General features: G+C 37.6%; 2 protein-coding genes across 2 annotated transcripts; both read right to left on the reverse strand.

Moving 5' to 3' along the window:
* Nucleotides 1–5,418: 5,418 nt before the first annotated feature.
* Nucleotides 5,419–32,024, reverse strand: LOC111800093 (uncharacterized). Its single transcript, XM_087126343.1, has 5 exons — nt 31,773–32,024; nt 30,571–31,638; nt 29,677–30,110; nt 28,983–29,454; nt 5,419–5,529 (listed from the first exon to the last, which is right to left on the reverse strand). The coding sequence occupies exons 1-5, from the start codon at nt 32,022–32,024 to the stop codon at nt 5,419–5,421; spliced, it is 2,337 nt and encodes a 778-aa protein (XP_086982469.1).
* Nucleotides 32,025–63,161: 31,137 nt separating this feature from the next.
* Nucleotides 63,162–64,014, reverse strand: LOC111809614 (zinc finger protein GIS3-like). Its single transcript, XM_023695963.2, has one exon. It carries the CDS (start codon nt 63,938–63,940, stop codon nt 63,272–63,274), a length of 669 nt encoding a protein of 222 aa, XP_023551731.2. The 5' UTR covers nt 63,941–64,014; the 3' UTR covers nt 63,162–63,271.
* Between the last annotated feature and the right edge of the window lie 8,075 nt (nt 64,015–72,089).

A 72,089-nucleotide genomic window follows, 5' to 3' on the forward strand; every position in this document is an offset into this window, starting at 1 on the left:
CATATCCGAATGAGGTCGATCACGAGGATAAGATAACTAAAAATGTCACGACCCGAATTTCGAAGCTTCAAAACCCAAATTGAAACTAAAAGGACAAAAATGAAAATAGTTAAAAATAAAAGTAAAATAAGAAAATTCGGTAAAATTCAAATCCATAAAAAGGACAACCCACAAAATTTAAATACAAAATAAAATTCAATTTCACAAGTTATTACAAAAGGGGAAAAGGGTTTGAGATACAATTACAAATCGAAATAAAAAGAATTCAAATAAAAAAATAAAATGACACTTTGAAACGACCCCTTTTGTGACCGCGCAGCTTTCAAACATTCATTCACCTCGATCGACAGCCTGCGAACACCTGGAAAAAGAAAAGAGATAGAGGTGAGTATATAAATATATACATAGTAACCAACCTACTTGTAGGCTCTTATCGCATTTTTGACCTAATAGGAGACCAAAAACTTTCTTTAGAATTTAGGTATATCATTCTTGCTCTGCACAAACTTTGGGCGATAATCTGGTGTCTGGTGTTGAGGCGTTACCTTAAGAACACTCTCTAACAGGTGTGGACAGTATGATGAGTGCTAGCATGCTCTTCATACATGGGAAGTAGCTGACGAAATCCTCCCATAAACCATGGAATCGTCTAGGGTCGAGGGTGCTACCTGTCATGGTCATGCTCGTCCAAGGCATGTTACCCATGGCCGCGTGCCCATGACAAGCCCAACCCTTTATGTCTTTTCATATTCTAGTGTTTTACTTTTGTATTTCTAGGAAGTATGACGTTTCAGAAATATCATGTCTAGGCCTGTCAGACATGAAATGCCTCAGAATGTACTATAGGGGGATACGACTAGTTGTCAACTTCTCCCTACCCAAGGTTATATACTGTGAGTCGTTGTTATTTCTCTCTTGCTTGCTTATATAACGTCTCTTTCAAAAATCTCTCTTTTCCCTCGTTTTCTAAAACCTTCTCTTAAAACCGAGGCTAGAGGCTCGAGCATACGTCGCTTGGCCGTAGGCGACGCAAGAACGAATTGGCTTAGCTCACTTGTCGTTGGAAAGTGAGTGCCGAACAATCGCAAGTCCGCTGCTATCAAAAGTGCGATTGTGACAAGTGGTATCAGAGCTTTGTTAGCTCTGTGAAATAGCAAAGACCAAAACATGTCGACGACAAAGTCGACACCCAAATCACAAGCCGACCAACTTACTTTAATAGAGGAGGAAATACAATGATTGACCATGAAAGCCGTGACGAGCACTGAGTGGTGTACCGCACAGAATCATGCCGTTGGAGTCTTGTACAATCGGTATTTAGCGTGTGGCGTATCCTCTTTTTGGAGAACGACGACAGTCATTGTCTCCCTGATCACTTGCTCAACGCAACGACACCTCGACGCGCGTCATCACGGCGTCGACCTCTCCGTGGTGGTGGTGGTGATGGAGATGCTGGCACTTGGCAGCGACGTGTAGGAGTGAGCGAGCCTGCTCAGGATGGACCCCACGTTGTGATTATTTTTGCACTTTGCATTTTCTTCTACTCGAACCTGAGACCTATGTGTTGTTAGGTCGACACTCTAATCACTTGAGCTATTCAACTTGATTGTTGATAGGTTGGCTCCTCCGCAATGATATACACCGATGGCTTCAACTTGGCTCTAATACCACTTGTTGGATTTCGATAATCAGCCAGGGAAATTCCTTCTTCTCGGTGAGAGGAAATCTTCGACAAGAGGTTGTTGGAAGAAAAATAAAATGTGTAAAAATAACAAAGAGAGAGAAATGCTGAAATTTTGATTGTGCTTAAAATCAGGTTGTTTGATATTCTGAACAGATTCCTATTTAAATATAAATTATCCTAAAAAAGGCTGGAGAGTGGCCAACTAAATCTGTGCCACTCCCTACAAAATTGTCGTCTAAAACTTTGGTGATCCATTCGACGTGTTTGTCAAATGGTCAAATGATCCATTCGACGTGTTTGTCAAATGGTCAAACGGAGGTATTCTGAAATCGTGTGAATCTAAATAAGCGGAGGTATTCTGAAATCGTGTGAATCTAAATAAGGAAAAATGAAAAACTTAGGTTTTATCTAACACTCAGAACAACCAAGCAGAGACATCTTGAGGACCTTACCCTCAAAGGAACCACCCGACAACACCTTTACAATGCATGCCTATTGTGTAAAGGCCCCCACAAACTGTCGTACTATCCTCATCGGGCCTCTCTCAGTGCACTCCAAGTGTCCATTCAAGAGAGCAACGACACAGGAGTCGAGACTATGCTAGACAAGAAGGAAGATTAAGACAACCCTCGAATGGGCGCGCTCAAATTCTTGTGAGCCCTCCAACAGAAGGTCGACCCGAAGGAGATAATAGAGAAAGGGCTCATGTTCATGGATGCTACAATAAAATCTCGACCAAGCAAGAGCACCTTGATAGACTCAAGAGCGACCCACAACTTCATCGCTGATCAAGAAGCACGAAGATTGAGACTCACCATAGAAAAGAACCCTGAAAAAATGAAAGCTGTCAACTCCGAGGCCTTTTCTATTGTGGGAGTTTCTAAAAGAGTCTCCTTCAAATTAGGGGCTTGGATAGGAGAGTTGGATCTTGTCATGGTTTGCATGGACGACTTTGACGTGGTACTTGAGATGAAGTTCCTCCTAGAGCACAAGTTATCCTAATGCCACTAGCGAAATGCTTGGTGATCACCGACCGCAACCCCACAGTAATACCTGAGAGCATCAAGCAACCAGGTAATCTTAGAATGATCTCGGCCATACAATTGAAAAGAGGACTCGCACGAGAGGAACCTACATTTATGGCTATACCATTGATGGAAGAAGTGACCACTGAGGAAACTATCTAAGCGAAATCAAGGAGGTACTAGAAAGTTATGCTGACATAATGCCAGAGAGCTTACCACAAACATTACCACCCCGTCGAGGCATTGATCGCGAAATTGAACTCCTTCTCGGGGTTAAACCCCCAGCGAAGAACGCATACCGAATGGCTCCCCCTGAGTTAGCTGAATTGAGGAAACAACTAGATGAGTTGTTGATGGCAGGATTCATCCGCCCAGCAAAGGCACCTTACGGAGCCCCCGTACTATTTCAGAAAAAGAAAGATGGGACGTTGCGTCTGTGCATAGATTATAGAGCCTTAAACAAGGTGACGGTACGCAACAAATACCCACTGCCGATAATATCCGACTTATTCGACCAACTTCACGGGGCCAAATACTTCACGAAGTTGGACTTACGTCCAGGGTACTACCAAGTACGTATCACCAAAGGGGACGAGTCCAAGACGACGTGCGTAATAAGATATGGTGCCTTTGAGTTCCTGGTAATGCCCTTTGGCTTGACAAATGCCCTAGCTACGTTTTGCACGTTAATGAACCAGGTTTTCCACGAATACTTGGATCAATTCGTCGTAGTATACCTCGACAACATAGTTGTATACAGCACAACCCTAGAGGAACACAAGGTGCACTTGAAGCAGGTGTTTGACAAGCTGCTGCAGAATCAGTTGTATGTCAAGAAAGAAAAATGTGCCTTCGCACAAACATGTATCAACTTCCTTGGACATGTCATCAGTTGTGAACAAATCGGTATGGATAGTGATAAGATAAAAGCTATCCAAGAGTGGAAAATCCCTACCTCCGTATCCGATGTGTGATCCTTCCTAGGACTGGTAAACTACTATAGGCGGTTCGTCGAAGGGTTTTCACGACGAGCCGCCCCATTAACAGAGCTCCTAAAGAAGGACCACCCTTGGTCGTGGTCAAATAAATTTCAAATGGCCTTTGAAGATCTGAAGGCAACCATGACGAGGGCTCCTGTCCTCGGGCTAGTAGATGTTACAAAGCATTTGAAATAGAGACAGATGCTTCCGACTTTGCCCTAGGCGGTGTCCTTATTCAAGAAGGCCACCCCGTCGCTTATGAAAGTCGAAAGCTCAATGATGCTGAACGGAGAGACATTGTCTCCAAAAAAGAAATGCTGGCTGTGGTCCATTTCCTACGAGTCTGGAGACAGTATCTCTTGGGATCACAGTTCATAGTGAAGACAGATAACAACGCCATTTGCCACTTCTTCGATCAACCAAAATTGACGACAAAACACCCGGTGGTAGGAGTCATTGGCTGAATTCGACTTCAAATTTGAACACAAGGCAGGAAAGAGTAATCAAGCAGCCAATGCACTGAATCGGAAGGGCGAACATGCGGCCCTGTGCATGTTGGCCCATATTCATTCAAGTAAGATCGATGGATCGATGTGCGACATCATCAAAAAACATTTACACAAAGACCCATCGGCCAAAGTCGTTGTCAAACTAGCTAAAGCTAAGAAGATACGACAGTTTCGGGTCGAGGGAGACCTTCTAATGACTAAAGGAAACAGATTATACGTCCCAAGAATGGGAGAACTAAGGAAAAAGCTCATTCAGGAATGTCATGATACCTTATAGGCCGGACACCTTGGGTGGCAAAGAACATATGCCCTAATAAAAAAGGGGAACTTCTGGCCGAATATGCGGGACGATATCATGTAGTACACCAAGGCTTGCCTCATCTACCAACAGGACAGAGTCGAGAAAGCCAAAGTCTCGGGACTCTCGAAACCTCTACCTGTGGCAACAAGGCCTTGGGATAGTGTGTCTCTGGACTTCATAACACACCTCCCAAAAGTCGGGGAATATGACGCCATCTTGGTTATCGTAGACCCGTTCTCAAAATATGCGACGTTCGTCCCCACTCCCAAATTATACTCCGCTGAACTAACAACTCAACTATTTTTCAAAGACGTTGTAAAGTTATGGGGTATTCCGTTGAGCATCATCAGTGGTAGGGATGGTAGATTCATTGGCACATTCTGGACCAAATTATTCGCCTTCTTTGAAACGACTTTAAACATCTCCTCGAGCTATCATCCTCAAACCGATGGATAGACGGAACGGTTCAACTGCTTGCTCGAAGAATACTTACGTCACTTCGTCGACTTTCGCCAGAAGAACTGGAAACAACTGCTAGATGTCGCCCAATTCTATTTCAATTGTCAAACGAGCTCGTCTACGGGGAAGATCCCCTTCGAAATTATAAGTGGACGACAACCGGCCTTGCCCCATATTATTGATCATTCATATGCAGGAAAAAACCCTCAAGCTCAAAACTTCACAAGAGAATGGAAGCAGACAACAGATATAGCCCGAGAATATTTAGAGAAAGCTTCCAAGCATATGAAGAAGTGGGTGGACAAGAAGCGTCGTCCCCTCCAATTCCGGGCAGGAGATCAAGTCCTCATCCAGATGAGACCAAAATAGATCAGATTTCGCAGCCGAAAGGACCAGAGACTAATTCGAAAATATGAAGGCCTGATTGAAGTCCTTTAAAAGATTGTCCTACAGAGTTGTGCTACCCACATGGATGAAAATCCACCCAGTAATTCCTGTGAGCAACTTGAAGCCATATCACCTTGACCCAGACGACGACCAGCCAAATGTAATCACGAGACCGAGCATCGATCTGAAACAAAGAGACAGCAAAGAAATAGAGGAGATCCTAGCCGACAGGGTTAGGAAGATAGGAAGACCCGTACGGACGATTCGTGAATTCCTTGTCAAATGGAAGAATCTCCCTATGGAGGAAACCAGCTGGGAACGCGCCGAAGATCTGGACTCCGCCGCCACCCACATCGCCAGGTTTGAAAGTAGTCAGTTGGCAGGGACGTCAACCAATTAAGTGGGGGAGGATGTCACGGTCATGCTTGTTCAAGGCGTGTTGCCCCATGGCCGTGTGCCCATGACATGCCCAACCCTTTATGTCTTTTCATATTTTAGTGTTTTACTTTTGTATTTCTAGGAAGTATGACGTTTCAGAAATATCATGTCTAGGCCTGTCAGACATGAAATGCCTCAGAATGTACTATAGGAGGATACGACTAGTTGTCAACTTCTCCTTACCCAAGGTTATATACTGTGAGTCGTTGTTATTTTTCTCTTGCAATCATCATGCAATCATCATACTCACCATAACTCTCTCTTCACATATACTAAATTCATTTCAAGTTTAGTTACTCACCGGATTCTATAATCCCGTTCTAAGGTCGGTGAATAGTAGGGAAGACACTAGTGGTGGTGCGAAACCGGTTCGTGAGGAAAAATGAATTTGAACTTCAAAAGGTTAATATTCAAACTTCTTGTGTTTTAATGCTTTTGAACATGCTAGCTAATTTACTATAATTGATGTACTTAGAGTGCCTGAGATCCAAATTGCTCCTACATGTGTTATATTAACACCTTTAATCCTATAGTAAGACCACTTACACCTTAGCCAAAGTACTCCCTAATTAGTTAAACATAAGCTCTCGTTCCTCGGGAGATGATCTGAACATTGTCGAAGTTCATTTCCTATCACACTGTTTGTCACTTTTTGTTAGTATTTCACAATTAAATTAGAAATCTAAGTAATAATATGAAATACAACTTTAAAACAGTCTCAATTACCTTAACCGGGGCCGAAAACAGGTCCGAGAAGGTTGAAATGGTGGAAACTAGGCCAAAATGGGAAAAGCTTAGTCGAGTAGTCATTAGAAGTCGCTGGGAAGCCGTAGGAAAACCGCGAGGCATCTAAGCCGAGCTGAGCCGAGGGAAAAACTGCGCCGCAGGGTGCCACGTGGCAGCAGTAGAGCGTAGCACATCGTGCAGATGGTGTCGGATTGAGGCACGGGTTGTAGATCGGGTCTGTCTGTAGGAGTGGGCTACGGTTTGCAGGATGGGCCATAGGTACTTTGGGATGCAGGCCGATTCGATTGGACCGTGGGCTACTAAGCCAAAAGGGTTTTGAGCTGAAAAAGAACTAGGGCTGCTGCAGGTGGGCAAGACCAACGTGGTTTGGGTTGCGGGTTATGGATCGGGTTCGACTTGGATCTAATGGAGTCGTCTCCTTCACCCGATTTGGCTACGATTTATTAACGCCAATGTCTCTCTCCTCTACTTAGTGGTTTGCGACGTCATTTTCCATTCTTTTTCTTTCGCTTTCTCTCTTTTTTTTTTCTCCTCTTCTCTCCCACAAAATTTTTTGGTTGGTGGACGTCGAGGGAGGTAGATCTCGTTTCCTTCAAAATTTGACTTTCGCGTTCTTCCTCTGATCATGACGACGGCGACAACCACGATGTAGATCTGCTCTGGGTAGATGTATCAAGGCCAGTGAGGATTTTCCTAGTTGGTTTACTCGGTATAGTGGTCGAGGGAGGCATTTTCGAGTTTATATTTTCACTTGCTGGAAAAGCTTCGGTTTCCTTCCTCTCTCTCGTTTATTTTCTTTCTTTACTTCTTCTATGTAGGAGCTTTGAGGTCGAAGCAGAAGACTGAAGGAGGGAAGAGGCGTTTGGGCGTTCCGCGGGGTTGTGGTTTTGTGAGATATAAAAATTCGGAGATTGCCGAAATTTTTTCGACCTGGCCGATGACCTCGCGTTTTTCTTTGTGTTAAATTGCTGATTCGTTACATTATATACCCCTAAAAAGAAATTTTGTCCTCAAAAGTCTAAACTATTGTACTAATTTGGGGTATTTTTATCTAATTTCATCCTCACGCTTCCACGTGGTCTCCTCGGTGTGGTGGTTTTGCTACAATACTTTAACGAACGTAATGTCCCTGTTGCGTAACGCTTTTACTTCTCGAGGTATGATTCTTACGAGTTTTTCCTTGTAACTCATATCTTTGTTGAGTTGGAGGAGTTTGTAGTCTATAACATGGATAGAGTCCGTCATGTATTTCCTCAGCATCGACACGTGAAATATATCGTGTACTCCTAAGGGAGATAGGGCTAACTTACATGCTACTAGACCAATTCGCTCGAGAATTTCGAAACGTCCAATAAATCTAGGACTTAACTTGCCCTTACGTTCGAACCTCAAGACACCTTTCATGGGTGCCACCTTTAGGAACACTAGGTCCCCTATCTCAAACTCTAAGTTTCTACGCCTTACATTGGCGTAGCTTTTCTGTCTACTTTGAGCGGTACGCATCCTCGCTCGAATTTTCTAGACAGTCTCATTGGTGACTCGAACCAACACGGGTCCTACTAGCTCTCTCTCACCTACTTTGTCCTAACATAGCGGGGACCTGCATCGTTTTCCATACAGGGTATCGAACGGTGTCATTCCAATAGTGGCTTGGAAGCTATTTTTGTACGAGAATTCCATCAAGTGGAGCTTGAATCCCAACTTCGCTTAAAGTGTAATATGAAAGCACGTAACATGTCCGCTAGGATTTGGTTTAGGCGCTTCGTCGGTCCATATCTTTGGGGTGAAAAGTGGAAATAAAGTCGTGGCGAGTACCTAGCGCCAAAATACTGATGTAAAGTGTGGGTCTCGGTCCAACACTATCGACACTTGAACTCCATCTTACTATCTCTTTCACATACAGTTGAGTCTAGTTGTCAACTGTATATGTGGCTTTCCCAGATAGGAAGCGAGCCGACTTGGTCAACCTGTCGACAATTACCCAGATTAGTGTATAGCATTTCAGTGTTCTGGATAGTTCTACTATGAAGTCCATTGCTATGTTTTGTCACTTCTAATCTGGTATACTAAGGGGCTGTAACATCCCCATTGTCATTTGTTTAGGAGCTTTCACTTGTTAACAAACTAAGCACTTGCTCACAAACTCAGCCACGTCTCTCTTCATGCTCCTCCACCAGAAATGTTGTTTTAAATATTGGTACATCTTAGTACCTCCTTGGTTCATGACAAATGGCGAGTTGTGAGATTCTGTCATTATCTCTTTCTTTAGCTCCTCTATTGTCAGGGCACACAAGCGTCCCTGATACAATAGTCCTTCATCTGAGGACTTCGAGAATCCATCTACTGGACTCTCGGCTAGTTGGCCTAGGACTTTTTGTAGGTTGGGGTCCTCTTGTTGGGAGGTAATAATTTTTTGTCTAAGCGTAGGTTGTACTGTGAGTGGAGCCAGCTGTGCTATGACTCCCTTGGTCGCTACAATTATGTTAACTTTTTCAAAATCTTTTTGTACCCTTACTTCCCTCGTAATGAGGGCCGATGAGTGGGCCATCTAAACTCAGGGCATCTGCGACCATATTTACTTTTCCAGGGTGGTACTAGATATCTACATCATAGTCCTTTACCAATTCTAACCACCTTCTTTGTCTCATGTTTAACTCTTTTTGGGTGAAGAAATATTTTAAACTCTTGTAGTCGGTAAAAATTTGAGTTTTCTCTCCATATAGATAGTGTCGCCAAATTTTCAGTGCGAACACTACAGCAACCAGCTCTAAGTCGTGGATAGGATAGTTCTTTTTGTATTCGTTTAGTTGACGGGACACATATGCAACGACCTTGCCGTGTTGCATTAACACACATCACGTACCCTTTTGAACTCTCGGGCACTATGAGTACCGAGGCAATTACCAATCTCTCTTTTAGGTTGTTGAAGCTTGCTTCACAAGCATCATTATATGGAAATGGTACCCCTTTTCTCGTTAACTGTGTTAAAGGTGAGGCTATCCTAGCAAAGTCCTGCACGTACCTTCGATAGTATCTCGTAAATCCTAGGAAACTCAGTACTTCTGTTACCTTGGTGGGATCTATGGATATTCGGTCCTTTGACACCACGTGTCCTAGGAAAGAGACTTGTTGTAACCAAAATTCGCACTTGGAGAACTTGGCGTATAACTTGTTCTCTCTTCGGGTGGATAGGACTTTTCGGAGGTGTTCTTGGTGTTTTAAGTCTATTCTCGAGTACACTAGGATGTTGTCAATGAACACAATTGCAAACGTGTCTAGACAATCCTTGAATACTCGGTTCACTAGTTCCATAAACACAGTAGGGGCATTAGTGAGGCCAAAAGGCATCACTACGAACTCGTGTGACCTTACCTTGTCCTAAACGCTGTCTTTGGTACGTCTTTTTCATTATCTTAATTTGGTGGTAACCAGACAAAAGTTCTATCTTTGAAAATATCGTTGTCTCTCTGAGTTGATCGAATAGGTCTTATATTCTATGCAGAGGGTATTTTTTTCTTTATGGTTTTCTTATTTAGCTCTTTGTAATCGATGCACAGACGCATCGATATGCTTTCTGTTAGGATCGTACAACAACGCACACGCTCGATCTAGAAGAACACAAAGAATAGGATAGAGAAGAGTGCAAGGAGAACTCTGGCTAAACGGATTTTTCTATCGATGACTTCACGTATGTACAGTAAGAGAGAATTACAGAGAATAGGAAGTACATGTTCAAAGCTCTACCGGACGGGATATATATATAATTCAGTTTACTATATATAGCTTTACCAGATTTAACCATCTATTATATATAACTATTTACTATATATAGCTTTACCCGATTTAACCATCTACTATATATAGCTATTTACCATATATAGCTTTACCGGATATAACCATTGACCAAGCTATAAATAAGCAGTAGGCTCCATAACCTAACAATTCTCCCACTTGGAGACTGATCTAGTCAACCAAGAATTTCATTCTCAAACGACCATGAGCATCTTCATGGTCTTTATGACACCATATCAATTGAGGCTTTGCACAACCTCAATATTCCAACATCAACACATTTTGTCAACATGTTTGCTGGATTCTTTGCACCCTCTATCTTCTCCAAACACATCACCATCTTTCACTAACCTGCAAGTGAAATGGTATCGTCTTCTGTGTTTTCTCTTGAAATCATAGACCGGGTTTCTTCGCCAACTGTATGACACTCTGACTATCTCTGTAAAGAATATCTTCGTGCTACTTATTGCACAATCTTCCAGATAGTCAGTCATCCATATTGTCTTCTTTCCAGCTTCAACTATTGCCACGTACTCAATCTCAGTACAACGCATTTTCCATGGCTTGCTCCTACTTGGTTGTATCCTCCAACTGTAGGGCCTCATCAAAGGGTTGTGGTTCCCTTTCATCAGCAACAAATAGTGTAATGAAGGTACATACATATCTGGTACTCTGATAGTACAGGATGATCTTCTCAACACCAGTTCAGGTGTCACTTGCTCCACTTCTGATTCCTCCGCAACAACCTCAAGAGTTTGTTGAGTATCTGCTGCAAGATCACTTGGTGATTTTCTCCGCAACTCAACCTCAACTCCCACTTGCTTTGTTGTCTTGGAACCTTGCTCCACATCTGGTTCCTCAGTAGTAGTTCAGGAGTTTCTTGAGTATCTGCTACAACATCATTAGGTGAGTTTCCCTGCAACTCAAGCTCAACTCCCACTTGCTCCACATCCGGTTCCATTTCCAACCGCACTTTCTTCAATTCTCTGGCGGTCCTTGTGAAGCTAACTCGTTTCTGCTTGCTCATAACGTAGTTTTCACAACGACCCACATCAACAAATTTCAGACCTTCTAAAACTCCTTTCGCAGCCAGCCTCTTCATTCCTTTCGCGCTCATATGTTCAAGTCTATTGTGCCGTAGACTTGAATTTGTAGCACTCTCAGCAACAGCAGCTATGTTCATACACCCTGCAGTGGTGTATAAGGTTCCAGATTTTGAGGCACATGCTACCACCGTAGCACCCTTCATAATCTTCCACGAACTCTTCCCTAACTTTGTTGCATAACCTATGTTGTCCAACTGACCAATAGAGATTAGGTTCCTTTTGAGACGAGGAATATATCTGACATCCTTTAATGTCCACTGATTTCCTGCCGGAGTTTTTATGCAGACATCTTTTTTTCCTTTGATCTCCAAAATCTTTGTTGTCGGCAAGATACACCTTCTCGAAATTTCCAGACTTGAAATTCTGGAACAATTCTTTATTTGGAGATGAATGAAAAGATGCACCTGAATCCAAAATCCAGGATTCAATCGAACTGTCCACGCTGAGGATTAGAGCATCCCCAATGTCTTCTGCTGAATTTATAGAATCATCATCATCTCTAGATTTGTGATTCTGCTTCCTCTTTGGTCTTGTACAACCTGTCCGAAAGTGACCTTTTTCTCCACAATTCCAACACGTTACGTTTGGTCTATTTGGAGATTTTTCTTGGTTGTTCGATTTTGATCGCCCTTTGTTGGGGCCCTTCGGTTTACTTCTTCCCCTTCGACCAACACTGAGAGCATTGCCTGATAAATCTCCAGTTTTCCGTTTGCGAATACTTTCACTGATAACTACATCTCGAATTTCACCAAACTTCAGTTTATCAGATCCTCGGGAACTGCTGATTGTGGCAACAATAGTATCCCATGACTCGGGTAAGGATGACATCAAAATCAACGCTTTAATTTCATCTTCGAAATTAATTTCCACCGAACTCAGTTGACTTATGATCATATTGAATTCATTTATATGATCAGCAACAAGTCCACCTTTAGACATCTGTAGATTGAATAATCTACGCATCAAATACACCTTGTTCATAGCCGACGATTTTTCGTACATATTCGACAGCGCCTTCATCAGATCTGCGTTGTCTTCTCCTTGAGAATGTTAAACCCCACGTTTCTGGATAGCGTGAACCGGATCATCCCTAAGGCTTGTCGATCCTTGAGCTTCCACTGTTTCGTGGTCATGGTATCCGGCTTCACCCCCAACAGAGGTTCGTGAAGATCTTTCTGGTACAGATAATCTTCAATCTGCATCTTCTAGAAACCGAAATTGGATCCATCGAACTTCTCAATTCTAATCTTTGAACTTTCCATCTTCACAGATCGTGGTGAATTTCGTCTAGCTCTGATACCAGTTGTTAGGATCGTACAACAACGCACACGCTCGATCTAGATGAACACAAAGAACAGGATAGAGAAGAGTGCAAGGAGAACTCTGGCTAAAAGGATTTTTCTATTGATGACTTCACGTATGTACAGTAAGAGAGAATTACAGAGAATAGAAAGTACATGTTCAAAGCTCTACCGGACGGGATATATATATAGTTCAATTTACTATATATAGCTTTACCAGATTTAACCATCTACTATATATAACTATTTACTATATATAGCTTTACCCGATTTAACCATCTACTATGTATAGCTATTTACCATATATAGTTTTACCGGATATAGCTTTACCAAATATAGCTTTACCGGATATAACCGTTGACCAAGCTATAAATAAGCAGCAGGCTCCATAACCTAACACTTTCTTTTTAACAAACAACACTGGCGCACCCCAAGGGGATACGTCAAATGAAACCTTTGTCTAACAAGTCTTGTAACTGCACCTTGATTTCCTTCAACTCCGCTGGCGCCATACGATAAGGTGCTTTGGAAATAGGCCCAACTCCGGGTTCAAGTTCAATAACAAAGTCAACCGCTCAGGAAGGGGCTATTCCAGGTAGGTCTTTCAGAAATACATCCAAGAACTCATTTACTAATGGTACGTTTTCTAGGGTTTTTTTTCTTTTCCTCTTATGTTTACGACACATGCTAATATAGCTCATCCGCCTTGTTGGACTATCTCTTTACTTTCATCATCGAGACTACCTTTGGAGTAGTCTTAGTTCTTGTGCCGTTAAATTTAAAGGTAGGTCCCGCCGATATTGAAAATTTTACTTCTTATTCAATCCATGCCTAGTATGACGTCGAAGTCCGTCATGTTTACACCTAGCATTTGATTTCCTACAATTACTTGGCTATTCTTTACTCTATCCCTAGCTATTAAGTCCGACTTGAGTCACAGATTGAGTCGCATCTTCAGGCGTTGGCTGCTGGGCTTCGGTTCGCGGGATGGGCTGGATAGTGGGCTACTGGGCCAAAAGGGTTTTGGACCTATGGAACTTGGGCCGGTGCAAGTGGGCTGGACCGACGCGGTTTGGGTTGCGGGTTATGAATGTGGTCCGACTCGGATCCGATGGAGTCGCCTCCTTCACCCGGTTTGGCTGCAATTTTGGGACGCCGATTTCTCTCTGTTGCTTCTCCTCTTCTCTCCCACAAAATTTTGTGGGTGATGAACATCGGGGGAGGCGAATCTCGTTTCCTTCAAAATTTGAATTTTGGGTTCTTCCTCCGACAATGATGATGGTGACAACCACGACATAAATCTACTCTGGATGGATGTACCAAGGACGTTGAGGGCTTTCCAGGTTAGTTTACTCGGTATATAGGTTAGGGGAGGTGTTTTCGAGTTTATATTTTCCCTCACCAAGAAATCTTTGGTTTCCTTTCTCTCTCAATTTTTTTTTTCTTTTTCTTTTCTTCTTTTGTGAAGGAGCTTCGAGGTCGAAGTAGAGGACCAAAGGAGGGAGGAGGTGTACTTAAGACTGGTCTATATATACTTGGATTTTCTTACCATACTGGTAATGTTGCTATGTCTTCAATGCGAATACCACGACCGCTAACTCTAGGTCATATGTTGGGTAATTGCATTCGTAATCTTTCAGCTGTCTGGAGCGGAAGGGCAATTATTTCCCATTTTACTATATACCACGAGATTACCCACCCCACCAGTCACTCTTAAAATGGGTGTTGTCACAAACCTCTTCTTTAACTCTTGAAAACTCTGCTCGCAGTCTAGAGTATAGATGAAGGGCTCACCATCCACCAAGGTGTGATTACAATCATATAGGTTCGGTAGACTCTAATCCAAGTGCACATGTCTATCTTTCTAGCATCATATAATGCTTCTGCGTGAACTCATGAAGCCTGGTATATCTTCATCCTTGGAACCAGCGATGAAGCGGTCCATCTTCATCATCTCTATTCTAACCAACTTTGGTGCAAACCTCGTTTATCTATCAGGCACTAGGTCGTACTCTTCGATTGTCTTCTAACCCTATGTTTGTTCAAGGAAGGCTACCTAACTCTTGAGCATGAGTAATACTTCATTACGTAGGCGTCTTTAAACTAGGACTACGTCCCTAGTCTTTCCTTAATATCGAGCATTCTTATGACACCCTTCTACTAAAAGTGTGTCATGCCTCTCTACATGCATGTGGCACAGTGTACATGATACTCTTCAGAGTAGTTCAAATATTGGGAGACCCTTTCTATAGCCTCAAACCACGCTTTTGCTGCGCCTCTGATCCCATAACTGGATACCACGTGGCTAGGGAAGACCATTATCATCAATTATAACTCATCATTACAAGAACTTGTTGTACAACTGGTGTGTTCATAACACCATCAAAACTCCCTTAAGGTATTTTCGATAAACTAACTTCATCTTAGCATACGCTGATACATCGTTAAAGAAGACAATCATGATAGTATCTAGAAAGTCTTATGAACATTTAGTTAGTCTAATCCTTAAACTATGCAGGGCATGGGTTAGGCGGAAGGAAATAACAGAAATTCCTTAATACTCATAGCAACTATGGAAAGTAGTTTTGAGTATGTACTTCTCTCTGATTTTTATACAAGTGCATCCTAACCTTGCCAAGACCCTTATGGTCCTTACTACCTCATAAAAAATGGCCTAGTAGTTTCTTCTCATGTTGCCAACTCGAGCTCCCATCATAGCATGACGCCCTGTCACGTAGCTTACTTGAGCACTAATACTCATTATAAGTTAAGTATGTTGCCAACTCGGGCTCCCATCGGGCTCCCATCATAGCATAACTATCATGAAACCCAATACATACAAGTTCATACAAGTCTTACAATATATCACGTACTACTAGACAAGTTTAAACTCAATACCTAGTGCAGCGAGACGTGTCTCGAGCTAATTCACAGTGGTGTATGACTCTCTATCCTAAAAAAAAGTTTACATAACCTAAAACCTAACTGTTTCGATACCGATCTGTCATGACCTGAATTTTGAGGCTTTGAAACTCATATTGAGACTATATAGGCCAAAATGAAAACAATTAAAAAAATAAAGTAGAATAAGAAAATGCGGTCAAATTTAAATCAAAATATGGACAACACTAAAATTAAATACAAAATTAAATCCATACAAGACGGTCTTGTTCAACTATATTACAAACGAGGAAAATGGTTTGGGATAAAATTACAAATTAAAATAGAAACAATTCAAATGAAAAAATAGACTGATGCTTCAAAAGGACCCTCTCTGTGACTGCATAGCTTTCGAACGTTCCTCTACCTCTACCAACAACGACAACCTGTAAACACCTGAAAAAAGAAAAAGGAAAAGGGATGAGTATATAACTATACCGAGTAAGTAACCTATGTGTAGGCTCTCATCGCATCCTTGACCTAGTAGGAGACCACAAATTTTCTTTAGGATCTAAGTATATCATTCTTGTTGTTCACAGTCTTTGGTAGATAGCTTAGCCTACGCAATGGTAATCCGTCGTCTGGTGTTGAGGCGTTACCTCAAGAACACTCTCTAACAGGTGGGGATCACAAGGTGAGTATAAGGCTACTTGTCATCCATGGGAGGTAGTTGGCGAAACTGTACCACAGGCCATGGAGTTGTCCAAGGTCGGGGATGTTAACCCCTATATGTGCCAGCTTCACAGACTACCGCATGATTAACGTCCTCCCGTAGGAAAAATCCATCACGTATGGTAGTCCAGCCAAACACTCTCTCATGTCACACACTTCTAACCAACCAGATGCCTAGCTGAATCGTACAAAATTGAAGTGGAAAGGAAAGTGGAAGCTTTGCCATCACTGAACCGACTGCTAACCGCCTACAGCCTACCTTTTATTTTTCTCCAGGGTTACCAGGGTGGTTTTTTAGGTCTTTAGGGCAGTTTGGCGATCTTGACATAAATTTACACCTTCAAATCTCTCAATTTTGATTCTTGGGGTCTGGATTGGTCAAGAGCACTAGGGGTCTCGCCCTTTGATGGACTCTCACGATTATATTGCACTCGGACTATTGAAGGCTTTCCAATCTAGCCAGACTATTGAACGTACCCTAGTCTTGAGTTGTCTCGACTACTTGTCCACTACAGGGAGAACCACACATTCAATCAACTGGTGCTAATGAACATTCAATCGTGCATACAATCATATATATGCTCAACAGAGCGATAACATCTATCAAGCATCTAGAGCGCAGATTCAAAAAGTATGATCCACCATTTCAACACGATCAAGTACAAGCAGTAGAAATACTGCACAATACATACAAGGAACAATCCAGTTAATCCAACAATAGTGTGTTTATTCTCACAATTATCTAGTTTTCCTAGGCACAGGTCATACTGAAACTAGCCAACTAAGGTTGGTTTTTCTAGTATGCATGCATATCCAAGCAATTCCTACAAGTATTGCTTTCTAAAAATCATAAGATTAATTACCGGTTTGTCACGTACCACTTAGAGTTCGCTTATCTATTATTAGTGGGCTCAAAATTTTCTTAAAAACTCACTAGTAAGCCCAAGATCAAACAAAATTAAGGCCATTATTGAAATAAAGACGAAAAAACTGATGTAAAGACATCAAACGGTCAAAAAACGGAGCTCCCACGCGCAAGAGTTCATGCCCGGGCAGTTCAATCAGCGCGGGGTAAGTTACTGCTTTTGAGCCCCCAACGAGCATGGTTTACCATCAATTTTTTAATGGTGACACATGGCTCTCCTTACACCGCTCGCATTCCGCTGCCCGTCACCGAATTCTTCACCTGTGTTTCAATTTTTAAGAATTTTTTTGAGTTTTTAGATTACGCCATTTCAAACCAATTTCCTTGGAATTTTATAAATTTCGATCCATAACTCGAAACGATTCAATTTCTCCATCGAGATATTGCTCTCTATTCCACCTATCTGAATATATTTTTCTATTATTTTTTAGAGCCATGGACCTTAACATTTGCATCTAATCTTTGTAATTTATTTCGTTCTAACCAAAATTTGAGGCGTTATGAAACTCTATTTTCATCTTGATTCTTGTCTAAGTTCCAATATGAAATTTGTAAGGAATCTTCCCAAGATTAACCTTCTCAATCATTAGCTTCTAACTCCACCCTAATTCTCGAATCTTGAAGACATATCAAAATAAAAAATCCAAAGAAACTTACCTTCGCTCTACCATGGTTCTAGGAGTAATTGAACGATTCGATTGCCCAGAATCAACCTCCTATCTCCGATGAGTATTTTTCTATCAAGAACTCCTTAGATCGATTGCGATCTCTAATCTCGGAGCAATTTTAAGTATACTTTTCTTAGAACAATTTTATGTTAAGTGACCTCTTGAAATTAGGTCGTCTTAGAGAAAGAGGGTATATTCCCTTGAAATTTTGTAAAAAGTTGGCATAAATTTCTAGTTTTTTTTTTTCTTTTTTTTTTCTTTTGCACATATTCAACATCATGTCATGGAAACTTATTATTAATCCATTTAATATTTATTGACAAGAAAATAAAAAATTGAAAAACATAAAATTAATATTAGAATTTTTTAAACGAAATAATATACACCTTTACCCTATATATATATATAGCCTCTTGCAGTAGAAATTTTATTTTGGAAATTAAATTAGGGTTTAGGGTTTAGGGTTGTAGAAGGAGGTTGGTGTTTGAAGGGTTTAAATTAGTAAGAAGTTTTGAAACAAAGTACTCTGACTGGTCCCTTTCACTTCCAGTTACACTTATTAAAGTAAAGACAGCTATGAATTTAGTACAAACAAGACAACCTCCACCTCCCCTCAACTTGGATTAACAGTCCCACTGTCTGCCTTTTTTTCATTCTACCCAGAGAGAGAAAGAGAGATGATAATTGCATTAAAGGCACCCATGAACTTGTTCATGAAACCTTGAGCTCAATTTCAATACCCATTATTAACATGAATTCATAGTACTTCATGTCCTTTTCTTATCATTTTACAGAGAGATGAGAAATTATTGCATTAAACGTAGCTCTGAAGTTGTCAAAAACTTCAGATCACTTCTACCGATTAACATGGATCTACAAAAGAGGGGGCCTTGGAAGAGAGATAAATAGTTATAATTCATTATTATATCTAAAGAGTATAAGAAAAATTCAATGCTTTTCAGCCTGACCTCTTCGGTATGTAAACTATAAGCGGACCCTAGATTTCTACTAACCTAAATTCGCTATTGTATACCAAACGCAATATCTTTCGATTGGAGAGAGGAACGAGGGCCAATGAGAACGTTTTGTCCGAAGGGGGTGGATTGTGATATCCCAAATTAATTGGAGAGGGTGTTGGATGAAAGTCCGCTAATTTAGGGAATGATCATGAGTTTATAATCAAGAAATACTCTCTCAATTGGAATGAGGTCTTTTGGGGAAGCCCAAAGTAAAGCCATGAGAGCTTATGCTCAAAGTGGACAATATCATACCATTGTGGAGATCCGTGATTCATAACATTGTATCAGAGTCATGATCTAAACCTTAGCCATGTCAACAAAGGACTATCCTAACATGGTATTAGAGTCATGCCCTAAAACTTAGCCATGTCAACAAAGGACCCCAAAAAGAAAAAAAGGAGTCGAGGCTCCTCGAAGGCATAGTAAAAAATGACTAAGACTTCAAAAAAAAGGAGTCGAGCCTTGATTAAGGGGAAGTGTGGACAATATCATACCATTGTGGAAATCTGTGATTCCTAACAGAGAGAATGAGTGTCAGCAAGGACACTGGACCCTAAAGGAGTGGATTGTGTGGATTGTGAAATTCTTATCTCTCATACCATTGTGAAGATCCGTGATTCCTAACAGAGAGAACAAGTGCTAGCAAGGACACTGGGCCTTGAAGGGGGAGGATTGTGTGGATTATGAGATTCTCATCTGTAATTACCATTGTGGAGATTTGTGATTCCTAACAGAGAGAACGAGTGCCAGCAAGGACACTGGGCCCTGAAGAGGTGGATTGTGTGGATGGTGAGATTCTCATATGTCATTACCATTATGGAGATCCGTGATTCCTAACAATGAGAACGAACGCCAGCAAGGACATTGGGCCTTGAAGAGGGTGGATTGTGAGGAGAACGAAACAAATTTTTTATTAGAGTGGAAAACTTTCTGTAGCAGGCGCGTTTTAAAAGTTAGGATAATTAAAACGATAACTAACCTTCTTGAGAACTTTCTTACGGAACATGTGAGAGTGGACAAAACATAGACTCATGTTGGTTTGTAGGGATAGTTTTCACTCTTAGAAGTGAGGAGTAAGTAAGGTGACTATGTTATAGAAGATGCAGGGAAATGTCGGGACCATCAAGTATCAAACTCTAATCCAAGCCAAAATCGATCATATTCCGTCAAAATAACAAATTTTACCATTTGACGGACAAGGGAATAGGTCCTGAAAATGGTAAAGATTTTAACTTTGAATTTAAAGGACTTGTGTTTTGAAAAAGGTTGATAAGTTTGAAGGTTTAATTAAAGGGACAGAAAAAGAACCCTACCAAACCTGAGCTTATGGTAAGATGTGGACAGCCATATATATTTTGGATTCTTTCGAAGTTTCCCTTTTTCCTTTTTAATTTTGACAGAGATATTTCAGCTACTAAGGGTACTAAACATGAGCTTATTGGATGATCAATGGACCAAAGTTAAGATATCAATCACTTTCAATTATATTTCCCAACCATATTCCAAATCCAACATTTAATTACATAAAATTTTCTTGCCAACCAAACACTTTATTTCCTAACTTTCTTTCTTCTTTGTCATGTGTTTTTTTTCTTTATGAATTGATTTGAAACGATGAATATGTACTTCTAATAGTTATTTTGAAACTAAGGCTCGAGAATTTTCTAATAATTAAAATCTTATCTCAAAGCAGAAGGTAACAGAAATATATTTTAGAGTAGGATGTTTAAATCTCTATCGTTCACATTTGTTGTACTAAAAAATGGTTAGAATTAGATAAGATAAATTTAACTTAGAAGGGAATAGAGGTTTAGATAAAGCAGCTCAGATCTAGCTCCATATATTCATTAATGAACTCCTTACTTTGGTACGTCTTTTTCTTCTAGGACATTAACGTAATTTGTCAAGGGCGTTACTACAAAAAGAGTCGAGTTTGGACAATTCAAGTGAAATTTTATTATACTAGTCCCTTTCTGTCACCACATTTATAAATTTGTATGCTACTATCGTACTATCAAGAGGATTAGCTGTCAAAGGTAACTATCCACTAATAAATATTTTTAATTCAACGACTATGCAATGACCTCCGATTGTTAGGCGAAAGAAATTTACAAATGTTCTTTCAAATTACATCTCAACGTATAAACCACTTAAAGATTGGTTCTTAGTTTAATTTTAATGAGCACAAAATTTTTATATTTTTACAATCCTACCGTTTGGATGGAAGATTTGAACTTTCTAGACTTCTTTTTTTTACTTCAGGTTAGTTGAAATTAATTAAATCGAGGTATCTACTAGCCAATTAACAATACTTTTGTCACCAAATTTTATAAATAAAGCATATACATTATGGAGAACCCTTTTTTTAGACAACTTTGAAAAGCTTTAAGAGAAAAAAATGAACAATTTGAAGCTCTAGGTAGAGAAAATGGACACGTAGATATTATTCTAGCTCTCTCAAATAATTTGTTTTAGGGGCATTTAATAGATTTTAACCTTTTTTTTTTCCTTTTGAAATAAATGCATGTAATTAATATTTTTTATATAATTTTTGTGTCTCTCTTCTTTAATAATATCTTCTTTGATATCATTTTTATTTCATTAAACCTCTCTCTAGTAGACGCGTTTTAAAATTGTGAGGCTGATGCCGATACGTAACGAATTAAAGCAGACAATATCTATTAACAGTGGGCTTGTAGTATTACAAATGGTATCAGAGCCAAACACTAGGCGGTGTGCAAGGGAGAACGCTGGCCTTCAATGGGGGTGGATATTGAGATTTCACATCGGTTGAAGAGAGAAATGCATTCCTTATAAGGGTGTGAAAACCTCTCTCTAGTAGACGCGTTTTAAAACCGTAAAACTGACGATAATATGTAACGAGCCAAAATAGGCAATATCTACTGGATGGATTTGGGTTATTACATTGAGGGACCATAAGTTGTTGAACATGATCGACTCCCTTACATGCAAATAAATAGTCACCACAAATAAAAATTACAAAGTAGTGGTATAATTCCTATGCACACAAATAAAAAATTGTCACAAGGTCGTACCACAAATTAGTGATACAATTTCTATGCACATAGATATATATTATAACAAAGTCATAATCACAATGAACGTAAATTCCACAATTTCCTATTATCTTAATTTTTGATTGATGCAAAAGGTCTCATAATGCTTCAAAAATGTCATTTTCGAATATGTACAAATATTACAATAACTCGCACAACAAACATTCCATACATATCTAACATTTATACAAGAAAAGTGTCTTACATCAATAAGCCAAATCCAATAGTTTTATGCTCCCTTAAGCTCACTCATTAGTTTAGATTCCAGTCCAATTTCACCAATAACCTTTAATACATATAAGAATTGGTCTTATAACTCTCATTCTAAAAAACTAGAGAAAAACCCTGGAACTATCGAGAATATCCATGAATTGGACCTCAAATGGGTAGTAGTGAATTCGATCAAATCAGACCAAAAACTAGAGAAAACCCTCGAACTACTAAGATACCCATAAATTAGACCTAAAATGCATAATAATGAATTCGATCGAATCAGACCAAAAACTAGAGAAAGACCCTTTAACCAGCAAGAATACTCTTGAAGTGGACCTATACAGGTTGTGTAAGGAATAGACTATTCCTTCCCGTAGTTTAAATATTGGACGTAATAATATCTTTTATTTAGAATTATACATATCACATTAAACATATTTTTCTACTTTATCAAATATATTAAATATTTAATAAATAATTGAATTTTTTTTTCAACTAAATTGATTATTATGAGCTAGAAAGTGATTTTATGAACCTATTGATTATAAGCGGATACAAAAGGTAAACTCTTTCATTATTTAAATTTCATTCATTAATTAGAAAAAAATTAAAAAAAGAAAAAAAGTTGTCCCACGTTGAGAAGGTAGGAATTTGGGCTCCATTATAAAATGGAGGTCTCTTGACTTACTGAGTTGCAACAATTGCATCGGAATATTTTTCATTAGTACGGACGCATACCTTACGACATTTATGTTTGTCGTGATGTCATGATACAGTATTATGTACACCACAATACTATGTGGGTTCCTTGATTTTAATAGATAATTGTGGTCGTTATAGTTGGTATTAGAGTTCTAAACTTATAGATTCTGCAAATTAGCCTAAATTGTATGCTCAAGGTGTTTCCATGGGTTTGCTGCTAACATCTCGTCACCATGAGGTAGCTTTACAAAATATAATAAATGGAAAATCTTAAATGTTTTCTTTGAGTGATCCTTGTGTTGAAAGTGATGCAATGTTTTGAGGAAATGATTTATCCTTTTAAGATTTAGTTGGCATAAAATGTGAATGATATATGATGTCTTGATGATTCAAATCATGGTTAGAGTATATAAATTTTGTTTGGTAATTGTGAAGATTTAGTTTCATAAAAGAAGGTCAGTAACCTATTAAACACTAATATCCGCATGAAAATGATTTTGTTGAGGAAGTTAGATGTCTCAATCAAATGCCTCCAATTATAGAGAAAAAAAAAAAAAAAAAAAATACAATGTAGTGCTACAAGTCAGATGAAAAAGGATGTTCCCATGTGTACCAGTAAATTGCTTCAATGAAAATGACAAAGGGCGTTTGGTAGACGGTAATATTATATAGGTTGCTGTAGGTATTGAGAGTGGTTGTGTTGAAATAAAGTTTTCATTACAAAGTATGTAACTATGAAATTAAAGGGTTGGTATGAACATTAAAAAGAGAAATATGGGTTTATCAAATGGAAAATTAAGGAGTCATGTAGCGGTCCAAGCCCACCGCTAGAAGATATTGTCTTCTTTGGGCTTTCTCTCTCGGGTTTTCCCACAAGATTTTTAAAACGCGTCTGCTAGGAATAGGTTTCCATATATTTATAAAGAATACTTCGTTCTTCTCCTCATATGATATGGGATATCACAATCTACCCCTTTGGAGTCCAGCGTCCTCGCTGGCCTAGATGAGTGTCATGATGCGACCAAGGAGAACATTGCATAAATCAATATTACCACACACAAATCAATATTACCACACACAGTGTGCATTGAAAGTAGAATGAGGCATAAGCAATGAATGGACAACAAATAGAGAAGAGGGCCAAAGATAGGCTTGTTCAAGGACTAGAGGATTCCTGGTCTTATCCTAGAAAGTTGGGATTGAGAAGAAATTTGGGCACGTGGTTCTAGAGTCAAGTCTGTTCATGTGAAACATAAATACTTGTCAGATTTGGTTTCAAACAGACACTCGACGGATGCCCCACGACACCGTATGGTCGTTTGCCAAAATGGCGTCTACTCGAGAAAAATTAAAAATGCCTATAGATATACTATAGGGGGAGGTATGGTATCAGCTCTCCACTACATACGTGTGTCACAGTGAGGGTGAGTGCTACAAGGCAAGTGTCTCGGGCAACTTTCTTTGAAATTTATTTTTTTAGGACAGTATCGGGCTACACCAGTATGTCATATTGCACCCCAGCCCATGTGTCAGAGGTTGAATCATACTCCCGCTACCTGGTATGGAGTTCGTAAACGATATGGCATGGATGCGAGAGGGTTTGATGCCTCGATAAAACTCAGATGGATGGATGTTTGGGATGCCTTGATATTATGAATAACATGTGGGCTCGTTCTTGATTGCATGACTGAGTGAGTTGTGAAGGTCGATGACACCCCGTGACTTTGGATTGTATTAAGATATATGAGCCATGTTAATTTGGAACCAAGATGGCATTGAGAGGCTACATTCAATTGAGAGACCGAGTAAAGGCAAGTTCGACCTGAATGACTTGGGCCCCGAGTAAAGGCAAGTTGGTTGTGTCACGAATGATTGAACGTAGACGTGTGGGTGGCGTTTTTGCAAATAAGTTTTGATTCTAGATAAGTGATGTTCGGTTGGAAAAAAAACTTTGCCTAAGGTTCAGCAAACCTACAAGTTAAGCGAAAAATGAATATGGGGCTTGGGTTCTCCTCGAAGATAGTCATGATGTGTTAGGATCATGACATTATACGGTTGAAGAAGTATGATCGTGACAATTGGTATCATAGTCACACTTCGTGTGTCAAGTCGGACGAGATTGTCAAGAAGAAGATCTCGAGGGTTGAATGTTGACCTTGAATTTCAAGAGTGTCAGAGTGGGTTTGCAAGTCAAAGTTAGAATTCAGTTGTGAGTTGAAGCCAAGACTCCTCCAAGTTCATTAGTGTGGTGTGTCAACACCTCAATGCGAAAAAATCTATCCATCAAGTAAGAACCAAGCTCATTTGTCAACTGCTTGACATTCCGATTGGGCAAACAAATGCAACAGAAGGCACACCAGATCGGGTGTCTTCCAAAGACTCATGTACATTAGAGGCATTGTGTCTATGGTTGCAAGTAGAGAAGTCGAGGGTCAGACAAGACAAGTGTTGGCCAAGTGCCAAGTTGAGCACAACACAAGTCCTTATGGGGGACAACATTGCTATAAGAGGCAGTTAAGTTGAGTTTGAGTTGGGGAAGGCCCTAATGAATGTGTTTCTTACACCGTACATGTGCTCTAAGGTGCAAGCATGCATATATTCCTTGAGTCACTGCGTAATGCCTAAAGTGGGTGACTTCACTAGAGGATCAAGACCAGCATCAGCTCGAGAAGTAAACATCAGCTAGACATGGGCATATAGAGATAAAGTTGCAGCAAGACTAGAGAAGTATCGAGGAAACCTTGCTACATTAAGGTGGCTAGTGAAGAGTTTGCTGGAGTGTAGTTCCAACACGGGACTGTATTACAAGCTTTCAGACATCGCTACTGTATATGTAGGAGCCACGATGAGAAAATATCGTGGTTGGCTTGCGAGCTTCACCTCGAGTGGTACCCCATTGTGCACGACTCAATGAATACGATAAGTGAGGCCAATGTGGCTAAGCTTAGGGCTTGCTCCCCTAGTCTAAGCGAGGATATGTCAAAACTAGTTAGTTTGTCGTCGTTTATCTAGTGAGTCCCGGACCCAGTCCAAGAGAAGGGTGAGGGAGACCTTAGAGGGCATAGCTCACAACCATAGTATAGTTGTTTTGTCGTGCTTATGTTGCGAGTCTTGGAGACCGAGAGAAGGTTCATCAGTGGTGATAAGGCAACCCAAATCCTCAGCTCAACGATCCAAGTTTTTGTTTTAGCAAGAACCCTTGAATCAAAGTAATTAACACCTCTTTATACGAAATTTGGATCAACCAAGAGATAAGGCTAGAATTAGATTACCTCTTACGATCGAAGATCTAGAACAAGATTTGGAACCTTATTCTAAATTGAGTCACTCCACAATCTAACTTGATCAAGGCTTGATTTAATGGCTCGGATACAATTCTACTACAAGAATTGCTTGAAACTTAGAAATGGCAAAATTGATGCTCGAATTTCTAAGGAAAACGTCTCAATTCGAGATCTCAATTTCATTCATTCACCAATCTGATTTTTATATAACATATTGTTGGTATTTATAGTCTTCCGAAAAAAGTCGTTTGTGGCTGGGAATCAATCCCGATCCTATTTAATCTCCACAAAAGACGAAGTCAATTTTGACCATTTGACCATTTGACCATTTCAAAATGAAAATGAAAAAAACAATAAAATCTTCCGATAAACGTTGATATGTTTAAGTGGCTAAGGAGACAAACTTAAAATCTATTGGGTTTCACTCATGTAGGTTCAAACCCTGTTGTTGGAACATTTGAAACACCAACCATGATTCTTACCATCTTCCCCTGACATCGATTCTTATCTTCTTATCATCTTCCCTGACATTGAATATTCAATTGTCCTTTGTCAATCGTATCAGCTTTTAATTCTAGAAATGATGGTTGAACCGAATGAATGTTTGTTGAATCTTCTTCGCGGATCGTGTAATAGGTCCAGTTGGATCGTGTAATAGGTCCAGTTGGAACATTTGAAACACCGTGATTTTTATCTTCTTCCGTGACATTGATTCTTATCATCTTCCTTGACATTGATTCTTATCATCTTCCCCCTCTTCAAAAAAGGACTCAACTCAAGTCAGCAACATTGATTCTTATCATCTTCCCCCTCTTCAAAAAAAGGACTCAACTCAAGTCAGCAACATTGATTTATCACATTGATTCTTATCATCTTCCCCCTCTTCAAAAAAAGGACTCAACTCAAGTCAGCAACATTGATTCTTATCATCTTCTCCCTCTTTAAAAAAGGACTCAAGTCAGCAACATTGATTCTTATCATCTTCCCCCTCTTCAAAAAAGAACTCAACTCAGCAACATTGAAAGTTGGAACATTTGAAACACCAACATTGATTCTTAAAGGACTCAAGTCAGAACCATTGAAAGTTGGAACATTTGAAACACCAACATTGATTCTTATCATCTTCCCCCTCTTCAAAAAAGGACTCAAGTCAGCAACATTAAAAGTTGGAACATTTGAAACATCGTGATTCTTATCATCTTCCCCTTCTTCAAAAAAGGACTCAAGTCAGCAACATTGCAAGTAGAATGTACTGAAAAGTCTCCGGGATGATCAATTTTATATGCATTGTTATTAATTCGTTCAAGGACATCTTTCCCCTCTTCAAAAAAGGACTCAAGTCGGCAACATTGAAAGTAGAATGTACTAAAAAGTCTCCAGGAAGATCAATTTTATATGCATTGTTATTAATTCGTTCAAGGACTTGATAAGGGCCATCCCCTCTTGGATGTAACTTTGTCTTCCGTTGAGATGGGAATCGCTCCTTGCGAAAATGTATCCAAACCCAGTCACAGGTTTAAAAATGATTTCCTTCCATCATTTGTTAATCGTTGAAGCAACTTTGAAATTTTGGTTCTCAATTCTCTCCTTCACCTCCTATGCAATGTTTTGATCAAGTCTGCCTTACTTGTGGCTGCGTCACTCACAAAAATATTAGAAGGAATAGGAAGCAAATCAAGAGGCATAAGTGGATTAAATCCATAAACAACTTCAAAAGGAGAACAATGAGTGGTACTATGAATTGCTCTATTATATGCAAACTCTACAAATGGCAAACATTCATCCTAACACTTAATATTCTTAGAAATAATAGCCCTAAGCAATACTCCTAATGTTCTATTAACCACTTCAGTTTGTCCATCTGTCTAAGGATGACATGTAGTTGAAAACAACAATTTGATACCCAATTTACCCCACAATACTTTCCAAAAGTGACTTAGAAGTTTAGCATCCCTATCACTAACAATTATTCTAGGGATTCCATGTAATCTTACTACTTCCCTAAAAAATAAGTCAGCAACATGTTTTGCATCGTTCGTCTTGTTACATGCAATAAAATGAGTCATCTTACTAAATCTGTCTACCACAACAAAAATACTATCTTTATCCTTTTTAGTGTGCGGTAAACCAAGAACAAAATCCATAGATATATTAGTCCAAGGTTTGTTAGGTACATTCAAAGAAGTGTACAATTCATTTGGTTGTGACCTAGATTTAGCTTCTTTGCATTTAAAGCATTGACTACAAAATTTATGAACATCATGCTTCATTTTCGGCCAAAAGAAGTGTTCATGCAACATATTATAAGTTTTATTATTCCCAAAATGTCCCATTAAGCCACCACCATGTGCTTATTTTACAAGCAAATCTCTGATAGAGCATTTAGAAATACAAAACTTACTTTTCTTAAATAAGAATTCATAAAACACATAATAATCATCCAAAGCTGTTTTTGTAAGACAAGATGCATAAATAATTCCAAAGTCTTGGTCATCTCGATATAATTCTTTAATATGCTCAAATCCAAGAATTTTTGCACTAAGAGAAGTAAAAAGATTGTACCTTCTAGAGAATGCATCAGCTACCACATTATCCTTACCTTGCTTATATTTGATGACATACGAAAATGTTTCAATAAACTCCACCCACTTTGCATGCCTACGGTTCAGCTTGCTTTGACCCTTAAGATACTTCAAGCTTTCATGATTAGAGTGGATCACAAATTTTCTAGGCCATAAGTAGTGTTGTCACACCTGCAATGTGCGAACTAAAGCAAACAATTCTTTATCATAGGTAGGATAGTTCAATGATGCCCCATTTAGTTTTTCATTGAAATACATTACGGGTTTTCCATCTTGCATCAAAACAACACTTATGCCCAAACCATTTGTGTCACACTCTATTTCAAAAGTATTATCAAAGTTAGGCAAGACAAGTAATGGTGCATTGGTTAATTTATTCTTAAGCTCATTGAATGCATTCACTTGCATATCTCCCCATTTAAAAACAACGTTCTTTTTCACTAAGTCATTCAGTGGTGCAACTATGGTGCTAAAATCTTTTATCAATCTTCTATAGAAGCTAGCTAACCCATGAAAACTACGAACTTCACTTGCATTTTGTGGTGTTGGCCAATCCCAGATTGCTTTAACTTTCTCTTCATCTACTTCTACTCCATTTTTACCAACTATGAATCCAAGAAAGTTAACTTTTTCCATGAAAAAACTACACTTATTAAAATTAGCATAAAGTTTCTCTTTACTAAGTGTAATCAAAACTAACTTAACATGCTCCACATGCTCATGCAAAGTCTTTGAATAAATTAAAATATCATCAAAATACACAACAACATGCTTTCCTAAATATTCTCTCAAAACGTGATTCATTAAGCGCATAAATGTACTAGGAGCATTAGTTAACCCAAAAGGCATAACAAGTCATTCATACCATCCAAACTTAGTTTTGAACGCGGTTTTCCATTCGTCTCCTACATGCATTCTAATTTGATGATATCCAGATTTCAAGTCAATCTTTGTAAATAAACATGAACCATGCAATTCATCAAGCATATTGTCTAGCCTAGGAATAGGATGTACCGTGATTTTGTTGATGGCAATACAATCCACGCACATGCGCCATGTTCCATCTTTCTTTGGCACCAATAAGACTGGTACAGAACATGGACTCAAACTCTCTCGTATATAGCCCTTCTCCATGAGCTCCTCTACTTGCCTCTGAATTTCTTTAGTCTCAACTGGGTTCGCTCTATAAGCTGGCCTATTAGGAATGACTGCCCCTGGAATAAAATCTATTATATGTTCAATACCTCTAATGGGAGGTAGTCCTTGAGGGACTTCATCTTGGAATACGTCATTAAATTCCTGTAAAAGAGATTGAAACATACTAGGCAAAGACAAATTGTTATCATTAGAGACCAAACATCCTTCCTTATACACAAGTACAAAGATGGTTTTTTGTGAGAACATAGCCCTTCTAACCTCTCCAATTCTAGCCAAACAACTAACATTCTTTCTTTTCTCTTCTCTATTTTTCACTCAATTCTTGTTTTTCTTTCAACTATTTTTCCTCAAACTCTTTCTTTTTTTCTTCCAATTTTAATTGATCAGCAAATACATTTGCAGAACTCAAAGGTATAAGAGTAGTTTTTCTACCATCTTTTACAAAAGAATACCTATTCAAATAGCCATCATACATAACCCTCATGTCAAATTTCCATGGTCGGCCAAGCAATATGTCTCCAGCATGCATTGGTAAAACATCACAAAGAATTTCATCTTTATATTTTCCCAAAGTAAAAGATATTAAAGCTTGAGAAGTTACCTTCATTGTTCCACTGTCATTGAGCCATTGAAGCTTATAAGGTTTAGGATGGTGTTGGGTTGGAATTAGCAACCTTTTGATCAGCATGGTACTTACGACGTTGGTGCAACTTCCACTATCAATTACAAGACTACAAGGAGTCCCCTTGACTAAACACCTTGTATGAAATAGGTTGTCTCTATGATCATCAACATCATTCTCTATAACTTGAGTTTTAAGAAGTCTTCTGGTAACAAGTACCAAATGACTTCCATCTTCCAGTTCCTCCTCATTCTCAAGGATTTCTTCTTCAACTAGGTCATCCTGGTCACTTTCCTCACTATCTGTGACAACTTGTCCATTCTTGATGATCATGACTCTCTTGTTAGGACAATCACGACTACGATGACCAATTCCTTGACATTTCCAACATTTGAAGTCTCTTTTTCTTTCTCGAATCTCCTTATATTCCTCCGCTTTCTCTTTACCCTTGGAGGTCTTAGCTTTGTTCTTTTTGTCAAGATCATACTTGCCTCCAACTTTGAAATCTATCTTTTCAATATTTGCATTCTTTTTCCAAGTGTTGAAAGTAGTAGACTTTGAAATACCATACCTCTTGGAGTTCTCCTTCTCCCAAGCTAGTTGCCCTTCAATTTTGACAGTAAGGTGTAACAATTCTTGCATATCAAAGTACGCTTGTCTATCCACTTGATGAGCAAGTTGTTGGTTTAACCCACCAAGGAATCTAGCCATTGTATCTTCCTCATCTTCATCAATACATGCTCTATTCATAAGGGCCTCCATTTCTTTGTAATATTCTTCAACACTTTTAGATCCCTGTTGCAAAGTATAGAGCTTGAGTACTCGAGAATAATGCTTAGGAATGTACCTTTTTCTCATTAATGTCTTCAATTCCTCCCACGTTTCAATTGGTTCTTCATAATTTCTCCTCCACTCTGATTTCAAAGATGTCCACCATATAATGGCGTAATCACAAAATTCAGCCACAACAAGCTTCAACTTTCTTTCTTCACTGAAATTGTTGCAATAAAAAACATGCTCAATTTTTCTCTCATATTGCAAATACTCCTGTGGATCAGATCTCCCATAGAAAGTTGGAATTTTTAGCTTTACTCACCCGACTCCTCTTTCTTCTCCTCTCTCATACTGGTACTCCCTCTCAATTCTTTTTGGTGCTAAATTTCTCTACCCCTTCTTCTGACTCTTCCTCTCCCTCGACCGACATCTCTCCCTCCCCTAGGATTATGTCCCGCTAAAAGGGTGACATTGCCATCTTCTTCATTTTCAACTCCTTCATTCAAGAGTACTTCCCTCCCTTGAAGATTACCTAAGGCTATTTCAATTCGCTCCATTCGGTCTGTCAATGTACTAATAACTTGATTCAAACGAGTAATTGTTCCGACCTGTGCTTCTCTCCACCTAGCTTCATTGGTCCCCCCCTCCATTTCCTCCATCTTGGTTCATGATTGTACAAACAGTAGTGGAATATGTTTAGGACCTCACACACTCAACTCACTGATTTTACACTCAGGGACACTAATGTTTATACACACAAAGGTAGGCTATTTGGGAAAGTGACTAAATTATGATCAAGGTAGGCTAATATATTGGTAAAGCAATTCTGATAGTAGCAAGTTATTCAAGGCAATCAAGATAAGTTAATTATGAAATAACAACAAAATAAAATAAGAACTGAACAAACAAATAAGGGACACGAAGATATTTTTGGATAGAATTACACACTGAAAAATAAAAAAAATAAAAAAAAATCCAAAAAGAAAGAACGTGAAGATTTTAAAAATGATCTAAATCTCCTTTTTACAGAATTCGAAAAATTTAGAAGTTATCTTCATACGTAGATTATGAGAAAAAGAAAAAAAAAATATCAAACACAACTGTTCTAGATTTAGATGGATTAAGAAAAAGATGCGAATCGAAGTTTATTTGATCTTCAAATAAACATGCAAATGATCTAAAAAAAATGATAAAGATCGTTTATAATCACAATCGTAAGAACAAATACGATAAGATTTTTTTTTCAAGATCTCAAACGTGATCTTGAAGAAGAAAATGAGAACAAAGTGAAAAGTTTATGAACAATGGCGGAAATGACAGGAAGAAAATAAATGGACTAATTTAAGGAAAAGATAAACAAGAGCAAAAATGAAAGATAAAATCAATTCTAGAGTCGGCTACAAAGATGTAAACCTAGGCTCTGATACCAAATTGATAAGGCAACCCTAATCCTCAGCCCAACGATCCAAGCTTTTGTTTTAGCAAGAACCCTTGGATCAACCAAGATATAAGACTAAAATTAGATTACCTCTTACGATCGAAGATTTAGAAGCAAGATTTGGAACCTTGTTCTAAATTGAGTCACTCCATAGTCTAACTTGATCAAATCTTGATTGAATGGCTTAGATGCAATTCTACCACAAGAATTGCTTGAAACTTAGAAATGGCAAAATTGATGCTCGGATTTCTAAGGAAAACGTCTCAATTCGAGATCTCAATTTCATTCATTCACCAATCTGATTTTTACATAACATATTGTGGGTATTTATAGTCTCCCGACAAAAGACGTTTGTGGCCGAGATTCAATCCCGATCCCCTTTAATCTCCACAAAAGACGAAGTCAATTTTTTTACCATTGCAAAATGAAAATGGAAAAAACAATAAAATTTTCTAACAACGTTGATATGTTTGAGTGGCTAAGGAAACAAACTTGAAATTTATTGAGCTTTACTCGTGTAGGTTCAAACCCTGTTGTTGATATTTTAAAGTGTTCCAACTTCAACCGTGCAAATTTCAATTGTCCTTCGCCAATCGTATCAGCTTCTAATTCTAGAAATGATGGTTGAACCGAGCCGATCCAAATTTGTAGATGAAGAATGAATTTTTGTTGAATCTTATCAAGTTGATAGCTAAAAAATAGTGCATAATTTTCAAATTCATTCTGAAGCATGTATTACTTGGGGCGCCTATCCAGCTACACGAGGGCCTAAACAAGTACATGATGCGACCGAAGAGGATGATGCATCATTCAATGCACACATAGAATGGGCATTGAAACTAGAATGGACATTAAATGGCAACAAGTAGACAAGAGGGTCAAAGATAGACTTGTTGAAGGGCCAGGTAGGGCCTCCAGCCTTTACCTCGAAAGTTACAGTTTTAGAGAGAATTTGGGCATGCAGTTCTAGAGTCAAGTCCGTCCATTTAAAATATGAAAACTCGCTAAATTTAGTGTCAATCGAACACTGGACAAATGCTCCATGTTTGACCTTTCACCAAAGTATCGTTTATCCAAGGAGGATTGAAAATGTCTTAAAATGTATTATAGGGGGAGACATGGTGTTAGCTCTCCACCACCCTTGGGCCCTGTGCCCTAAGCAAGATATCCTGTGGCAGATACGTGTATCATAGTGAGGGCAAGTGTTGTGAGATGAGTGTCTAGGGTGACTTCCTATGAAATGAGTCTTTCAAGGATAGTACTAGGCGACACGGGTGTGCTGGTATTGCGCCTTAGCCCATGTGCCAGTGGTTGGATGATACACCCACTACATGGTATGGAGTCCGTAAATGATATGACATGGACACTGAAGGGTCTGATGCCTCGATAGAATGAGCCTATGCAACCTAGATAAGACATAATTGTTAGAATCGCACAACAACGCACACACTCGATCAAGATGAACACAAAGAACAGGACGGAGAAAATCCAAGGAGGAATATTAGCTAAATGTTTTATTAATGACTTTAGGTATGTATACCAAAAAGAATACAGAGAATATAAGAAAGTAGATTTTGGAAACTAATGGTTATATATATATATAATTTCAGTTTACTAAATATAGGTTTAAAAGATTTAACAACCTAGTAAATATAATCTACCAAATATACCTCCCTCAAATCTTTACGAAATATCTACCACATATGTCTCTACTAGATCTTTACGAAATATCTACCATATATATCTCTACCAGATCTTTTACTATAAATAGGCATGAGGCTCCATATCCCAACAATAATAGTTTTCATGCTGACCGGTAGGTATTTAGGAACCCGTACCATCGAGCTTGACCTAGATTAGTGTGTCAAGGTGTGACTTTAGGTGTAACTTTTGTGTGTGGAAACAAATCAATGGCCTTCTGACCGAGATCGTAGCTGTATAAACCAGAGGAGGCAAGGGACCACATAGGTAAACTTAGTAGTTGGCCAACACACGCCCTAGAGTTTAATGTGACTTTATAATCATGTAGAATGGTCATCAACTAATCTTTACACATATGATGTTTAGGATAAATATATGATGTTTAGGATAAATGATTTCATATTATCTTTTATGAGATTGAACTATGATGAGGTTGTGCCTCTATGATTTAGAATACTAATGATCCGTTTCAAAGGCAATGTAAGCTAACAACATAAGAAGAAGAGAAAAAGTTCACCACAGAACTCAATATAGTCGTTCAGTAGGTCCATGGTGCAAGATTAGGTGAATAACATTCCGACCACAATTGAATTTGATGTAAGAAAGAGAATGATTTCTAGACTTTAATTGAGTTTGTTACATACATGAGAATTTCTTGGACCTCCTAAAAGCTTAAATAGTAGTAGAACATAACCTTGAACTTCGAAGAACCGAAATTAAAGCCTAGTATAACTTACTAAATCGTGGATGCGATTACATTCTACAAGTATTTTCTACTAAGTATTTTCTACTCACTAGATATGACCTTCTTTTTCAAATGACTATTGATTCACGGTTTGAGGAGGGTAAGTATTCACGAAGTGTGTATTTTCGTACTTTGTATTTTCTTCTACCTGAACTTGAAACCTGTGCGTTGTTAGGTCGACATTCTAACTAATTAAGCTAATCAACTTGGCTTTTGATAGACTTGGCTTCTTCATAACGATATATCATGAACCTTGCTCTGGTACCACTTGTTGTTTTGACTGAGGAACTTGACGGAGGAAAACGAGTCGATTGGTAGAAGAAAAAACTAGAAATAACATAAGAGAGAGACAAACGTATTTGAGATTCGGTTGAATAACGGATGATTTGTTTCTCATTCATTTAGCATATTTAAATAACAAATATAACCTAAAAATGGGAAGAAGTGGCGACTTAATTAAAGTCAATCCACTCGACGTGGATATTCCACTCATTCAACTGTGCAGCTTTAACAAAAAAAAAAAAAAAAAAAAAAAAAAAATAGTTAACTAAAAATTAGGAATGACTTTTAACCTAAAATATTGATTTATGTAACAGAAAACATGGTATTCTTGAAGGTGGCTTCGTTGAAAGCTGTAATGAGGTTTTAGCGTAAGGGCAAACTGAGCCCACGCTTCATTGGACCTTTCAACATTACATCTTATGGAATTTTTTTACAACAATAGTTTGCAGATATGACATGACACCATATGAAGCTTTATGTGTAAATGATGTAGGTCCCTTTTGTACTTGGATGAATTAGGGAAATGAGAATTTATGAGTCCCAAATTAGTCCATGTTACTAATGAGGCGGTGCAAAAAATCAAGGTGAGAATGTGCACTCCTTAGATTAGACAAAAGAATTATGCAGATGTAAGACGTAGAAGTTTGAAATTTGAGGTGGACGACATGGTATTCTTAAAGGTGGCTTCGATGAAAGGTGTCCTGAAGTTTGGGCGTAAAGGCAAGCCAGCCCATGCTTCATTAGACCTTGAACTTTTCTCAATCTTCGATCATATGGTTGCTTCGTCTGTTGTCTAGGTACCACATGTTGGTCTCCACTCAGTCTTCTCCTTTTGGAAAAAAGTTCGCCATAACCTTCTGGCATTTTCTCAGCTAACATCAGTGTGGGCTCGTAATCATGCGTGAGTGTGAGGTTTGCCTCCTATATGACATAGTACACATATTTTTCACAAGAGTAACACTTGATCATACTCTCATCTTTCCAAGGGTTGGCATTGTCATGGATTTGTAAGGTATTGTCATGACCTCCTTTGCCATCTTGTACGGGCCCACGACCACAACCTCTACCTTTCTTGTTGTAGGCATCATGTCCCTTCATACTTGAAAAATGAAGTCTTTCCTCATAAACCTTTAGATGACCAACAACCTCCTCAACCTACATGTTCTTGTTGGGTTTTATGTCCTAATACTCATAGTTTGTAAACAAAAACATATTCTATTTTCAATAAAGTCATTATTGATGTTTATTCAGTAAAGATTGTTATTGAATAAAGTGAATTTTACGATTATTAATCTAAATCCAATAAACTAAGAACACTCTGACTATTAGTATAATTACTTGAACTATATGTAGAGACATAAAAGTGGATCAAGTTCAAGTATATAGTCAAAATGATCTATAGTACAGGAATAAGGTTGAGTACCTTATCCTGGGGACACTCTAGATGCGACCCACTTTTGTATATGATAGAAACAATGTGATCACTAAATTGTACATGCAGAGACATGTGAGTGGGGGCATCCTATGTAATGAGTATTGCATAAGATCGGACCATGAAGAAAATCACTCTCACTTTATAATGTCGTTAAATGTTGAGACTGATTTTTTCACTCGATGACCTAAGTAACTCGATCTTAATCCTGAGCTAACCATGAACTCCTGTTTATTTGGAATTATCCTTAGATTTGCATGGGTGAGAGTGGCTCGAGTTCGCCGACTCAATAAGCCTCTCATTTCAGGGGTAAGATTGGGTGAATAGCTGGGGACATAGGGAGCAAGATGGAATTCACTCTTACCCACTTTTAGGGATAGTAGAGAGGTTGTTCTCTTAAGTACTGACCCTAGGTCTTGAACAAGGGGCCCCACCCTCTCATTGGCCTGAGAGGGATTCGGTTTACTAGTTGGACCACAAACCAATTGTTCATTAAAGGATCAGTGGGACATAAGGAACAAGAAGTAACTTCAGGGTTAAAACGGTAAATTGACTCAGCTCTAGTTACGAACAACCTGTGAATGATCGACTTACTAATCATGGTTATATCAAATGGACAGAAATATATCTATAGTGAGGGGAGTGCAACTACTAGGCTATATTGGAGTGTCCTAGTAGTTAACGAATGTTGGTTAACAAGGTTAATGAGTTTAGCCAGTTAATCTCGAATCGTTGGAGACCATGATCTATAGGTCCATTAGGTCTCCTTGCTAGCTCATATCGAACTAAACCATAGAACAGTGTGATGAGTGAGTTCGAAGTGTTCAAATTTGAATTAGGTAATATGCGCTAAATATATACGATATATTTAACCGCATTTTTGTTTTATTTAGAAATTAAACAAAAAGATAAAATCGGAGATATTTAAATAAGATTTAAATATTTTAATCAATATATGTCAGAATTGATTGAGATTGACATTTAAATTAATTAAATTGTTTAATTAATCATTTAATATTACTTTAATTTAAAATTAATTATTTAAATTAATTGTTGAATTAAAATGGAGAAAGTCAGAATGTTGCCTTCACTTAAGGAAAAATAAAAAATGCATGTTTGAGTTAATGGAATTTTGAGTGTCAAAATTAGGTTTAACCAAACTTGCATGTTTGCCCAATAAACTGCACAAATTTGAGTGGAATTTTGAGTGTCAAAATTTAGTAATCTCAAATTTGCATGAACATGCAAATATGACTCTATAAATAGAGCGATCAAGGTACTTGGAAAGTCTTCTTGTGAAAAACTTTGAGAAAATCCATACAAACTCTCTCTTTACATATACTAAATTCCTTCAAAGTTTAGTCACTCATCGAATTCCACAATCTCGTTCTAAGGTCGGAGAATAGTAGGGAAGACATTAATGGTGGTTTGAAACCGGTTCGTGAGGAAAAAGAAATTTGAACTACAAAGGTTAGTACTCAAACTCCTTGAGTTTTAATGCTTATGAACATGCTAGCTAATTTACTATAATTGATGTACTTAGGGTGCCTAAGATCCAAATTTCTTCCGTATGTGTTATAACAACACCCTCAATTGATATCAGAGCAAGTTTTAGGCACTTTATTTACATTATTTGAGCACCGTGGGTACCATTTCATGAATGAAAAATTGTGTATGCTAAAGTGGATATTTATGGTTTTGGCTTTAATGAGTGAAGAAAGGTCTTTAATTTTTATGGAGTCATTAGAGTCTATTTAGTTAATTGCTTTCTTTAAAATGCCAAAACCAGTCCACTTTAGTGTGTTTAATTAATTATGCATGGTGAATGTATGTTTTAATTAAATAGAAAATGTATATGCATAAAATATGTCATATAGATTTAAGATCTCACCATAGGCTAAGCATGTTTCATGCATTACAAATATGTTATAAATGTTATAATGTATAGTATGCATGTTTAGGGTTCCATGAGTGATAGATATAAATTGTTATATTATTGCATTGCATGGATGATTATATAGTTGTTATATAAAGCATGTTAGATGCATGTTATAGGTTATTTTCAACGTCATAAAATGAGATAGACGTTAAAATCTATAATAAAGATAAGTGCATGCTCACTTAGGGTTAAGAAGCAAGCAGGATCAATTTTAATAATTAAAATAGGTCGATATCATGTAAAATTGCAGTTACAAGAAAGTTCACCTGGCACGATCTTGTCTAAGGCTGGAGGTACTTAAGTTGATGGTTTACGGAACATCTGCTACCTGGAGATCGGGCCAGTACTTGAGTTAGTTAGCCCAGTTTTATGAGAATGCTTGAGTGATTAAGTTTTTTTAAAAAAAAGTCACCTAGACTTAGGTTATATTTAATTGGCCAGAATATACTTAAGTAATGAGTATACCTAACCGTCTAAAATACATAGTGGGAGGAAAAAGGTATATGAGATTCATCATTTTCTTTCTTACGCTCTCTGGAAAATTCACACAGTGAGATTCATGCTCGGCCTTATGTTGCCTTGGGAGCGGCCTCCATTCGGAAGGTATTTGCATGAGTCAATAACAAGGTGAATAGAGAAAGTATTCATAGTAAGTGGAAGGAAATATATAACACATCCTATGGTCTCCACCACTAGGTTTCAACGTGCGATTCTCCATGTTCCGCCTGCATGTTGCCCTAGAGCAACTACTCATTCAGAGGGTCGTAACATGGGAGAAGGAACAACGCAAACTCTAGAAATGGATAGGATTTCTTAGGTTCATTCCCAATTTTAGCTTTTTCATTCGATAGCATTGTTGGGGCCAACCTCTAAGGTCTGAAAATGGCGGGTCACACTTACGAAGAATTACTAAGAGTTAGTATATTCTTGACCAAAATGGCGATAACTAAAACACTATAGGAATAAAGAGTTATTCTAGGATTAGTGTTTAAGTCAAGAATGTCTTGGTTTAGTAAAGAAGTGATTGATTGCCCCTCGGTAATAGTTACTATGACTCTAAAGTATCATTGCAAATTAATAACTTTTGGATACATTATTACATTTGCTAAACTTGATTGGATTAAAAAGAATTAAGTCAATTCACTGATAGAATTTTTTTTATATCATAGCATGACAAGATCAATAGTACAATTACTCGCTTCTGAAGAATTAAACAGTGGCATGGCTCGTATGTGTACTATGACATGAACAAAAGGAAGAATGAAATTATTTTTATTATATGATATGATTTTAAACCATAGGGACCACATGAATTTATGTATGTCATGTGCATCAGAATACTTCCCTATTATGTTACTTTAGTACGGATGGGTACCTTTGATATTTATGTTTATCAAAATCAACTCCTTGTCGTTGCACATGCTACCCTTATTTATTCATGTAAAGATAAAGCATCCTTGCATGGATTAGGGTAAATGTTGGAATAACCATGGAAGCTAGAATAGTAGTATGCTTTCATTTTAAATAGTAGTTTCATAGAAGACTTTTCATTTTCATACAAAAATTATATTAAAGTTTTGTTTTGATGATGTTGTTACTGGTATTTCATGTTTTAAATTAAACGTACAAGTCCATGACCTCGTTTTAAATGTTTCATTAACTTTTCTGCATATTTTATTAACGGCATGCATGTAGTGACATCCCTAAGCTAGGTAAGAAAATTAGGGGCGTTATAGAAGTGTGGTTGGCTAGGTTCAGAACATGTATCGATGCCTGATTGGCACCACCTAGAGAGCGAACCGACTCAATCTTGCAACCTATATCCGAATCGGTGACCCAACCCGACTCAATGAACCATTTCTCTTGTGCCATGGATCAGCATTATAAAAATTAAAGAAAAAGAAAATGCAAGCGCAACTCGAATTCAGGACGTAGGAGGCGGATTTTGATACTCCACATTGGTTGGGGAAGAGAACGAAACACCCTTTATGAGGGTGTGGAAACTTTTCCCTAGAAAACGTGTAATAGGGAATCCCATAAGGGAAAGCCCAAAAACCTTGAGGGAAAGCTCGGAAGGGCAAGCCCAAAGATAACAGTATCTGGATGAATACCGGTTTCGTTGTGTAACTCTAAATGACGAGTTTTAAAACCTTGAGGGGAAGCCTGGAAGCGAAAGTCCAAAGAGGACAATATCTGCTAGCGGTGGGCTTGGGCTATTACTCGGAAGAACCAGTTTGAAGGCGCCACATATCACACAACTACACGCATACTCCTCACCTAGGTTTGTGATTAATCCTATTTTCAATGTTATTGTTGTGTTAGAATGAAGGACGATTGGTTGTGATATGGCTCTAGGTGATTGATGGATTTTTCTCACTGTTGAATTGGTATGAATATTTTAATTTATGTTTTGAGTGCTTTACGGGATTGATATGAAATCTCCCTAATTATCTTTACATGAATGTCTAGATTAAGTAACTCATGCTAGGTGACTCATAAGATAATCCCCATAGCAAAACATATACAAAAGAATCAAGCTAAAATTAAGGTGCTAGAGCTAGAGTTAGAGTGGTTGTGAGTGGCAATCAAAGTTTTGGAATGGCATGCAGCTGCAGTGTGAATTAGCTCAAGGAGTTAGTCCTACACGTCATGGAAACAAGAGACAATATTTCAAGCGCCTAGACGCCCCTAAGAACTTAGTAGACCTCCACAACATGTAAGGACGATCAAGGTAGCTTACTAGGCTATAACTTGCATGAATGGTATCATCCGTTATTCCCCTACCCTTACCACTTTAATCCAATACTATCAAGGTAGGCATAGCCCAGTTAAGGTCGTGCATACCTCAACCATGTGGTCAAGGGTCTCTTAAATAGGGCAATCGAGTTGTAAACTTGTTCTTAAGAGGGGGTGTGGGACAACATAGGTTGACTTAGTAATTGGCCAACACACGAGGGGTTGCTTCTCCCAAATCTTTGGTAACTTTATGATTCTTTCGGAGGGTTGTCAACTAACCTTTCTAGATAATGTTTAGATTCAACAGACATCATACTATCTCAATAGTAGTTTATAAAGCAGCGTGTCAACCCAAGGCATTGGTCATTCACTACATAAGCAAAGCAAGCTACCTAAGTCAAAGAACAGAAGTAGTTCTCCCTAGAGATTGGACTTATTGCTCATCAGATTTGCGACACAAAGAAAGGATAAATCACCTCCTCCGAACCTAGAGTGGATCCACTAGCCGTTAAAGTGCTATAAGGAACTTCAAGGACCCCAAATGCTTAGATAGTATTAGAGGTTAGCCTCAAACTTTCTAAAGCCCATAGATATATACTAGATTAAGGATGTGATGAGAGCATATGTGTAACAACCGAAATAAGAATAAGGGGCCCATGTAAGACCCAAAGGATCCAATGAGAGGAATTAAGGGATTTAAGTAAGGACAAGGGTCGTTAGAAAGTCATTTTTATACTGAAACAAGTAATTTTAGGGATTTAAGGCCTTTAGAGGAGAACCATAAGGAAGTCTAAAGGGCAAAAATGTTAATTTTCTAATTTTAAGGATTTTCGAGATTTTTAATTTCTTATCTAGATGAAATTTCAAGATGCTAGGAAAAATGACTAGAGAAGGATTAAGGGAAATTTTTTTTATTTTTGAAGAAAATTAATAACAAAATATTCAAAAAAATGATAACTTACCAAAATATACCTGAACTTCGAGATATTTACAAAAATGCCACGGATGAGAAAATCATATCTGTGGCGGTCCCTTGAATCTTCAAATCCAACTATTGGATCTTCACCAAATTTGAGTATGTTCTAGAGGAGGTACACCTTATAACATCCAAAAACAAGAATTCAAATTGGATGTCAGTAGTAGTTGATCGAAGAGAATATTTTCGACAAGAAATTCAAAAAACTCAATCTCCAAATCATGACGATTCTGGAGATTTCAATGTTGCTTTTTCAAACAACTTGAATCTTCAAAACCAACTATTGGATCTTCACCAAATTTGAGTATGTTCGAGAGGAGGAGTATGTTCTAGAGGAGGCACACCTCATAACATCCAAAAACAAGAATTCAAGTTGGATGTCAGTAGCTCGTTCATCGAAGAGAATATTTTCGACAAGAAAATCAAAAAACTCAATCTCCAAATCATGACGATTCGGGAGATTTCAACATTGCTTTTTCAAAAAACTTAATCTCCAAATCATGAAGATTCTAGAGATTTGAATGTTGGTAAGCTTTCCCTATAAAGTCTAAAGTTGGGGCATTCATATGGAATAAGAATCAAGTTAAGTTGTTCTCTCAATCGTGAGTTATAGCCATTTAGTTTTGGGTTTCCTAATCTCAAATTTCTTCCAAAATTGAGAGCAATTGTTCACTATTTTCATTTAAACTTGTTCCTACCGTTTCTAAACAAGATACCACAAATTTTATGAAGAAACCAATCGCTATAAAGCCTTGAACACATTCCCCCAATAGTGACCGCAATTGAAGAACGTCAAAGAAAGCTTAAAAATCCAATATGATCTTGCACAAAAATTTGTTGAGCAACCCGAATCCCAATCAGTTTCTGCACCTTCAAAGACTATTTCCATAGAAGAACACGAAGAGAATTAACCCCAAGAACGTACCTAATTGAAAAAAATCAGTTTCGCGTATAACTTGAGGGCAAATATCGAATTCCTATCTACCGTCCATTTTTCTTAAAATTGAGAATTTTTTTAGCTTCAAAGGATTGAGTTGAGAAACTTTGATGAAGAAATCGAGAGCTAAAACATCCTAGATCAAGCTACCCAAGAGATTGATCCTCTATGTTTTGGGGAAAGTTGCAGACCGAGAGGAGTTTCTCAAAATTAAGGTCTGACACTTAAAGACGATCCACCAATACAATTCTCTTTAGTTTAAGGGAAAAATAAGAAAGAGATTCTATGAAGAAATCAGGCCCTGAAAATCCATGGAATCGGCTCTCCAATAAGATTTTTCTGGGTAGATCTCCTGCAAGGAAAACAGTTTCCGACGTAGTTTGGAAGGGATAACTTTGGCTACGATCGACAAGAAGGTATGAAATCAATATCTGTCTCTTCCTTGTAACATCGTCTTTAAGTTTCATGAAGAAATCGAGGGAGAAACATCGTGAATAGAGCTAGAGGAAAGCGTTTTCAAGTAGTGGAGATGTCGGTCACGACTTCTTACTTCAAGAGGAAGAAGATGATAATGTGGCCAGTTCAGTTGAACTGGTCATGTCAACCCAAACCTCGACTTTCCCTTAGTCTTTCCCAATTTGATTAGAGCAAATTTGAAACCTAAACCAAGCTAGGGCCTAAGAAACATTTAAAGGGAATACCTAAGACATTCTTACTAGTATTCAAGACTCTTCTAGAACTCTCTAAAGAATATATTACGACTCTCTGACTTTCTAGAATAACTCATGCATGTTATTAGGATTGGGCATAGGTTTTCAGACCATATCACAGGACAAGCCCTAGATGTGGGTTTAAACTATGTTGCTTGGAACGCATGAAGCCTTAGATGTTGGTTCAAGTTGTGTTGCTTGGAACGTATGAAGCCTAAGACACAAGTTGTTAGGTTCATGACTTGTACTATAAATCCAAGGGGAATTGTCTTGAAGGACGAACCAAGAACAGAACAAGAACCTAGAAAGTAACCAAGAACGAGAAAATGATCAAGGACTAGAACAAGGATCAAGATCCAAGTTCTGAAGACAACACATAACCATAGTATTAAGGCCCTTAGATCAATACCGAGGTTGAGACCTTAGAATCCAAGGACCAAGGTCCTCATGATAGACCATGATAAGAACTCCCAAGTTAAGAATAGAACTAAGGGCCTAAGTACTTACAACAAGAACCAGAACAAAGAATGAAAGAGTGTGGTACCCTAGAATATCAAGAACACGATTAAGAGTCTATAAGTAGACTATGCATAGTCTATGTACTCACTCCATGTTTTTCATGTTTTTCAGGTAAAAAAGGAGCTGGTCGAAGTTGGGAGTGGACTTTGGAGCATGTCATAAACAAGCCTCATCTATCGTCTTCAACCCTTTTTGTTTTAATGTTTTGCATATGTTCATTATTTTGTAATTTAATTGTTAAGTTGTGTTTTTATATATTATTGTATGAACTTTTTTATTTCGCCAAAAATTTGCCCATCTTTTTACATCAAACCCCAAAGTCAAGGTGTCAGTCTGTGCGTTACAATACGAGTGAGTTGCTTATTGACTATTTTTATACTTACCTCTTTTCGATTTGTTTTTTAGGTGTTCGGAGACTGTCAATTAAGATGATGTGTTCGAGAATTTCACAATCACAAAGGGAGTTGTTCCAAAAAGTATTTTTAAATTTTACCGTACTTTATCTTTTTTCTTATGGTATTTATTTTTGTTGGTCTATGTATTCTACGTCACATCCCAAGATTTGAAAGTTTAAAAATCGGATCATGACATACTTAGTCAAATTGTTTGGCAAATAGGTGCATGTGGACCAAGTCTCATTGGCTAGTTTTGGGTTAGTAATGACATATACAAAAGTAAGGAAAAGACAAAACCCTAAATCATATTAGTTGATGGTAGACTTTTCATATCAAAATAATTGAAGTCATCCATATTTAACACATGCCAAATTCTTCACTCTCACATTAATTACACTTTCAGAAAACACATATATTAACCCAATAACAAATATTGAAAGTCGAAGAGTCTGACATCAAAAACTAAAATTTCCTTTTTCAAAGTTGACTTTTGGATCTAACCTTTGAAATTGTTCATTTGGTTAGCTTCCTTGTTAAAATAAATATGAAAATAAGAAAAACATTTGAAGATTTTTTTAATATTTGACTTCGTATAACTTTTCTTACTATTTCAATTAAAACTAAGCCTTTAAACTTGCTTCCCCCTCTAATCAGTACGGGTTCAAAAGTAAATAAAAAAGTCGTTGATTTTGTTTATATCGACTACCGTACATGTCTATGTGTAGCTTTCATTTTTACGACTTATTGTTACATCATATATCTAGACTACCGTACATGTCTATGTGTAACTTTCATTTTTACGACTTATTGTTACATCATATATCTAGTCATTATTTTAACGTAAAAGTTAAGGAAAAGATTGCTTCAAAATAATTTCAAAGGATGGAAAGAAAATATTAGGAGTTCGTGAGCATAACTAAAAGTTTGTCATGACCTCATTTTCAGGCTGGAAAATAACCATAAAAGTAGATGGATGTTAAAAATACGTGCAATTTAAAAGAAAAAAATTAAATAATTTATAAATCAAGTGTTGTTTTTAAAGTTTATTACAAGAGAGAGGGGTGTGTTTCTTATATTTATGGTAGATCATGCATTTTTTAGTGTTCTCTAACTATTTATGGCAACTCAAGCTTAAATGCTAACTTATCTTAGCGATCCCTACCAGTAATGCTCAATAAATCTGAATGACTACATACATGGTCGTGTGTAACACCCAAGCTGATAAGTACGTAAAATTTATCGACTTTTCCCTTAAAAAATCATGTGCGACATAATCACATCACAACTCATTGTCATCTCGATTTCCAACAACACAATCGATGCATCATGATGTTGTTCCACGTCTCAAGACACATCGGCCTTTTAAGGTTGCTTTGACATATCCGTTGGGAACTGACCCATGTGTCGATCATCTCATCTAGACATCCAAAACATTCATTCATTCAGATTCTCTCGAGTATCAGACTCTTTTGTGTCCATGCTAAACCATTTACGACATACGTTCCGGTAAATGTTTGCTGAATCCACCCTACCTAAATGGTGGTGAGAGTTCTCTTATCTATAATCATTTACAGAATACAGAAATATAGTAAATTACAAATAATATGGAAATGACAATAAAAGGAAAGAATAATAAATGAATACAATATATTTGCCTTTAATAAAAAGGCAAATATGGTAAGCTGTAATGTAAGGCAAATATAAATATTTGCCTTATAATGAACGGTCAACTATCCTTAACACCCCCCGCAAGCTAAACGTCAGATCTGAACAAACGTGAAGCTTGGATCTGAAAAATTCAAAGAGTGGTCGAGAAATACTTTTTGTGAAGATGTCAGCAACTTGGAGATGAGAAGGTACATATTGTGTGCGAAGTTTGCCAGCGATAACAAGTTCTCGAAGGAAATGATAATCTAGTTCAACATGTTTGGTCTGCTTGTGAGAAACGGGATTAGAGCTCAAAAAATAGCACTTTTGTTGTCACATAAGAGTAAAGGCTGCTCTGAAATAGGGACCTTAAAGTCATGCAATAGATGCGTAACCCAAAGAAGTTCAGCAACAGTTGTGGCACGAGCACAATACTCAGATTCACAGCTGGAGCGTGAGACAGTAGGTTGTTTTTTGGCACTCCAAGAAACGAGATTGTTACCATGATAAATAGAATAGCCGGATGTAGAATGACGAGTATCGGGACAACCAGCCCAGTCAGCATCCGAATAAGTGACTAGCGTACTAGAAACAGTGGATGGACGAAAGGTAAGACCAAAGTGGAGTATTCCTTTGACATAGTGAAGAATACGTTTGACAGCAAGAAAGTGATCTGCAATAGGGGCATGCAAGAATTGACTGATAGAATTGACAACATAGGCAATATTTGGACGCGTAATAGTCAAGTACTGAAGGGCGCCAACAAGAGATCTATAGAGAGTAGGATCAGAGAAAGGAGAGCCATCAGCAGTCAGGTGTTGAGAAACAACCATGGGAGTGTGGACTGGTTTGCTATCGAGCAACTGAGCACGAGTAAGAATATCTCGAGCATATTTTAACTGACTAATAAAGAGACCATCAGGAATGGGTGAAGCTTCAAGACCAAGAAAGTAACTGAGAGAACCCAAATCTTTGGTAGCAAACTCAAAATGAAGTTTGCGAGTAAAGCTGTCAATAAGAGATGAGTTGTTGCTGGTAACAATAATGTCATCAACATAAAGAAGCAAATAGATAAGGTTAGATTGCTGATGAAAGACAAAAAGGGACGTATCAGCGCGATTGCAAGAAAACCCAAGTGTGAGAAGAAATGAGCTAAAACGCTAAAACCAGGCACGAGGAGCTTGCTTTAAGCCATAGAGGACTTTCTTTAATAGACAAACATGAGTAGGAAATTGAGGAATAAGAGTTCCATTGAGAAAAGTATTCTTGACATCAAGTTGTCGAAGAGGCCATTTATTTGTGATTGCAATAGAAAGCACAACACGAACAGTGGTAGCTTTGACAACCAGACTGAAAGTGTCAGTGTAGTCAAGACCAGGAACATGAGTATAACCTTTGACAACAAGACGAGCCTTGAAATGCTCGACAAATTCATCAGGAAAATATTTAATACGAAACACCCATTTAGAGCCCACGATGTTGGTGTTGGCAGGGCGAGAAACCAAAGTCCAAGTATCATTTTGTTGTAACGCTCGAATTTCTTCATCCATGGCAGCAACCCAAGTAGGATTCTTAGCCGCAGATTTGGCTCAGTGGATGCAAGAAGAGCATAAAGAAGTTCAGATGAGCCCAAAATACCAAGATTTGCTGGATGACGAGTCTTGAATATACCAGTTTTGGCTCGTGTGATCATAGGATGAGTGCCCAAAGAAGAGGAATCAATAGTAGGTTCAATAGAGGTCGAATTAGAAGTTGAGGATGGCAAAGTGGAACCTGCAAGAGAAGTATCAACCTACACAAACTCATCCACAAGGTCAGAACAAATATCACACGGGGATGAACTGGATCGAGGAATGTGCGATGATGAAGTGGTAGGAGAGATGAATCAATATGATAAAGATGTGGTTCCAAGAAATTTGAAATAGGAATAGAGGAAAAGAGGTTGGGCTTGAGAGCTAGAGATAGTAGGAAAGTGAGTTTCATCAAATTGTGCATGGCGGGTGATATATAGCTTAGTGGTGGCGGGATCAAGACAACGGAACCCTTTATGAGCAGGACTATAACCCAAAAAAATACAATGAATGTTGCGGGGAGAAAGCTTGTTAGGCATATAATCGCGCAAATAAGGATAAACACGACAACCAAAGGGATGAAAATTGTCATAATGTGGAGTGTAGCCATAAAGGAGTTCAAAGGGTGACTTACCTCCAAGAAGTGGAGTAGGCAACCAGTTGATAATATAAGCTGCATTGCTGAAGGCGTCAACCCAAAAACGAGGAGAAAGATGAGAGTGAAAGAGAAGGGTCAAGCCAGTCTCAGCCACATGACGATGTTTTCTCTCAGCACGATCATTTTGAGCAGGTGTATATGGACAAGAGAGTTGATGGTGGATGCCAGAATTACGTAAATGAGTTTTGAAACAAGTACTAGTAAATTCGGTACCTCCATCGCTTTGAAATACTTTAATACGAGAAAAATATTGATTTTCCACAAATTTTTGAAATTGAAGAAAAATATCAAAGAAATCAAATTTAAATTTTAAAGGGTAAAGCCAAATGAATCGAGAATAATCATCAATAAAAATAACATAATAAAGAAAACCCGAATTTGATTTGACCGGAGAAAGACCCCAAAGATCACAATAAATAAGATCTAACACATGAGACGACCTACGTTCATTGCGGGAATAAGGCAATCGATGACTTTTCGCAAGCTGATAAGTATTATATAATGATGGAGAAGGCAATAAAGACGTAAGAGAAAGATGACCTTTTCTATTTAAAAAAGAAATAATAGAATGATTCACATGACCTAGGCAAGCATGCCATAAATCATATGAAGCACGTAAAGATTTGTTTCTAACGACTGAAATAAAAGCAGAGTTGCCGCGCTCCAACACATATAGCCCTCCATCTCTTTTACCGGTTGCCACCACCCTTCCTGTTTGACGATTCTGGATAGTAATAAGATTATTAGTAAATGTAACAGAGAGAGGAAAATCAGACGTTAATTTACTTATGGAAAGAAGATTTTTTGTGAGATGAGGGACAACCAAGACATCTAATAAGTGAATATTTGGAACAGGAGAAAGAGTACCGGTGTGGGTAATGGGTAGGGATGCACCGTCTCCTACGATCATAGAGTCCTTACCCGTGTAATTTTTAGACTGATCCAAAATAGATGGGTCGACAGTCATATGGGCTGAAGCCCCAGTGTCCAGAACCAATCAGCAGCATCGGGTCCAGCAATAGAACATGACGTGTTAAAGGCTTCAGCAAGGTGAGCATGAGAAGAATCAAATCGAACATACCGTTGGTTGCAGCGGTCAGCATAATGGCCCTCTTTGCGGCATATTTGGCAGTGAGCTGGTCGACGACCTTGACCTGAGTTGGTTTGTCCTCGATTGGAAGAGTTGTTTTTGTGGGAATAAGAACAACTTCGCTGGTTGCTAAAGGAAGCAGGGTGGCTTCCATGGGTGTGACCACGATTAGTGACTGTGAATGCTATAGGAGTGGAGTCAGAGGACTCAAGGGAGCGCTAGAACAACTCAAAACTTTCAGCTTTAGAGACTAAATCTGCAAAACAGGGGATAGGGGTGAGAGCCATCTGAGCAGTAGAAAAAGCTGAAAATTCGGTGCTGAGTCCACGAAGGAACCAGTGCACTTTATCAATGTTCTCGACGGGTCTGCCAATGGCATGAAGTTGGTCACAAATTATTTTGAAGGCATGGGCATACTCAGCAACAAGTTGGTCACAAATTATTTTGAAGGCATGGGCATACATCAGCTGCAAGTCATCCTTGAGTCTCAGTTCACGAGCTTTTGAATGATGGTTGAACGTAGTTTCCAACGCAAGCCAAACATCACGTGCAGTAGAGAGACCAACGACAACAGCCATGGCTTCCTCGGTGAGAGAGGAGAGCAGGAGACAGAGAAGTCGTTGATCAGCTACTCTCCACGCCAAATATTTGGGGTTGAGTGTTGAGGAGGTTTCTGGTTCAAAGCGAGGTGGTGGAACCATAGTTCCATCAACATAGCCCAGCATATCTTAACTCTCAAGGAGAGGAAGAAGTTGGCTTTTCCAAAGAAGATAATTGGAGGAAGAAAGTTTGATGGTGATCATATGAATTAGAGTATTAAAAGGAAGAAGATGGTAAGAGGATTCAGAAACCATAGAGAAGAAAGGATTAGGGTTGTTAAACCGAAAGAGCTCTAATACCATGTAAATGTTTGCTGAATCCACCACACCTAAATGGTAGTGAGAGTAAATTACAAATAATATGGAAATGACAATAAAAGAAAAGAATAATAAATGAATACAATATATTTGCCTTTAATAAAAGGGCAAATATGGTAAGCTATAATATAAGGCAAATATCTAGATATTTGCCTTATAATGAATGGTCAACTATCCTTAACAGTTCCAGATAGCTAGTACATAATCCAACCTCCAACACATGGGTTGGGGCATAACACTAGCACACCCATGTCGTCTAGTACTGTTCTTGAATTACCCTTTTCAAAGGAAGATGCTCGAGATGCTCATCCCGTGATGCTTGCACACGCATGTGCCATAGGATAGCTTGCTTAGGCCATAGGGTACAAGGGTGGTAGAGAGCCAACACCATGTCTCCCCCTATAGTACATGGTTGAGGCATTTCCAATCCTTATAGACTAGACGTCATTTTGGCGAGCGGACATACGGCCTCGTGCATAGTTCATCAAGTATCTACTTAACACCATATTTGGTGAGCTTTCATCTTTCATATCGACGGACTTAATTCCTAAGCCGCATGTCAAAACTCATATCGAAACTCTAACTTTTGAGGTTATGGCCCAAAACCCTACTCGGCCTCTTGGAGCTTGTCTTTGACACTTGTGTCGCCTCGTTCTCTCGAACTTTGCGTATGCTCGACTTAGCTTCAATGCACACTCTTGGTGTGTTGGATGATGCATTATCCTTCTTGATCGCATCATGGCACTTCTCAATCTTGGCCCTCAGGTGGCCAAATGGGCGTCACTTGAGGGTCGCCTCTTGTTTGTCTTGCGTATGGGGGTCACAACCAACTTTCTCTCATTGAGGTTGTCACTCTCCCTCACATAACCTAGTCATCATGCTCGATAACTTTTTAGGGGGAATAATTGTATCATTGATTGTGACACTCTCCCCCACTTAATCTCGGCGTAGTCCCAATGATGACTCGAATATTGGACTGGTTGCTTGCTTGACATGCTTACTTGCTCATGTTTTCAGAATGAATACATAAACTTGCACTACTTATAGGCTACCCCATTAATGGACCTTCTCTCTGTCTCCGAGACTCACAACATAAGTACGGAAGAGCACAACTTGCATAATGGTTGTGGGCTATCCCTCCCTTGACCTAACTTTGTCCACTCTTCGTACTCGGTTCAGGACTCACCAGAAAAACCATGGCAAAAACTAACATCGACATTCCTCTTCTGAGTTAGGGGGAGCATGCTCCAGACATGGCCATCATGGCCCAAATCATTGTATTCTCGAAGTTGTGTAGAGATTAGGAATTTACACTCTCTTATCTTGGTCCACATCACTATATGGAAGCAAGGCTTAGAAGCTCGTAACTCAAACCCATGTTGGCATTACATTTTAGCCAACTTTTCAACTGGCCACCTTCATTGGCAAACGCTGCACTGACACTTATCTGGTCTTTTTGTAGCTTCATATCATTGTGTCACCTACATCCAGCTTGATGCTATCTTCTTGAGCGGATGCTGGTCTCGACACTCTTGTGAAACTACCCACCTTAGGCACTAAGTGATGGCTCAAGGAACACATGTGTGCTCACTTCATGGAGCACTTCTTCGGAGTGAGCAACCCATTCTCTCGGGCTCTCCCCCACTTAACTCAACTACCTCTCTTGCAGCGACATCGTCCACCCACATGAACTTACATTGTGAATATTTGCCACTTGGCCAGCACATGTCTTATCCGACACCTGACTTCTTTGCTTACAACCATTGGCATTATTCCTCTTATGCAAATGGCTCTTTTCGAAGGCACCGACTTGGTACACCTTTTGATTCATTTTCTACCCATTTGAAATCTCAAGCCCTCGAAAAATGAGTTTGGTTTGTGCTTCATTGACGGGTAAGATGTTGACTCTGGCAATTCGGAGGAAAACGTCGACGAAAAAACTAGCTGAAGGTTTCTTCGAAAGAAAAAATAGCGGAAGTAAAAGGAGAGAGGGAAAGACTTGCTGAAGACTCGATGTTTTATTTCTCTTCAGTTGAATTCTTTAAATAACAAACCTAATTACAAAAATAGAAAAGCTAATTACAAAAATAGAAAAGTGGGCGAATACTTCGCCCAAAGTTGCAAAAAATGGCAGCTAGAATTATGCTCTTCTATTGGCGTGAATTCAGAAGTTTTGAGACGTCAAAACAACCTAACTGAACATAGCTTTTATTTAACATAAGACTCCTCCTCAATTAGTCTGGCTCTTGACCACAAAGGAATTCTATAGTCTGACTCGTAGCTGTCCTGCCCAATCCGACACTCATGACACACTTGCAAAGTTTTCATTCAACCTTCGGGTTCTTTGACTTGTCCAACTTAGACACACAAAGCGTGGCTCTGATACCTACTGTCACAATCGTCCATCTTCAACCATGCGGCGTCATGATCATGACATGCTCATGACAAGCATTAAGGGAGACTCAAGTTCCATTCACATTTGTCGCTCGGCTTTGTGGCTTTGTCGGACCGTCAACAAGGTTTGTCTTTGTCAACCAAACAAAACTTGTGTAGAATTCAAGCTTGTTCAACTACACATGTTCGTGCGTGCATGTTCAATCGTGTGCAACATAATCACGTTGCATCTCATTTTCATCTTGGTTCCCAGCGACACGATCCATGCATTGTGAGGCCGTCCCATATTTTGTGACACATCAACCATCTAGGCTTGCTCGAACACATTTGTTGGGAACTGATCCATGTGTCGATCATCTCATCAAGATATCCCGAACATCCATCCATCTGGGTTTTCTTGAGCATCCAAATCTTTCGTCTCCATCTTAAACCATTTACGACGAACATTTCAAATAGTAGGCGCATAATCCAACCTTCGCACATAGTTTGAGACTCAATATCAGCACATATGTGTCGTTCGGTACTGTCCTTGAAAGTCCTTTTTCAAATGAAAGCACCCGAGACACTCGCCTATGATATACACACGCATGTGCCACAAGGTAGCTCACTTAGGCCACAGGGCCCAGGGGTGGTGGAGAGCTAACACCATGCCTCCCCCTATAGTACATTTTGAGGTAATTTCCATCTCGAGTAGACATCATTTTGGCAACCAAACATATAGCCTCATGCATAGTCCGTCGAGTATTCGTTTGATACCAAATTTGGTTAGCTTTCATCTTTCATATCGACAGACTTAACTCCTGAGCCGCATGCTCGAAACTCATATAAAAAACCTGAATTCTGAGGTTATTGAAATGAGAGTTAATATTTTTATTAATTTAATCTTTTTTTTTTTTTTTTAATTATAAACAAAATAAAAAGAAGGTTAAAAAATGTGTGTAAAAGTGGAATTGAGTTGAAAAAATGATAGAAATAAGTGGAGGGGTTACAAAACATCCACGTAAACGTAGAGATATAAAGAGAGAGGGAGAGAGAGTGGATGAATGGATATCCATATGAGTTTATGAGTGGCATTGAAGAAAGAAAAGGATTGGGCCACGAAATCATAAGTAATCGAAGAATAATAGTAAGCTCGAGAAGGAACTGTTTGGGGGAAAATAATGATCTTTTTTTCTCTCTCTCTGTCTCTACTGTCTCTCACCTACCACTATAAATTATATGTCGAGGGATCTCTTGTCACATTTATATATTGTCAAAATGCTTTTCCCTAAAGTTTTACCTTTTTCCCATAACACTAAATTTTCAAATCTATCAAATTATCATTTTGATTGCTTTCACATCTCTCTCTCTCTCTACAAACATCAAACCTAAACCAACTTTTCTAAAACACCAACCATGCAACACAAAAGGGACCAAAGGTTTCACTTTGAACACAACTCGAAACCCTAATTTTTCATTTCTTCTCATCTCTCAAAACTCACAATTTTTTTTTCGAGTTTTAAATACAATGTTTGTATCTAATAACTCTATAATTAGTAAAGAATATTTATTTCAAAAACTCTCTAAACTTATAATTTTATGTTTAACCTATAGTTATTTTGAATTTTGTATCTAATAGGTTTATTCTACGTTTTTCGTTTATAATTCAATGATCTATCGTATGCAAATTGAAATTTAGAAACTTATTTATAAAAGAAAAAATTTGTAATAGTCCAAGTCTACTACTAGCAGATATTGTCCTCTCTCTGGGCTTCCCAAGGTTTTAAAACGTTGTCTGCTAGGAAAAGGTTTTCACACCCTTACAAAAAATGTTGCGTTCTCCTCTTCAACCGATGTGAGATCTAAAAAAAAGTGATTTTGGTCCGTTATTAAAGTGTTCATTTTGAATGGATTATGTCACCAATTCCACCCTTCCAAGTAAACTACATTTATACCCACTAGTCTTATTTGATAATTTTATGATAGCAAGATTTCTACAAATTTGTATTCGTTAGTTGAAATACACTGATTCAATTCATTGTGCAAATTTTAATCCCAATTCTCAAACAATAATTTTAAGCGAGATGAAGTAGTACGTGTCAATTATGGTCGTAAAAATAGTAAAAAGTAGTAAAAGTAGAGAATGAAATGAAATAAGAGAGGAATGGGTCCATAGCTAAGGCCGTAGAAAAATAAAGTGATTTGAAAGGGCAGCGGTGGGTTGGTTATCTAAAAATGAATATAATGGCCTGAGTGGCAGAATGGATTCTGAGTCCTTTGTCCTTCCCAGTTTAGGTATGGAATGTACAGTTAGTGAGAGAAACAGATCCAAAGAGTCAAATCAATTTTTAAAAAGATTGGATGGATAATTATTTGAACAGTTAGAGGAGAAGGCCATGTCCTAATCATATTCAATCCCCCATTAAACCCCAAAGATACTGTGCTCGCTGTTGCTATCCTTTCCACTTCCAAAACATCATAACAACCATGTGGGCTCTTCATCTTCCAAATTTCCTTTCAAACCTCTTTATCACTTCACAAATATATATATATATATATATATATATATATATATATATATATGTATATATTTTTTCTTGGTTCCTAGGAAAAATAAAATGTTCAAACAAAACACAGTTTTTGACTTGTCGTGTGCTTAGGCTGGTCGTGTGTTTTGGTCTTTTTGGATGAGTTCAAACATTCTTAGCCAACTTATGTTATAAGGGTTTAGGAAGTCTCCACTTCTTAACCCAAAACTCATGGGTTTGAATAATTTTTACTATTTATTAATTATGAGTTAACTTTATGAAAAAAAAATTATTTTAATTAAACTAATTGATTTATTTGAAATATGATATATTAAATTAGAAGACGTGGAGGAGGTGAATGTAAAATAGCTTTCAAAATTAAGTTTGGATGGAATGAATGACTTGTTATGGCTTTTGGGCTGACTAATGATCCGTGTACATTTATTCACTTAATGAATCATGTTTTGAGAGAATATTTGGGAAAGGATGTTGTGTATTTTGATGATATTTTAATTTATTTGAAGACTCTGCTTGAACATGTAGAACATGTTAAAGTCGGTTTTGATTACACTAAAAAAAGAGAAACTTTCTGCTAATTTTATTAAGTGTAGTGTATGGAAAAAAGTTAATTTTTTTTTTTTTCATAATTGGTAAAAACATAGTAGAAATAGATGAAGAGAGAGTTAAAGTTATTAGGGATTTGCCGGCCAACACCAAAAAATGCAATTCGGAGTTTTCATGGGTTAGCTAGTGATTGATAAAAGATTTTAGCAACATAGAAATGCACCATCGAATGATTTAGTGAAGAAGAATGTTGTTTTAAATGGGGAGAAATGCAAGAGAATGCATTCGATAAGATTAAGAAGAAATTAACCAATACACCATTACTTGTCTAGCCTAACTTTGATAAAACGTTTGAAATTGAATCTGGTGCAAGTGGTTTGGGCATATGTGTTGTTTTGATGTAAGATGCAAAACCATTAATGTATTTTAGTGGAAAACCAAATGGGGCAGCATTGAACTATCTACTTATGATAAAGAATTGTTTGCTTTCGTTTGCACGTTGCACGTGTGACAACACTACTTATGACCTAGAAAATTTGTGATCCATCGTAAAAGCTTGAAGTATCTTAATGGTTAAGCAAACTGAATCGTAGGCATGCAAAGTGAGTGGAGTTTATTGAAACAGTTCCATATGTCATCAAATATAAGCAAGACAGAATAATATGGTAAGCTGCATACAAGGTGGGTGGAGTTTATTGAAACAGTTTCATATGTCATCAAATATAAGCAAGACAAGAATAATATGGTAAGTTGATGCATTATTTAAAAGGTACAATCTCTTCCCTTTTCTTAGTGCAAAAATTCTTGAATTTGAGCATATTAAAGAACTATATAGAGATGATCAAGACTTTGAAACTATTTACACATCTTGTCTTGCGAAAGGAGCGGTTGATGATTATTATGTGTTTCATAATTTTTTATTTAATAAAAGTAAGTTTTGTAATCCTAAATGCTTTATAAGAGATTTTCTTGTAAAAGAAGCACGTGGTGGTGGCTTAATGGGACATTTTAGAACTAATATGTTGCATGGACACTTCTTTTGGCCGAAGATGAAGCATGATGTTCATAAATTTATAGCCAGTGTTTTAAATACAAAGGAGCTAAATCTAGATCACAACTAAATGGATTGTATACTCCTTTGAATGTACCTAACGAACCTTGGACTAATATGTCTATAAATTTTGTTCTTGGTTTGCCGCACACTAAAAAGTGTAAAGATAGTATTTTTGTTGTTGTAGCCAGATTTAGTAAAATGGTTCATTTTATTGCATGCAAAAAGATGGATGATGCAAAGCATGTTACTAACTTATTTAGAGAAGTAGTAAGATTACGTGTAATCCCCAGAATTATTGTTAGTGATAGAGATGTTAAATTTTTAAGTCACTTCATTAAAGTATTGTGAGGTAAATTGGATACCAAATTATTGTTTTCAACTACATGTCATCCTTAGAATGATGGGCAAACTGAAGTGGTGAATCGAACATTAGGAGCGTTGCTTAGGGTTAAAAATATTAATTCATGGGACAAATGTTTGTCATTTTTAGAGTTTGCATATAATAGAGCAATTCATAGTACCACTCATTGTTCTTCTTTCGAAGTTGTTTATGGATTTAATCCACTTACGCCTCTGGATTTGCTTCCTATTCCTTCTAATACTTTTGTGAGTAAGGCAGCCACAAGTAAGACATATTTGATTAAAATATTGCACAAAGAGGTAAGGAGAGAATTGAGAAACAACATTTCAAAGTTGCTGGAAGAATTAATAACAATGCCTACAAAATTGATATTCCGGGAAAATTTTCAATACATTCTATTTTCAATGTTGTTGACTTGAGAACTTTTGATGTAGGTGATGATTTTCCTGATTCGATCCTGACTCGAGGACGAATCCTTTTGGAGAGGGGGAATATGATAAGGATTACGGTGTTCCAAATGTTCCAACTAGACCTATTACACGATCCAAGGTCAAGAAGATTCAACAAGTATTCATTCTTCATCTACAAAATTAGATAGGTTCAGTTCAACCATTATTTCATGTGTTAGAAGCTGATTCGAGTGAAGAATGATCATTTGGAGCTTCGTAAGTAAATGTTTGCACGGTTGAAGTTATGGATGAAGTTGCTATAAATTGACAATTTGCTAGAAAACTTTATTTATTACTTTAATTTCACAATTTCTTGTAGTAGACAAAATGGTAGGAAATTACTTGTCAAAGTGGCTGTAACTTTTCTTGTGAAGGTAGTGGGCATTTGAAGAGCTGGAAGTTTCTTTTGTGGAAAAACTATACATATCCACAAATTACCATATAAAAAGAAGATTTTGATGAATGAAATTTAGTTCTTAAATTGAGACTTTCACCTTAGACATTTGAGCATCATTTTTTTCATTTCTAAGCTTCATGCCATTTTTGTGGTAGAAGATGGCATCTGAGTTCATTCGATCAAGCTTTGATCAAGTTCGATTGTAGAGTGACTTAATATAATATAAGGTTCAAAATCTTACCTCTAGATCTTTGATCTTAAGAGGTAATCTAATTCTAGTCTTATCTCTCGGTTGATCCGAATTTTTTTATAAAAAATGTGTTAATTTCTTTAATTCAAGGGTTCTTGCTTCAACAAAAGCTTAGATTGTTAGGCTAAGGATTAGGGTTGCCATATCACCGTGTTTATTAACTCGAGGTGAACTAATACTAACTTTACTATTCTCTTGACTTATTCAGCTTACATAGTCATAATAGTGAATAATCGATACATGGATTGAGACGCTACCTCATTAAATCTATTAGGATAGTATGACATCTAACTGGATTGAATATCATATGTGGAAGGTAGGACCATAGAATCACTATGAGTGTGGGGGTGTGACCTTGTTTGTTTGCAAGCTACCCGCGCCCCCTCAAGATGAGTTTATATCATAGATGCCCTGTTCAGGAGATCCCTTCTCATTTCCACCCGATAAAGGCATATGGTCACCTTGATGCGCTACACTATTCAGCCCAGGGCTGGCTCGATGATACATTTACCCCTACCACTTGACAAGGTGCTACTAGCTCTATGGCTTACTAGAGGAGATAGAAGGCATATACTTTGGTCACACCGTATACACTACTACTAGCCTATTAAGCTTTCTTAATCATCATTGCCATAGAGGTTTACTAGGTTTTTAGGGCGTCTTGGCAGTTTAAGTCTCATCTCACTTTTTCAAGACGCTTGAGACTATCTCCTTGGACTAATCCTGGAGCACTATGGTCTCGACCTCTGATCGCCGCTTAGGATCCTAGAATGGTCCAGATTGACCTAGTTAACTCAAAATCACTCTAGCTACGAGGAGATAACATCCATCAATTAACTTGAGCACATATCACAATATCTCATTCTCTTTTTTAACATAGCGGAAAACATTAAAATCTATGATAGAATAAATATAGGGAGAGGTGAACGATCCATCGGGATTGACGGGGCTCGAACCCGGCTCCTGAACATTACCTTTACCTTCCCTGCTTCGCTCCTTCACCGGACCCCGCTGTTTCATTGCATGCACCTTAAATTCTCAACATAAGGGCATTTAGATACTTTTCCATAGCATACATAACATTCTCATCCAAATTAGTCTTCTAAAGTCCTAAATATGGTTATTCTAACCGAGGAAAGGTATGCTTGCATGCAAGTACATCCTAGCACATCTTAGCGATCCTTACAAGTATTACAACTATTACTTGAGAAATTCCAAATGGCTACTTACTTGGGTGAAGCATGCCCTCCAGAGCTAGCTTTTTCGCATTTTAGGGGCTCTAAATTGTCTAAAATTTCTTTGGAAGGTCATAATTCTAATCATAATAAGGTTAGTATCGAAAACGAGACGAAAAATTGACAAACGAGAGTTGAACTGAGGCAAAAATTCTATCTCACGCACCTCCACGAACGGCTAGGAGATGCGCTTATAAACAAGTAGAAACACGCACATGGGAAAGACATGTGGTGTGCACGAGTAGGCGCATCTGAGTTGGGTTGGGTCAAGCAACTAGTTCGTGTTGGTGTAGGTGGATCAAGTCGCGCATCTCGATTCGGTTCATGTCGCTCCGCATTTCTTGATTATTATTGTGGTGACCGGGGTTCGATCCTGTATGGTCGTGCCTGCAAATCACAATTCAACAATGTCATTATCCTTTTCAGCCATAATCCTTTGCCCGATGGTTGACACTTGTCACCTGAATTTCATCTTCAACTAGTGATTTCAAAGAATTTCGTGTTCATCTTAATTTCTTTTTTATAATTTTTGTATATTTTTTTTAAGTAACTTAAATAAACTTGGTTTATTCACAAAAGTTATAGAGTTTTAATCCAACTTTCCTAAAAAATTATATTTGTCCTATTAAGTTAACGATATAAATGCATAAACAAAAAATAGCTAAAAAACTATTTTTTTATCATTTATTGAGGTTTGCCTGAATTCTACTCTCCGCTCCATTCGACTCAAGATTCCTTCACAAAAGTTACATGAATCCTTACTAGAATAATATATTAAAATTTCAGAACCTAACACCACTAGAATCTCATGGATCATAGGAAAATTTGAAATTTAAGGAAATAATCGAGAAAGTCTACATACATATCGAGCTTGGGTGTTACAATTCCTGACCTGAAAAATAACTTAGAAATAAGTAGTTAGAAATTCAAAACTTCTAAACTTGTATTTGAGAGTCTACTACTATAACAAGTTCAATTATACTTAAATTAGTGAGTAATTCAATCATTTGTCACTTTGGAATGAAATCGACCATATTCCATGAAATGAAAAAGTATATAATAACTGAAATAATGAAAATACTAATTGGATCTATAAAGATTTGAATGTTTGACATAGTAAATGTGTATTATCCAACTAAAAAAAACTTGGTGAATAGTCGTCCGTCGTACCATAGTGGCCAACGACAGAGAAGACATGATGAAGATTGATTTTTAAGATTATCATAAAACGAACTCCGAATTGAATGAAACTAAAAACATGCCTAGATATCTATAATTAGATTATCGTACAATGTCCCTATTGATGATACATTCTACATGATATGTTTATGTTGTATTACAGAGATGATTAGGGGTTCCTAACCAACTTTTAATCGTGAACTCGACTTCATTGTTGAGGGTCTGTGTATCATTTTTTAGAATTGACTATGATGACTCATACTCGGTGGAGATTATTAGGGGTTTGCTAGCTAATTGTCTAACTGTGAACCTGTCTCGAACAAAATGGATCCGTAGTAGTACCTTCACAATTATGAGTTGGTAGAACTAAGATTGAGCACTAAAATGCATGAAGCTTATGAGAGTCTTGAGTGTGATTAGGGATCTCCAACCACTCCCTAAACGTGATCATATTCTAACCACATAGGAAAATGAGCGTTTGCAAGCATGAGGGTCGCCAACTCCTTTATGATTTTTTTGTTATAGCGTCTATTGAAGAGATGCTAAATAAACTCTACTAGTGAATTTGAGAACAGTGTCCTTAACGGTATGATGAGAACTATGAGTTAGACCTGATAAAAAACACACCAAATGAGCATACAAATAAATTAATGACATAAGACGTAAGAGAGAATTAAAAAACTACAAACTAACTACTTATTGAGTATTTTTATACTCGTTCATATTAGTATAATCTTTTAAATGCAAGCTAGAAGGAGTACTCGAGGTGAAGCATGCACAAACTACTAGTTTTAGGAGTCGAGATAGATTAGAGTATTGATTTCTCTAATGTTATGATTTTATGAACCCAATATTTGTATTTACCTATTGTTATCATTTGTCGTTTTACAAACAGTGTCCTACTATACTTTTGAATGTTTTAATGTACTTTCGTGTATTTTCAAATATTCCACGTCAGCTACTAATAGTTCATGGCCCCGTCTCTAAAAAAACATGTCTTGGCTGTTGTGTTATGTTTACACCAAACGTTATTCTATAATTACTCCAACATACCCAAAATATATATATATATATATATATATATATATATATATATATATATATATATATATATATATATATATATTATATAGTCACATGCTTTGAAAACAGCTCCATTTCATCTCAATAAAGTTCGATATTTTATCTCCATGTTTCTAAAAATTATTTTAAATGCCATATGTACATTTGAACTACTAACAAGACACTTGGTTGACACAATTTAAGATTATTTTCTATACCCACCAAAATAAATTTGATTTCAATTTAAGTTTTTTTTTTTTTTTTTTTTTTTTTTTTTTTTTTTTTTTTTTTAAATTTTATTTTAGAGCATTGATTTAGAAGGTGCAAAGTATAATTTTTTAAACGACAATGATCTGAGTGGCCACTCATATAAAACACACAATTTATAATAAACAAAACACACAGCCAATTAATGAAAGAAATGTTTTGGAGGTTTCTCTTTTTAGGGCATAGGTTTAGAAGATTAACCTAATGTTTCATTAATTAATGTTGCCTCTCCTTTATACTTCCATTCAAACATGGAGCAAATCTCTAAAAAGATTTACAAAATTTAAATTCATTATCTTCAACCCTTTTCAACTGTTAATTTGGTGCGAATTTTAATTTTAATTTTTTTTTTTTTTGAAAAATATGCAATAAAATGATGGATGATGAGCATGTTGAAGATCAGTGTTTTTTCCCCATCGGATGGAAATCGAACAAAACATTAACCATTTGCTAATATAAATAAATAAATAAATAAAGTTCGACGCTTTGATTTTTCATGGCGCTGCCGGAGCCAGGCTGAGATGTAAATCCAAGCCAGGACCGTCGTCGAACCCGGATCCACCCTCCGCCTTCGAGAATCGGCTAAGCGACGGGCCGTCCACCATCCCATGAGCTGATCGAGACCCAATTGAGAAAAAAGCCGCCGCAGACGGTGGTGGTGGCTGCGGCGGAGCCTCGACGTATGCCGGAGTGAAGACGCTACCATGGGAGACTTGGAATTGGGGTGGAGCACGGGGCATATAGACCCAAGAAGCGGATGACGTGGCGGCGGGAGAAGGGAGGAGGTGAAGCGGCGGAGAAAAGGCGGAGACTATGGGGTTTCTTAAAACAGCGGCGTTTCTAGAGGCTTGTAATTGAGCGCGTTTGAGCTGCTGACGCTCTTTTTTGTGGGCATTTTGGTGGCCGCCGAGGGCTTGGGAGTTAGCAAACTCTCTATAACAGTATTGACACTCGTATTTCCTCTCACCGGATGCGGCGGCGGCGCCTCCTCCTCCTCCTCCACCTCCGCCTCCGACACCACCGCCGCCGGAGTCCGAGGACCCAGATGGAGTCCGCCCGGAATCGTCTTCAAAATCTTCTTGGACGTCAAAGCCAAAGAGCTTCAAGCGAGTAGTGGGGTTATTATTGTTTGGTTTGGTTTGGAAATGGTCTAAGGCAGCCATAGAAATGGAAGAGGAGAGAGAAGAAAAGGGTTAGAGAGAGAAAGAGATAAATGGGAGAGTGCAAGAGGGGTGGATTCATGAGAAGGGATATATATACAGAATAAAAAAAATGTGGGTTTTTTTTATTTTTTTTAATTTTTTTAATTTTTTAATTTTTTAATTTTATTTTTTAATTTTTTAATTTTTTATAAAATAAAGATTTAGAAAATGGAACTACTGTGGATATATATGGTATGGAAGGGAAAGGAAAGTGCTTTTTTGCAAAATTAAGAATGGGGAGGAGAGAGAGAGAGGGGTGGAGAGAGAAAGTGGGGACATCCCAATGAAGGTGAGTGAAGTTATCGATGTGGGAACACAACTCAACAACATTTTGGGACACAAAGGATTGCACCTGTTTATTCTCTCTCTATGTTTATATATATATATAATAATAATTTTTATAATAATAATTTCTATTTTTAATCAAATTGTTTTGAGAAAACGTGGGGTATCACTCTCTTTATTTGCTTGTAAGGATAGTTCAAGTAATGGGAATTTGTGTGTGCTACTAGGAAAGTCTCCCGTCTCTCGAAGTTTTAAGTGATTCTCTTGCTTCTTGCAAAAATCTCTTGGGACTTTAAAAATTTTCATATTTGCAATTATTCGATTTAGTCAGTTTACAACGCTTAATTAGTCAATAGCTGATATCCTTGATTCATGTGTGACCTTTTCACGTATAGTAGGACAGTAAGATGTCTCTCTCTGAACATTTCTATTTAAGATTAACGAGCGAACCTTCTGCAGGAACCACCATATAGTCAAAAGCCTTGGGTTAGTTACTACATTTTTTGTGTGGTCCCTCGCCACCTATTTGAATGGGTTTACGATGCAATGCAGTGACCCTATTCAAGGAGCTCCTAACCATTTCCATACCTGAGATCATGAGCTAAACTACTTGTGTAATCATTCACCCCCTCTCAAGATGAGTTTACCGGATTGTGGTCTTTGCCTCTAACTCATTTCTACATACAGTAGTTACTCCTAAAATTGTCTTGACTTAAAATCGCTTACGATACTAGGGTGCTCGATCTTCTAAAGTCGTTTAACCTAAGTCAACGTAAAATCGTCCTAGCTCTAACGCCTACTCTTAACTTAGTATAAACATACATACGTGCCCTCACACGCGAGTACCCATGAGAGGCCCCGTGGTGCTAACGCAATTTAACCCACGTTTGAGCCTCATCGAACATAGAGTTTTTGTTGATTTTCCATAGTGCAACACGTGGCAGTTGCCAACTCACACATTCATTCTCCTACATCTTGGGTTCAAATCCTAGCGAGCGTTTCAATTTTTCTCTATTTTCCTCCTGACATGTATCACTTCCCCAACGCACCTTCGACTCCCCTTCGCAGCTAACGTGAGGGCTCAATTTTTCCTTATTTTTTCGTACCGACACATGTCCTTCTCCTTGTGCTAGCGTTCAATGATCGAATCCCACTTACACCCCTAGTCAAACAATTTTCAATTATACTTAAAGCTATATGCTAAACTATAATCCTTACCCATTAACTTGATTCTTGCCCTGTAAGGTTCATGCATACAACTTTATACACTTCTAATTTAGAAGGGTATATTTGTTAGGGTTTATGGCAAGCTCTAGTTTACTTGATCGAGCTCTGAAGTACGGGACCCTTATGTTAAGCTCTGAGATACATGGCCCTTATGACATGCTCTGAGATTCGTGGACCTTATGAAGGCTCTAAAATATATGGCCCTTATGACGGCCTCTATGCTTTACGTTTTCTTAGGTTCATGATTAACTTTGTGCTAATTGCACCTCGAGTCACTATGACCCATAGAAAGGGCCTAGGTTAAATCTTATAAGTATGGAGGAGCCATTCGCTCTTAAGATGGTAACCGTACTCTACACATGACTACCTACTGAACGAGCAACCTACTTATAGCCTCTCGTCATACCTATACTTTATAATCGGCATACTTATACCTACTGAACGAGCAACCTACTTTGGCTTTAGTTTATTCTTTCCCTATAAGACTTTAGGCATATAATTGTATACACTTCTACTCTAAAAATGTATACTTATTAGGCTCTATGGCAAGCTCTAGTTTACCTGATCGGGCTTTGAAGTACGGGACTCTTATGCTAGGCTCTGAGATACATAGTCCTTATGACGGGCTTTGAGATTCGTGGACCTTATGAAGGGCTCTAAATGTAAGGCCCTTATGACGAGCTCTATGCTAGTCTATCATCAACCTTGTGCTAATGGTGCCTTGAGTCACTGTGGCCCATAGAAAGGGCCTAGGTTAAATTTTACATTGGAAGAGTCATTCGCTCTTAAAATGGAAATTGTACTCTACACATGATTGCCTACTAAACTCTAACTAGAAGGTTCACTCTAGTGACTAGAAGGTTCACTCTAGTGGTGTCAGGCAACAACTGCTTGGTTTTAAGATCAGTACACTACTTGTTGCATCGTCTTTTCATGCATGAAAACAGTAGATGACCTATTCTTACACCCTTCTTGAGTTAGAACAATAAACTAGTTGTCTTTAACTACCTTTTGCATCATCTTTTCAGGAGGAAATAGTAAAGAGTAATAATCTGCCTATTCGCACACCCTCTCGGGTTCTACCCGTTTCATTGTCTTTTGAGGCAAAAAGAGTAATTTGCCTATTCGCACACCCTCCCAGGTTAGAATAGTATAATGTCATGGCTCCCCACTAGGCACAACTGTTGTAACCCCTCTTGGCTAGTTCATGAATAGGGTTTATGCCCTATTCGTCCCTACGAGATACCTAGTCTGTTAGTAACTGGGGATCTCTATAATGATATGATATTGTCCACTTGAGCATAAACTCTCATTGTTTTGCTTTTGGTTTTCCTAAAAGATCTCATACTAATGGTGATAGTATTCTTACTTATAAACCCATGATCTTCCTTTTAATTGGCCAATATAGGACTTCTCTCAAAAACCCTCAACATAGTCAACCAAATGTTATGTGGAATCCAAAACTAGATTTGGGGACTATTATAACGTAGAACAATGGTACATGGTCTAAGATACTCCTGACATGTATTCTAGGACACAGCATTATCCAATAGCATATATAGGCATATATGGGTTCCCAAACCCTCGTTCATACCTTTACAAACATATATAGACCTACATCATACTCAACATGCTCAAATAAAGGGTAAATCAATCCAGACATGCTCGAAAACTTATAAACATATTAACTCTATCAGAGTTCACAATTATGACCAGTGAAAGCTGTAAAACTAAGTACCATGCTAAACCGTAAACGGTTAAGTTTTCTAAGCTTAGATATCATGAAACTAGCTTAATTAGGCTTCTAAACATGATTTCTAATCATTTTCATATGGTCCTAATCAGCTCCTACATGTATTTCTTAAAACTTGCCCTATGTGGTTACTTATTTGTCGATTTCCCAAATTTGGTTCAAATCTTCCAGAATTTCAACTTATCCAAAATTCCTCTATAAAAAAAAAAAAAGTGAAAATGGCTCAAAAAAAGACTCCAAGAAGCATCAAATTCGTTTAAAAAAGAGAAATCGATTGAGAAACTAACCGATGATTGTACGATCATCTTCTCCAACTTGCATACACGAATGAGAGATGTAGTACTCAAGGTAGGACCAGAAGAAGATGGGATTCAGCTTACGAAAAAAAAAAAATTCCCACGGAACCTTCGAGAGAAGAGAGGTATGGGTTGAAGTGTGCCCCATATAAGTGGCAACTCTAATACCTATTGTGATAACAGGCATTCGGTGGTGGGCAGGACTAACAAAATTTGTCAAGAAAGTTTGGAGAGAGGAGGCATGACACATGTCGCCACTAGTATAGACATCAAAGATATGGAGACCCAAGAGTGACGCATGATAGGAACCACCACTCGCCCGAATGATGATGCTGATGTTGGTATCACGGTGACAGGTACGTTATTTGAATTTGACTATAATATATTCGTACATAAATGTGTTACATCAATAAGATAAGTACGATCAAAGTTAAAACACTCCTAAAGATTTAAATGGTCAAGTATTCACTTTGGTAGACTGAGGTATGGGCAAAAATTGAAAACTAAGATTAGAAGGTAATAGTGATTAGAAGGTTGCATGGGGTAATTAAGATGAATGTAAACCTGAGTACTAGTAAGATTGTGATATCGTACAAGGGCCATAAACGAATCCTATTCTTGAATCCCACACTGAGAATCATTGGCTTGCAATGTAATGAACAAGTTGTTGTGGTTAATTAAGAAAAGTGGCAAGTACAAACGATGGGAAGTAAGTTTTAGAAAGTTAAACCGAGAATTGATAAGAAAAGGTATCAATTTCCGTAGGAGAAGCACAAACATAATTAGCCACGAGAGTTTTCCATAGATTAGAAGATTAATTGATATCATCTATGGAAAACTCTCGTGGAATCAATACTAGGGACTATAACTGCAAAGATCTTCTTGAAGCGTATTGTCAACTCCTTTTGTCAACTCCTTAAGACAGATATGAATATTGAAAGTTTTTCTTGAATGGATAAACCGAACCTGCCAGAGATTAAAATAGAAGACACATCTCCCAACACATGTGATATTATAAACAAAGGGCATGAGGCATACTTGAGAAGGGTACAAGGTATAAGAGGATGCAAATCTCGAGAAGCACACCAGATAAGTCCTGATAGGAGGGTAGGTAGGCATAATGAGATGCATGATGTTGTGAATTGCAACATTACCTTAGAAGGAGAAATCTAACTCCTTGTATAGGCACGATGCAAGAAGTTGATGTCTAAACTTCGTATTATGAGAAAAGTTAACCTTAGACATTAACTCACAAATTTGAGTCAACCCTTGTAGTGGTTGATTGTGTTAAGAATGTAAAGACACTATTGCATACAGTAAGAGAACGAGGTAAGTGGCACTAAAAATGCAAGGTATTTGTCCAATCAAGAAAGAAGATTCGTATGAGTTGGAAAAAGTGGCAACGAGAGATCATCGCCGGTAGGCTACAATTGCCACGGGCAGGATTAGTTGAATGAGATTTCCTAATATCAAAAGATGTGATGTGAGGGCTGAAGCCCAGGGGTTGTCATACCATAACAAACACGGGATAATATCAAGATTTGTTTAAGTTTGAGAGTCTACTATAAGTGGTATGATTGGCAAGGATTTGCAACAGTACTTGTATATGATTATGAGTTGTTATAGATAGGGTTGAGCCCTAAATTGCATGAACTTTACTAGAGTCTTAGGAGTATCTAGTAGATGTGGTTAGAGGGCCTCCAACCATTCTCTAATCAATGATCTTGTTTTGACGAGAGCAAGGACCCACATAGGTAGATGAGTTTTGGTAGGCACGAGGGTTATTCCCCCCTTTATGATATTTACGTTATGAAGCTTAGTAGGGAGATGTCATCTAAACCCTTCTAGATAATTTGAGAACGGAGTTCATAATAATATGATGAGAACTATGGATTGAAACTTATGATGGGATCATAGCTCAAGCACTTATGATATGTAGGTTGACGATGATGTTAAACTAGACTAGTAAATAGCTAATCTAGATACTTCATATACCAAACGTAGAATCGATGAGATAGTAAGCCCAAAAGAGCCAAACCATGATAACCGAGGGCCCAAAATAGGACAAAAAATAGAGAACTTGAAGGCTTCTACATCATTCCCTTAAGTTGAACGTTGATGAACCAAGTTAACCTACCATGATAGTCTAAGACTTAAAAATGAAACTGGTAAGTATGAATAAGATATCCAAGTTAACCTACTTGTTGAGTATTTTTAGTACCCATGCTACCTCATTTTTTCTATATGAAGGTAAGATGGCACGGTCAGCAAGGGCAAGCATGAGTTGCCGGCCTTTATGGCTCTCATTTTTATGGATATTTTTTAGTCTATACTTTTGTAAAATTATCTCCATCGGTTTTTTTTTTTTGTTCGAAATTGTATTGTTTTAAACTAAGTTATAAAAAATGCATGCACGTTTAAATTATTTTAAATTATTGTGCCTTTTCAAATTTTTCTATGAGTTAGTGACGGTCATAACTCGAGTCACTCGAAAAGTAACTCATTATAATAATACTACTTGTTATCGACAATGAGCCTCTCCATATTTTCAAAATCAAAATGGTATAAAATTGTCAACTATTTTAATAGTATAACTTTCCATCACTTTAATTTTGATTTCATCCAAAAACTCATATACTAATAGAGCTATCTATCCTATGATCTTTCTGCTCTTATTTAATTGATGAAGGACTTTAGTCAATCTTCGTGTGTTGCAGACCGAATGAATACCCCAAGAAAATTTCCCCAAACACATAAGCCAACAAGAATATTACCTTTTCACCCTTGTCGAAACCATTTTAAATATAAATCTTAAATAATAAGTGAGTTCATAAATAAGTATTGTTTTTTCTTTATTTTAAAATTTTTATTTTGAGATATTCGACAGTGATTGAAGAATGTGATGCATGTGAGGGGAGCATGGGACAGTTTCCAAAGTTTAAAGCTTTATAATTATTGGGCATTAAAGAAATAGTGATTGTATTTTTTTTTAATATATAGTTTGAGGAACTCCATACAATACCCAACAAACCAACAAACTGAAATTATTATACAAATAATAATATGTTTATTTGAATGTTACATTCAATGCATTTTGACACTCTAATTATAATTATATGAATTAATTTCAATCAACAATCTTGTAGCTACTTCAAGTGAGGAACCTGCGATTTGAATCTTGTGGGTTCATCACTACTTGTCTTCAATCATTTGGAATTCTAGTGAATAAAATACACATTTTTTTATAATAAGTTCAATCAATCAATGATGTGTAATGTGTTATTTTAAAATATGGTCAATAAATGACCCCTTTTATCTATATATAATAAACTTATTTTAATAGTTCTATTAAATTTGGTTGAATTGAATTTATTCCCATAGAATAGACGACCAACTTGTTTGTTGGTTCTATCCTTTACTTTAATGTTTATTAGTTTCTCTATATCATTATTGACCGACCTATAAATAAGGTACAACCAGCTATTAGTGAATTTGACCTGTAACAGTCAAAGTTCATTTCTAGAAGATATTGTCTGTTTTAGTCCGTTACGTATCACTGTTAATCTCACGATTTTAAAATGCGTCTACTAGGGAGAGGTTTCCGCACACTTGTAAAGGAATGCTTCATTCTCCTCTCCAATCAATATGGGATCTCACAATCCACCTCCCTTGGAGGCCTAGCGTCCTCGCTAGCACACCGTCTGATGACTAACTCTAATACCACCATAACAGCCCAAACCCACCGTTAGTAGATATTATCCACTTTAGCTTGTTACATATTGTAGTTAGCCTCACAATTTTAAAATGCATCTATTAGGGAGAGATTTTCAAAGTTTTATAAAGCAATGTTTCGTTCTCCTCTCCAACCAATGTGGATCTCGCACTGACAAATGAATTTTGTGCCAAGTTATACAAAATATGAATAAATATAGAATCTATTATATACCAAATAAAAAATAATAATAATGAAGTTTTAATTTTAAATAAGTTCTTATATATAAAATAAACTTATTTAAGAACATACAAAATAAAAAATAATGATGTTCTTAATTTGTTTGATTGAAATATATAAAATTCTTTTTCATGAATGATGTTCTTAATTTGTTTGATTGAAATATATATAAAATAAGTACTTATTTAAATTAACTTATATAAAGATGAGGTACTTGAATTAGTAAACCATTTAAAATATAAGAAGTTTTATATATACTTCAATAAAACAACTTAAGAACATCATTCATGATAAAAAGAAAACATATATTTTAAAAATTACATTAATATTAATTCTTAACAATTTAATTAGTCAACATTAATTTCATATTAAATGTACTAATTAATAATAGCTTATAGGCATACAGAAATGCCTCATTTTCTAATGTTCCAAACTACTATTTATAATAAAAAAAATGTTATTACATATAATTTTATTTTTAAATCTTAAAATAACATTGCACTCTACTTAAAGTTTATTATACTAATTGTAAATTTATTTTCAATTTGTATATATATTTCAAGAATTTTTTTGATTAATCTAATATGTTTCTTAAAA

This window comes from Cucurbita pepo, chromosome 1 (genome assembly GCF_057944985.1).
Source record: "Cucurbita pepo subsp. pepo isolate OVF chromosome 1, ASM5794498v1, whole genome shotgun sequence".
NCBI lineage: Eukaryota > Viridiplantae > Streptophyta > Magnoliopsida > Cucurbitales > Cucurbitaceae > Cucurbita > Cucurbita pepo.

Excerpts from the sequence above, each read along its gene's own strand:
- LOC111800093 (XM_087126343.1), bottom strand. The coding sequence starts at position 32,024 with ATGGAGGAAATGGAGGGGGGGACCAATGAAGCTAGGTGGAGAGAAGCA. Across the intron at positions 30,111-30,570 it reads ATGACAGTGGAACAATGAAG|GAATTTAATGACGTATTCCA; the intron begins GTAACTTCTCAA and ends TCTCTTTTACAG. Across the intron at positions 29,455-29,676 it reads TTCAAAACTAAGTTTGGATG|TTTTTTCATGGAAAAAGTTA; the intron begins GTATGAATGACT and ends TAATAAGTGTAG.
- LOC111809614 (XM_023695963.2), bottom strand. The coding sequence starts at position 63,940 with ATGGCTGCCTTAGACCATTTCCAAACCAAACCAAACAATAATAACCCC.